Here is a 66,242-nt window from a genome sequence, read left to right on the forward strand (position 1 = left end):
CTCAGATTTTCTTGAAGATATTTATATAATTGAAAACCAAAATCTAGCAATAACTGCCTTAAGTTTTCTATCTATTTGACTTGAACAAATACTAGTGTAAGAGTTTAATAATTTAATTATTTTAAAACCATTTTAAGTGTCTCAACTAATTTCATGTTCCTAAGTATTGCAAGCACTGAAAAAATTACTTTTTAAAGTAAACTTTTGTAGTCTCTTGAAAAGTTAGGCACTGCAGATGCCCTAGTGGCTTAACCTGCGTTGACTAATGTAACAATTGGTTTTAATTCAAAAAATCTTTGATTACTAATAGATTTGCCTGTTTCCTTGGATTAATATTTTTTCAAAAATTATTTTTGAATAATGTGAACATATTCTACAAGTATGGAATAAGCAAAGTGCTACACAAGAAAAGATGTTTGTTGCCCGAATCATTAGGTGAGAGGAGGTCCTCTACGAGTGGTTTAACACCTCTACGTGTGAAAGTTTAAATTCACATGTTAAAAAATATACCTTTTCTACGGCTGTTACTTCAGTTTTGTTTCATTTTTCCATCCAAATTTGTTGGGATAACTTATCTTTTCAGCTGCAGATACTATAATTTGTGTTTTAATGCATAATTTTTTTGATAGCGCTACAGTATACATCATTCATCAAGAACAGGATACATTTTATAATTTTGCAAAGCAGCAATAAAACAATAAAATTTCATTTGGCTATTAGTCTATGAATTATCGGTAGTGAAAGCTTTTGAATGCCATCACCGATGATTTTTTCGGCAGCACCATTTCTGGAACCACTGGTCGGTTTCGGACCATTCTACTTTATACTATAAGGCGAATTATTAGTAAATTTAAAGAACATAATAAAAAATATTAAAGGAGAAAATAGCTCAATAGGCTTTATGTCTAAAATAAAAATCGAAACCTATTATAATATATAAATATATAGAGAAAACTAACTACATGCAAATTTAGTTCTTTATAAAAAGCAAAAATAATTATTCATAATTGATCCTAATTATGTTTAAAATATGCTACTTATATATTGTATATTACTAACCGATAGATCTTCTAATTGATTTTTTATTTTTAGTTGCACAAAAAAAAAAGTTCAAGACCTAGACAAGAACAAAGCGACAATTGGAGCTAATTCATAAAATAAATGTCAATGAAAGCGGTACTTAATGTTTTAAAAAGGCGCAAAAACATAGGAGTTGGATGTCAATGCGTTAAAATCTATAAATAATTTTTAAAATGCATACCACCGATTTCTCTACATTTTACTCAGCGGTAAATCATTTGAGGGTTTTCTTTTATCCCGTCACAGTAAAAATTTATCCGAACTATGAACTGATCACTAGTTTCAATTTAACACTATTGTACACTTTTTGTTTTAGATACCGCTATGAAAAGTAGTCGGCTGGATTAAAGTCTGGCGACCTAGCGGCGATGGAGGCCTCACCTTGTTGGAAGTATATGCCTCTTTTATAAATTTTATTCTAATAAGCCCGTTCCCCGAATCAAAGTCTAAATAGCCGGTAATTCGAGGAACAAATAATGTGGTCCAATGAAGTGATCATTTACTAGGCTGCACCAAACATTCAACAAAAACCTGTGGGAAAAAACCAAATGGGATTTTCTATTAGTCCATGCATGTCACTTTCTTGAATTAAAACTTCATCCCTTGTGAATTAGGCTTTGGTAAATAGCGTTCTGAAAATATTTCTTCTAGAATTTGTTATACACCTAGCACATGTCAGTCTAGGTAGATGGTCTTATTTTTGTACCTCTTGTACATGGAAAGGGTATAATTTTTTTATAGTTCTCCATACTCGTGATTGTGCAGCCGCTAACGGAGCGCAAATCCGCCTAACGCTAGTGGTGGGATCTTCTCTTACAAGGTTGAAAATAGGCTCTTTTTAAACCACGTTTTTAGCTTCCACTCTTGGTTGATTAGTTTGAGGCATTAAAATTTATTAAAATGAATTGATGTTTTCTTTAGCAACCGTAGGTATACACATAGCTTTCTTGAGGCTTTCTTTAGTACCGCTTGGATATAGCTTTATGCGCACATCGCTAAAAAGACGTGACCATCCTAAGATTTTTATTTTGTGCATAATCTTTGCTGTGCCACTTAACGATGGCATATTGTTTTTTAGAAATGTAAGCAGTTTTCAAGAAAAAAGTGAAAAAAAACTCGATTACGATATCAACTTTAGACTAGTAATTAGCTAAATATTTTTAACGACCAGAAGCATATGATAAATTAAATTAGGGAAGAAATATGTGCGCCACTGCGCTGATTGCAACGACAAAACTGCAAAGTCATAGTTAAAATCCAATAGATCCCTCCTCTTGATTTTCATACGTCTAGCTTAAACTTAGATGACTAGTTCCCCCACTTAGCTTTGATTATTTGATTCGTCAGTTTTTTTAATTTTAAGTACATCGTTTAAAGTTTTATTATTGCATATCTACTACCGTCTATCATATAAATTCTAATACTTGGCAGCGAACATCCTGGTTTTTATATTAACTAAAGTTTATGCATTTGTAATATAAAACAATAATGAAGTTTCCAGTAAAATTGGCCCTAGGTTCGCTATGCGCTTTACTTTTTATCGTGCTGGTTGGATTTGTTATGTTTCCTAAAATAATCAAGGGCAAGATCAAAACGGTGAGTTTTATTCAAGCCAATTCAATTAAATCTGTTTTTTAAATAATTTTGAAACGAAAGAAAAATATCAAGTGGCACTTTATGATATTTTATAATATAAAATAATTAGGAACTAGTGAAATTTAAATCGAAATTTTTTATACAATTATAGAACTATAGAGATATTTAGAATAAAAGTATTCATTTTTATTTAATTACTTTATTTTGCTTCTTTGTAACAAAGTATGGTCCTTAAAATTGATATTTCAGGTTTTCTCCATTTACATTATGAATTTCTTCCACACATTTTTAAACCAGATAATTCCGATAGTCTACGCTTTCCTACTTCTAAATAAAAAAGGACCCTGTTATGAGGGCAAATTAGCAAATAGACCTATAATTTTAATAACACTAATAATTTATTGTTTTTTTTTATTATTTTAAGAATTTTTTGAGTTAGCGGGTTTTAACAAGATGCTTTCACAAAGCTTCCAGATAAACAATTTTATTGATAAAAGGAAATATTATCTGTATCCTATTTTTTTTTTACCAGGAGCAAAGTCCCTTTTTTATAATTAAAAGTACTATAAAAGTAGGATAGAGGAGTAAGATAGATACTTTCTTTTTTCTATGTGGAACAAAATGATAAAATAGGTCGATTTGACCAAAATTAAATCGACATTAATTAATTAAGCTAAATCGACAAAATTGTATGGCCACAAATATATTAGGGTCGTAAAATTCCGCAAAATGATTTTTTTGCGGAAGGATTTTTTAATGTGATAAACCGGTGGCCAGTGTGGTGCAACCAGTTGAGGGGTTTTGTCGGGTAGGTCTTACAGTTTTTTCTATTATGTTAAATAATTTTGTATTACGATTAATAGATTTAGATTTTTTATATTAGGTAAAATGATAAAAGTGTAGGCTAGGTGGTAAAAAATAGTAAAAGTCTGGTTGGTAGGTTAATTATCAATTACAAAAAATTCTACGAATCTAAAGAAACGACAAAGATAATAATTATTAAAAAAGTCACAAATAAATATTCTATATTTTGCTTTATTAAAAAGTTAATTTATAAATAAAATTTGTTTTTCTAATCGATGTAAATTTTAATAATGCTAGCACTTACTATAATATTTCAGAAATTGGTTCTTAAGCAAACTATCCCATCATATTTTCTTACAATGATAAAAAAAAACAGTTTTTGATTTACATAATGATAAAATAGCGCTCCTCAAGTTAATGGATATTTAACGTTGATTAAATATATATCAAAGTAGTTGGTTAAAAGTAAGAACTAAAACTATAGATTAAAAAAATATATTATTGACTTACAACACAAATAAAAATACACAATGTAACAAAAATATATATTACACAATACGATGGTATGGGGCATAGTCTACAAAACAAACAATCGTATTATTAAAAAATTTCATCACTTTCCTTCGAATCAGACATTGTCACTATGATTCATAAATGTTCTATTACTTCTTCAATAAGATTATCAAGTTCCCACACTCCTTTTACTCTTCTTTATTAACTTAGTTTACAGCATTGCTCCAGTTTTTCTTGGCAACACTGTCCATCGCCGCTTTCAAAAGTTGCGTTCATCATCTTTAATTTTAAAGATACTATTATGTTAAGTAATAAATCACTTTTCTATGAGCCAAGTTAATTCTATAGAATTTAATTTGCAGGTAAGGTGGCAAACAAAGAAAAAATATATTATGTTCTTTGGCCATTTTATCAAAAAATACCTCTCACTATTTTTAGAAGTTCTGCTTTTACGGCCTCAGTAGCAAAAGGTATTTTTTCAGTAAGCCGAATTTCCTCTTTTTTCGAGGGCATTTTTTTTTACTAGTCTTAAATGATAGCAGGCATTGTTCATAAAAATGACGGATTTTAAAGAGCTGACTTGATCATTTCGTAAAAATAATGTTCAAAAACACCAACATTCATTTTCTCATCACAGTTGATTTCGATGTGGATTCAAATAAACCATCATCTAAAAAACTTTTTATCTCTACTATTATGTATAATTATTATTCTGCGAGTCTTACCGAAAAAGTTTCAAGCTAGTCGACATGCTTTCTAAAATTGCCTGCTAATATTTGCTTATGATGTGTTCTCGGTTAATCCAGATTTTTTACAAATAAAAAATGTTTCTCTCTTCTCTTCCGTAATTTTTTAATTTTCCTTAGATATTTTCTTATTTTATTTCTTCTTTATCTATTAAAATTGATTTTCGATTTAGCTTTTTCCAAGAAAAAGTAAGTTCGTGTAAAATTTTCCACAACTTTTTTCTTCAAAATGTTAACTATTGCTGGAATCTCGCCCTTAAAATAAAATGAATGACTGATCTTCTGATATATTTTTCGCTGTTTCGTCAATTTTTAACGACCGTTTACCAGGGGTCTTCTTTACACTATCAGGCAACTTCACACTGTTTCCACCTTTTCTTTATTTAAGAAGTGTAAATTGTGCTGCTTTTATGGTTTTGTAATTGTGCTTATTCCTGTCATATTTGCACACGTAGAAACTATACTTCTATCAGTACTTAAAGGTACTTGGTGCATAATCGCATTATGTAGGTGAAGTACTAGTCCTTGGTTTGAATTCTAAAAGACCTTTTCAAACTACGGGGCTAAATTTTGATGACATACTAACTATAAAAGCACAACAAATATGTATACAAGGTCAAACATTTCAAACTGTAACTGAAGATTGTTGTCATGGTAACCGATGAAGTGTAAGATGATATTATCTTGATTATAAAGTTAAACAGTTTGCTTTTTTTGGAACCCAAATCTGAGTTATTGCGCCTACACTGAGCTAATAGACCTTGTAAATGTTCATTTGAATATGTTTTTGGTCTAACGTGAGCAAACGCGGCAACCAGCGTGCTTGAACTGCTACTTCATTTCTAAATGATATAAAATATGACAAATAAGTTTTGTAGATATATTTATAGCTCTGCTAAAGTTTCTAATTTGCCAGTGATTGGAGTTATTCTGCTAAATAATATTTAAAAAATATTAAAATATATTTTATGAATAACCGTTTTACTTAATTGTAGAATATATCAATTAATATACTTTAAAAGATAAAATGATTATCACAGAAATATAAATTTAACTAACCAGCATTTTTTTAACGCTATTATTACATCTGTTTAAACATAAGTTGAATAATTTATGTAGTTATTTTTTCTTTAAGGAAAATCTCGTCATATTTCACTTTTTTTACCAGTTATATCTATTAATATTTACTTAAAAACTTAATTTTTATATTTTATTATTTATCATTTTGTATTAATTTCGTTTTCATAAGTATGCAATATTTTATAGATGCTTACATTATTGACATCTGTTAGATAGTTTAAACTAAAAGGCAGATATGTTATTTCTGCTATATCATTAAACATTTTTTCGCAATTCGCTAAATTTATTATACATCAGAAAATAATGCTTTAACATTCATAGTTCACTACATTCACAAAATTCATTATCTACTAATTTAAATCTTTACATACACCGGATATAACGCATGAAAGCTTTTAATCCGGTTTATTATTTTTATAAATTGAAGATTAGATTGTCGCGATTTCCTTTATTTGAACTTGAATATCCAATTTGTCATTCTATGCCCTTTTTCCTTACCTTACTCCCTAATTTGTTACGTGATAATTGAATTAGGGCTAATTTTTTCATTTATGGTGACATCATACATGAAAAATAAATAAATATCATAAGTGCATAATCTTTGTTCCTTATCAACTTATTTATCTTCTCTAATTCAGCAAAATTGTTTGCAACATGAAATTCATAGTAATTATTTAGTATATTAGCTATCAAATAGTTTTCTGGCTTTTCTTTGCAAATATTTTTTTATTTTAGTCAGTGAACTTTTACTATTAGAAAATATTGTTTAGGCTACTACTACAAATTAACAAAATATAAGCTTCGTACATTGCATGCCATTCTGCTGGATGAATACTCAATTAATCTGAAAGTTAAAATTTTTCCATTGTTTTGTAATTTTTATGGGAAAATAATGCACCCAGTTTGATCATTTAGTATTGACGCATCATTAATTATTTGAATAAAACAATTCCATATTAATCATGTTTCTAAAAAGACTAAATTTTAAGGTATTTTCCTTATTTTTCATACTGATTCTAGGAGGATCATTTAAAACCGAATAGTTTAATTAGAAATATAGAGTAATTTGTATCAGCTCCCTATTTCTGAACTGATGACTGAGTATTGAATATTGTCTTTCCAAGTAAGCCATTTATCTAAATAGAGCTCTAGATATTTAACTGTAATTTTTTGGAAAATAGTTAAGTTTTCAAATGTAATATAACAACCAATTTGACTTTGATTAAAGTTACATAAAATAGTTTTTTTTTGGTGATAATACTAGACCATTTTTCTCCAGCGCTTTAGGAAGCTCCATCTTTGTAGTTCTTTTAAACACTCTTTTTAAAATGTCATCGTAACATGAGTGGCTACGTTCGCTTGTCAGTAATGTAAACATCTACATTCGCTATATTAGACTCTTTAAAGGTGCGAGTAACATAAGCCACTATTCAAAATTTAATTTTTTCTAACAAGCGATTTAGAATTTATTTGAATAAAACTAAAAACGAAAATATGAAACCACGAGCCAAATTATTAAAATGTTATGTTTAAGTGTTGTCATCTATTTATTTAGTAGTCAGTATGTCAATAATTTTGACACCAATTAAGAGAAAATAACTACGGTTAAGTGGTACTACATGTGAAATACTTTTCGAAACGTTTTCGAAATGTTCTCTGGTAATTTTCCTGATAGGCTTTTTCCAAGTAAAACAACAGTGCAGAATATTGTTAATAACTTTGAAACTAAGGATACAGTAATTAAAAAATACAAATGCTCAGAGCAAAAGAATAATTATGTTTTAAATATTACTTCACGTTGAAGAAAATAAAAGAATTAGCAGCAGAACTTTTGGACAAGTTATAGGATAAAATCATAGTACAGTATTGCGTGTACTAAAAAAATATACCGTTAAACCATAAATACCGTTTCTATAATATCAAAAACATCAGATTTCTGTTTTGAAGTTGTGGAAACGGCGAATAACGACGCAGGCATTTTTTTACGAAATATTTGTTTTACGAACGAATGCACCTTTATTTAAAATAATAAGTCAAATATTCAAAATTTTTGTTACTGGAGTAAAGAAAACGAACACAGATATATTCTTAAAAGGACCGAGTACATATTTGAGAGGATATGCATTTTTGGAACGTTAACAAACTCAAATTAGACCAGCATTAAAAGAAATTGCACCTGAAAATAAGATTTGGTTTCAAATGGATGGCTGTTCATATAAATCCTATATAGTTCTTTTATTCTTACTTAGAAAGAAGCCAAATATTAAGCGACCGCAAAAAAATATATTAAACTCTGCCACCATCAGAGGCATGCCGTGATGTTGTTATAAAGCGGCTGGATAATATAATGAAAAAATTTTAATATTTTCAATTCATTTTTTTGTAATAGTTTTACTAACATACTTAACCTTGAATGCTTTGATCTGAAATTTTTATCAGTTCTAGATCTGTTTTCGGTTTAATAGATTTATAACTGATACTGTAAAAATGTATTGTTGTAAAGATTAGATGGCTTATGGTTTTAACGTTATACAATATTTTAAGTTAGGAATCCAAATAATCAGGTATTTTCAAGATACAGATCATTTTCCAGATTTGAAGGGTAATTTAAAATACAAGATCATTTTTTGACATATTTTATTGTTTCCCATCACTTCCGGCTTAACAGGAAATGACACTAAGTTTCTTATTTTAAATAGGACACTTGGTAGATTATTATGTATTTTGATAGAAAATAATATTCTGGACACAATGATACTGTATTTTCTACTTTTTCTTTTATACTCGTAGAAAAAAAAATATTTTTTTTAATTTTAAAATAGGGTGCCATGAATGCGTTATGAGTTTAATTTTTTATTCAAGTAATCACGGAAAATAGTTTTCATTGCATTTTATGACCTAAATCTTTTACACGCCTATGTAAAATGTCCAAATCATTAATTTTGGCATTTACATTATTTCTTTAAATAGCACATTATTTGGAACATCCATTTTTAAAATGCGCTTTCTTTCTCCCAATAATTTGATATGATTATTTTTTTAATTGGTTGATAAATAAGCCCATAAAGAGAGAAAACTAATTCACATAAGTAAACGCATTTAATTAATAAAAATACCAAATTTAAAAAAAAAATGATTTTTTCTATAAGTATAAAACAAAAAGTAGCAAGTTTTCAGAATATTATTTTCTATCGTAATACGTAATAACGTACCAACTGAGTTTGAAGGACGGTCCTTCAAACTCAGTAAAATTTTAGGGATAATGGAAAATAAAAACAGCTGATTAGAGAACTATTTTTCAAATAGTGTCATCATATGTTAATGGTAACCAGCCGAAAATTGAGAAATATTTTTAGCAGACAAAACTAACGCATTTTTAACATCCTTCTGCTGGCATCAAGTATAATGACTTGTTTGCCTCTTGAGCATGGCACATTCAAAACAAAAATCGTGGAATTATTAACCCAAGCGTATTTATCTACGTCATTCGTATCAAGCAGTTTTTCTAAACAAACTTCTTCATAAGTTAAGGATACTGCTAAAATATGTAAATAGATTCCAAAAAAAATAAATTTTTGGTAATCAGTTTAACTCATAATAGATCCATACACTTATTTACATTTTTCTTCTGGTAAACAATTATTTTTTATGCATTTTTTTGTTTATTTACAAAATTTTTGCTACTTTATTAAAATGAAACAAGCTGAAAGACCAAGGATTAGTGGCCCCAGGAAAACCACAGTCGCACAAGACAGATTTCTTATACTAAATGCACGGAGAGAGCCATTATCCACGTGTAGAAAACTTTCGCGGCGCCTTTTTAATGCTACAGGAACAAATATTTTAATTGAAACAATAAGGCGGCGATTGATTGGTGTAAATTCAAGATCGCCTATTAAGGCTGGTTCCACTAACCCAAGACCACAGTGTCATGCGACAAAGGTTACAGTGGACAAAGTAAATTGGATCAATGCATGGTCTGTGTTTTTCACATAGGAATCCAGATATGTCACACTTTCGGATAGTCGAAGAGTATAGGCCATAGTTAGAACACTTTAAAATCGACGACCTGTTCAACATGTCTGATCTCACAGAGATAGAGCTGTTATTGATGTGATAGAAACGAATAGAATTCCGTATCTTTACTCTGCATTATATGCAGACCTTAATTGCATCGAATACGCTTGGGATATGTTGCAGCGAAAGCTAGACGAACACAGACCCGTTGTCAAAAGAATGGCTGAGTTTGGACCGTTTTATATACCGCAGAAATGCTTAACAACCTGATTGACAGCATGCAGAGACGTTGCCAAGTTGTTATTAATGCACATGGAGGCTATACTACATATTAAAGCTATATGTAAAATTAAAAAAAAAAAATAACATTTCTTGTTAAAAAGTATTTCTTTATTTTGAATTATTTTGTTAAGTTATAAGAAATAAAGTTCATGTAAACAGAAAAATAGTTATTTTCTTATTTAGCAATAGAAAAAAAATTAGAATTTCTATATATTTTTTTCCAAAAAAAACATTAAGCAGTTTGTATTATATCTATTTAAGTCACGATATAACTTAATACTACGTGTAAAATAATATCTTAATAATACTAAAGCTAATTCTGGGAAAAAAGTAGGCCGTTAAAACTGACGCCGGTCTATCGGCCGTTTCGTCGGCACGCTTTCATCGTTTTTATCGTTATTCCATTGAGAACAAAACGACTATACACTTGAGAATAAACGTCTTTTCAATATTTACACTTAGTTTGTTATAGCACAACCACTTAAAGTTTCTGAGCATTTCTATATAATGATATCCATTAATAGCTCTTTCTAGGTCATCCTTATTTCTATTAAAATGTACCTATACTTTATACAGTTTAAGTAAATCTCTGTTCTATAGAGGCAACATCCCCGAAATGTAATCAATGACTACTTTTTACAAAATGGAAACATTAGATAAAGTTACACTTTAACTTAAATTATAACTTATGAGTATTAAATGTTTTACTCCAATTATATTTAAAATATCAAAATATATATAACAGGGAAAGTTGATAAATCTTGCTTGGTGGATGTGGTCTTAAAGATATGTATCAAATTATCAAAAAGTTTAATTATACCAAACAGTTTTACCAGGTATCTGAATAAATTGAATGAAAAATCAAATTCTTAACGATCAATGATTTAAAAATATAAAAAGGTTTAGATCATCAATGAAAAAGTAAATATAAAAGAACTGGCTTGAATTTTCCTAGTCTGCACTCAGCGATACGTTGAGCCTCACCCAAATAAGCTGGACGCTCTGTCTAAGCTGTGTTGGTTATGAAGTGGTCCTCATAATAGCTGATATTGAGGTTAGAATCCTGCTTACAGATTTTTTAACTATAGATTTTTTTATTAAAACCTTTCATAACAAAGATATTTAGGAAAGTCCGACATGCCAGATCAAGATGAACAGTAACGCGACTGTCAACCAATAAAATTTAAGATATTTCTAAAAATATTGTTTAAGTTAAAATTTTAAAGAGAATTCTTGTATGTTATGAGGTTAACTATAGGTTTGCTTCTTGTTGGTTTGATAAAACTTGTCCTAACAAAGATATTTAGGAAAATCCGTTTTGCCAGACCAAGATGAGGTGCAACTCAAAAGCCAACCTGCAAACTTATTATTTTTTTGAAGAAGCTTTCTGGTATGCTATGATTTTAACTAGAAGTTTGTTTTCTATAGATTTTTTGATAAAACATGTCCTGATAAAGATATTTAAGAGAATTTCACTTACCAGACCAAGATGATCAAGAGCAACTCAACTCTCCACTTGCAAATTATAGAATATTTAGGTGATGGATGTAGATGGATTAAGTCACACGTGGTACATCACAGAACTCGAAACCATTAAACCTTCAAGACCCTGAATCTTATTTCTGTACGTAGAGCATAAAATTTTACGTGTGATCCTACTAAGACACGAGGACCAAGTTAGCGTAAAGGTCGAAAATAAAAATCGATAACGATCTTGAGAAGGATTACCCTTCCACACCCAAAGAAGACAAACGTAAAGTTAGATACGAATGAAAAAGTAAAAACCAAGGATAGCAGACTCCAATAAATGGAGAATAAAACTGTGTTCCACTTATAAATTTGAGATGGGTAATAAATATGTATTTTAGTTGGATTAATTATTAAAATTATTGCTTTATTTACTTGGCAATTTAAAATCGTTATGATTTATTTGAGTAAGGAATGGAAAAACAAAATACTACAATTTAAGAATTTGTATAAGAGATATTCAAAAGTGCCCAATACCCCTGAGTAACGCCAACCCCTGAATTTTGTTCTACACTACTTTTTCCATTTATTACAGTACTATGCTATCTGCCTTTTGTATATGACTGAAATAGTTTATGGAAAGTTTCACAAAAGCCTGCTTTGTCCAGTTTTTTAGGAGTAGTTCCACGGTATCCAATGCTTACTGCAAACTTCGCCTATAATCCGTTCTAGTAAGTGAACAGTTGCTATATTGATTTTTTCCACAATAAAGTGTGTATCTATAAAATTTTAAATCATTATCTGACTTTGCCTAGTATCTTGCTGAAAGTACTCAATAAAGAGATTGGACGGTACTTGTTTAAACTATCTGCAGCTCCTTTCTTTGGAATAGGAATAATCTTATTTATAGCAATTTTTAGTTCTTGTGGATATATCCCTTCGACCAAATCTTTATTGATTAATTCTACTATTTTGGCAAAATACTCATAGTATATCTTCTTTCTTAATGCTCATATCCTGATGTTCAGTTATTATTGAATTATTTGTAATCTTTTTCATTTCTCTTAAGCTGACTCTAATAAAGTATTAGTTTTGTTTTTGTAATTTTATTTACCAGTTCCTCTCCATAGTTGAGAAATTATTATTCATAACATTAGCAGTATCGCACTTTTTGGTCCACATTTTTTTTTCGTTAGTGGTGATTCATCACATTTCATACTATTAAGTCAATGTCAGAATTTATTCCTTTTGTCATTGGGGCGATTTTGCATTTCTGTATTATATTGTAACGATATTGTAAACACCGAGAAACCACCCGATTCTTCGCAATTTTAGAACGACATCTCGAAGGTTAAGCTGGAATCTTCCGGAACTTCTGTCGACTATGTAAGGAGCTACATCGCCGATAGTTGTCAGTTCAGTGAAGTGATTTAAATAGTTGTTAAATATCTCTAGTATATATTAGTTGACTATTTTCCATTGTTTTAATTTACGCCGAAAAACGTAACATAAGTGTTAGGTGTGGGGTGTGAATTAGACGTCAGTCAACTGGATATTGATAAAAAATTAATTGTAGTGGACCTAGTTAATCAAAATCAAATGTGTCAAAATGGCTTGCCTAATTGCTGGAGCTGGAGGAAGCGATATGATCGAAACTTGCAGGCTGAATACTTAAAGAAAGTTTAATTAAGATTGAGAGGAGATGCTGCTAACATCCTAGAAAAAATGTCTCCAGAAGAAGAATAAGTGTACGACCACCTAGTGGTCGTAGGTATAGTAGGAAGTAGGTATTTAGAGATGCGTTATGAACAGTCACGCCTGGAACATATGTACTACACGCAGCTGAAAAATTGGTGCCAAGAATCATGGAAATCCTTGCAAGAATTTGAAGTTAATGTTGCACGTTTATTTGGACTGACATATCCAGATGACCAGAAAAGGATCATAGAACGTTTGTCAGTCCAAGCATTCCTGGATAGACTCCACGATGATGAAATGTGGCATCTCGTACTACTAGCAAATCCTCCTAAACTAATAAATGCATTAACACGGGCCTTTAAATTCGAGACTGCCAAAAACACGAATAAGGGTCAGTATCCAACAAGTAATTCCAGGAGAGAACAACTTTAAGGAATCGGTCAAGCGGATGATAAGGAAAACGATTAGAGGATATCGCCGCCACGACCGGAAGGTTGAGTGGTACAAATGTGCCAAGACAAGTCACATAAGAAGGCATTGTATAGAAGACGCTACTTTCACTTCCGTCAATCCAGACAGCTAAAGAATGTTGACGCGAAGAGGCAATCATTGACCTGTATTCAGTAAACCCCAGTAACAATAAATATGGCCTAGGTCGCCTCACTGCAGCGCTATAGCAACAGCGTTTTAATCGACGCATGTGTGGATAGACACAGGTGCGACAAAGACAATCATAAGACCCGACATAGTAAAATTCCCCGCTAAGGTTTGGCAATCAAAATAGCATCTATGAACAGCGATTACAGTGTTTAAGTACTACTTCCGGAGAAAGCTTTGAGATGGAGCGAAATAATTCTGGAGGGCTGCATTGATAGCAAGACTATGGATAATAAAGTAGTTATGTTTGAACTTGTAATGGAGAGGCTGTTGCTCGAAGGATAGCAGTTGGAAAGAACATTTTATGCGCTAAAAGGAGTATTATTGAGGGAGAAATGAATGTCAATCATTATCCTGATCTGTTAAAAAAATCATTATCTGTTAAAGAAGGGTGTGGAGTTAGGACAATGCTCTGCATTGTCTAAATTGCATCCTCTTGAAGCGGTACTTCGACAAGTTGTGGTTATGGTCATCAACCGGGAAGCCATGCCGTAAGATTTAAAAAAAGCTGGCATCGTCGTCGAGTACCGTAAAGCTGCAACAAAGAAGGTCCATAGATATCTAGATGTTTTTGATACTTGAAAGAAAGGATGGACCATCATAATCCAGCACAAAATTAATACAGAAAATGGCCGTTCTATCCGGCAGAAATCTTAAAGGCCAATGGCTGTTGGCCAAATAATGGAGGCTGATAAAATTATTAAGAAAATTAGCCAAGGAAACCGGCATAGAATCATCTAGCAGTTCTTGGTCTTCACCAGTGGTACAAGTAAAGAACAAAAACGGCTCGACGGAGAAAGTGGACTGTCTTGAAATACTTGTCTAGTTTACCTTGATGACATTATTGTGGTGGGAAAATTGTTTAAGGACCACATGCAAAATCTTTAATAAGTATTCCTAAAGCCACGAGGTTTTGGATTAAAATTGAGCCCAACAAAATGTCATGTGTTTCAAAAATTTGTGCAGTATCTAGGTCACGTCGTTTCTAGTAAAGGAATTGCTGTTGTTGAGGCAGAGGTCCAGACTGTCAAAGGTTGGCCAGTTCCAAAAGACAAGCATGACCTAGGCAACTTCTTGGGATTATGCACTTACGACCAACACTAGGTGCAGGGATTTTCCAACATCGTAAAACCATTGATTAGGCTGACAGAAGGTAATTCCAATGGTCCCAAGACTGTCAGGAAGCTTTCTATCATGTAACAGAGTCTGACAAGTGCACTTATCCTGAACTCATCATCATTTGCCTTAAAGAAAAGTTATAATGGATACCGACGTAGGTAATGTAGGAATACGAGCTGTGTTGTCCCAAATCCAGGATGGTCAAAAAGACAAAGTCATTGATTACCTTAGTAAGACGCTGTCCAAGCCAAGTGCAACTATCGTGTCACTCGCCAAGTATCTCTATGTGAAAAAGTTCCTGCTGCGAACTGAGCATGAAGCCTTAAAATATTTTCTTCAGTTTAAAAATCTGGAGGGTTAAATGGCAAGATAGATAGAGAGGCTATAGAAGTTCGACTTTGATACTAAATATTTAGTTCCACAGAATCCACGAAAATGCAGATGCTCGGCTAAAAGGCTCCTTCCAGAGAACTGCAAAGATGGTCGGCGAGCAGAGGAGAAAGATGTTCAGTTATTAAGAACCACCATTGTAGATAATTCTTGGCAAAATGGGGATCTTAAAAGAGAGCAAGAGAAAGATCCTGCAATTCAAATAGTCCTAACCTGAACAAAGGATGGGAAATTGCCAGGTTTTCTCCAAATGTCAAGTCATTGAGCTCAATGAAACTCTCCAACTTTGGAAGATATTGGACTCTTAGGGCGGAAACTAGTTGACAAAAAATGCGTCGTATGTGCAGCAAGTAATATATTGCAGAGAAAGTAGAATGCTTTGATGCGTGTAGTACAGTTTTAAGTACTACACGCATCAAAGCATTCTACTATCTTCTTTTTAGTACTAATTTTAATTTAGTTTATAATCTTAATTTTATTTTCTTTCTTTTGATACACTCTACATCTATTATCGGTTATTGTTCTTTTGGATTAATAGATTTTGATTTTTGAATTAATTGACATGAGACTTTTGGTGTCTGTGCCAGTGTTGTAAGAACCTTAAAATAAAAATAGCTTTCATATTGATAAATCAGATTAGGTTCATCTTATCAAAATTATATTTCGATCAAACTAGATATGAATGAATTAAATATATGCCATCAAATAAAGCAAATCTTCAAATACTGCTAAAATAAAACTGTAGCTCTACTATCAGAAACTTCATTTAAACAAGACTGTTATGTAGTCATTTGAGGATATTGTTAGGTGTGACTTGAAACAATCGAGAATACCCAAATAATTTATTTGCACACTTTACTTTGACAGTATGATCACTCACGTCTACCAGAGATATTTATTTTTACTCTACTTATTTACAATAGTTTAAATTTCCCACCTTAGCTATTTCTCCAGACATTCGTAAATCCGTATAAGCCTACTCAGCACCAAAGGTAGCCGATGTAGTTATTTCCTGCTTCGCATTCGGGAAACGGACTAGCAACGTCAACAGCAATCCTTTCAAAGGGACTTCCTACATAGTACTGACGCATCAAAGCCTTCTACTTTCTCTGCAATATATTACTTGCTGCACATACAACGCATTTTTTGTCAACTAGTTTCCGCCCCAAGAGTATTACTTCCAAAATTAGAGAGTTTCATTGAGCCCAATGACTTGACATTTGGAGAATACCTGGCAACTTTCCATCCTTTATTCAGGTTAGGACTATTTGAATTGCGGGATCTTTCTCTTGCTCTCTTATAAGATCCCCATTTTGCCAAGAATTATCGACAATGGTGGTTCTTAATAACTGAACATCTTTCTCCTCTGCTCGCTGACCATCTTTGCAGTCCTCTGGAAAGAGCCTTTTTGCCGAGCATCTACATTTTCCTGAATTCTGTGGAACTCAATATTCGGTATCAAAGTCGAACTCCTATAGCCTCTCTATCCATCTTAATTATTGTGTCGTTGTTCGGCATAGGAAAACGTATTTGTGCGTGTGATTTTCCTATTATCATTATACGATTGCCTCATATTCGCCATACCGAAAACAGAGCACAATGACGGAACCCGTAAGATATAAGAAGAAACTAGACATCCTGCTTGGCTTATTGCTTGGAAAGACTTTGGCCTTTAAATAAAATAATAAAAGAAGTTTTCCCGATTTGTAAAATTTTCCTGATTATTTGAGCCATTTGGGTTTTGATTTAAGATTTTTGTTGTAATTTAGCAAAACCTTATCAATCGCAAAATAATAGTGTTTTCATTCATCAAATTTTTTAATTAGACCTTTGAGTTTTTTTCTGTTATATTTTTATCTATATACCCTGTCATTTTATTGTTCTACCAAGTTTTGGGTGAAAGTCGTCAATTATATCATTTACCTTAATGGCCTTTAACCTCTCAGTAAAATTCGGTGAATAATAAATAAATAAAATAAATAAAAAACGTTTATTTAGCACTTGGCTAGCTTAAAGCTATTACATAATAATAATAATAATAATAATAATACATATACTTAATGTAATTATAACTAATAGTTAGTTACTTAAATACACCATCAGGGTTTTATTAAAACTCTTTAGTGAATCTGCATTTTTCACCCATTCGGGCAAGGAATTATAAGATTGAGGTTGTAAGTTGTTCACAATTTTAAAGATTAAAATATAAATTGCCTTTTCAATGCATTGCTTAACATCTAGCCAGCCTAAAGTAGTCAACATGCTTTGAATAACTGCATATTTATCACAATTTAATAAAATGCGCATAACTTTATTTTGTTGTAGTTCTAATCTATGAATATCTTCTTTTGTGCAAGAAATTAACAAAGAGCTAGCATAAGAAAAATAGGGAAAAACAATAGTGTTATAGACTAACATTTTGGACCACGGAGATAGAGATTTTGAAATACGATAGAAAAATCAATTTTTTTGTCAGTTTTTTTACACATATAATCAACATGATTACTGAATGTTAGTTGTGGGTCTAACATTACACCTAAATACTTAATACTAGACACAAAAGCAATATCCCCTCCATTTATATTAATCTTTTAAACCAACGCACAATATTTTTGATACAATGTTTTAGACCCCATTACCATACATTTTGTTTTTAAACTATTTAATTTAAATTTATTTTGACACAGCAACTCATATAAAATTTGAAGTTCATCGTTTAGAGATTTTATTTCTAAAAAATTCGTACCTGAAACTGATCCGAGTGTGATCGGCAAACAGACTTATAAAACATTTTTCAGGCAGAGATGAATGTCATTTACATAAATAATGAATAGTAGTGGCCCTAGCACACTTCCTTGTAGGACAGTCCATACACTTTCCCTTAACGATGATTTTTTATTATTAACCCTAGTATAGTGAGATCTACGCGACAAGAAATCTTTTATCCAGTTTAGAGACACACCACTTAGACCATAAAGTTTAAGCTTTCAATAAGTTCATATCTGTCTATAGTTTCAAATACTAACAAACTTAACTTAAGTCTACAAAAACACTTTATTATTTTAAGCCAAGACATCTCTCTTCTGTAATTTGCATACACATACTGTAGAGCTGATTCACATGAATGTTGGCTCCTAAATCCCGTTCATATAATAAACGGTTAGTCTCAAAATAATCCTTTAACTGTCCACAAACAACCGTCTCTAGAATTTTATCCACAACTGGTAATAAGTTGTTAAGACGGAGGTCACTCACTGTACATGGTTTTGAAACCTTGGGTATAAACTATGACACTACTTTTTAATTTATCTGGAAAATTTCCCGTTTTTATTGACGTATTCACTAGGTATAGAAGTGGGTAGCCCACGACACAAAACAGGTCCTCAACTAGTTTATAGACAGATTATTGTCACTAGTGCTTTTGTTTTTAAGATTATATACTAATTTTCTAGTGAGTTGAGACAACGTTAAGGTTTGAAAGTTTGAGAAACTACACTCCACTCTACTAATAATTTGATTTCCATTGTATGATTTCAATACTTTCGGATATTTCTTGTAAACTGTCAGCATAAAAGTTGCTTATATTCTCCTCCACACTATTAGAATATTGACCAAAATCAAGTATTGAATATTTTGCAGATTTATTCCCACTACCAGCTAGTGACTTTAAAGTGAACCACAACTTTTTTGAGTTTCCTTTGCACTCATCAATGTTTTGGTTGAAATATTTTTCCTTTTCACTTCTGAAACCACATTTCTTTCTTTTTTATAGTTAACCCAGTCATTTTCCAATCTAGTGATACAACATTTTTTATAAGCGTTAAATATTAAACTTTTAAAAACTTAATACATTATATATGTATTAAAACAATAATATTTTGCGTTTTTTTTACTATATCTGTTATTTACGGATATCTTTTAGATTTACTTTGTCTTTGTTGGAGTGGAGCATATTTATCTACGGCACGCTGTATGATGTTCGAAAAGTCGTTATAAATCACATTAACATCTGTAGAAGAGTAATTCCAATGTTGTCCCACTAAAGCCTCAATATGATGATATATTATCAATATATATCAATATCACATATTATCAATATATACATAATATCAATGATATATTCTCCACTTTCTAAGGCGACTATGGTTAGACTCATACAAATATTGCTGTTGCTGAAGACATGTATTTTGGCTATTACTACGCATTTCAACATCGATAAGGTCTTATTTCCATAATTATTAACTCACTAATAGTCCCTTATTTCTACAACTCCTATGGAACCAATATCGTCCCCCCATTAAAAACATCTGTAGGTTTATGTATTGTATTTAAACAATATTAGTCAGAAGAATAGCTTACAGAATTAAAACAGTTTAAATAATTTTGGTATGACCAAAAATAATGGGTATGTTTGTACTAACGAAAACAATCAACCGAACCGCTTCGATGATTGATCGCTACTCAGATTTAACTGAACATTATAATAAGTAGATATGTAAAACTATGTCATTATTTAAGAACTAGCAAATTTACAATCGTGTAATTTTAAATTGAGTGTCTGATAATATACCGATATTTATATGGGAAATTATTTTCCTTATGTACAAGAACAATATTTTTTGTTATTTCTGAAATAAGCTACAAATAATTATCGAAAATGTGGAAAAAGGTACATATATTATAAATATTACTGAGATTGTGTCATTTTAGATGGTAAATTTAAAACCTGGCAATGAAATCAGAGATATGTTTCTTAAGGTTCCCTTTCCACTTAGCTTTAACGTTTATATATTTACTGTATTAAATCCTGATGAAATTCACGCTGGGGCTATTCCAAGGCTAAAAGAAGTGGGTCCATTTTGCTATAAGTATATTTGTTTTTGTTAATTATTTTATATTTTTGGGTAAATCTTGATTGTTCTTAGTGAATGGAAAACAAAAATTAATGTAGAAGATAATGAACAAGATGACACGATCAGCTATGAACCTGTCGACACTTTTGTAAAAACAAATGGACATGATTGTAAAGATGGTGATACAGAGATTACAGTACCTCATCCCATGATATTGGTAAGTGTTAAATATATTTTATTTGTAACTTTATTTATAACTTTACAGAATGTCTACTACCTATTAAGTATTAATCATTAGAGTATAATATAATTTATATTAAACATATACTATATTCTCCAGTTAATAAAGGTATTTATTTTTATTAATTTTGACCAAAGAATTTTGTGAAATCAGGATGGAAAAAGCAAAATTTTTTTTTTGCGAAATATTGTATTTTTAGATAAATCTTCTTTAAATATATTATAGGACCATTTTTTATTGATGACATTCTAAGCGCTCAAAAATATCTTGAGTTTAAGTAAAATCTTTTATTTAAATTATTATCTTTTTTTATGTTCTCATATTTTTGATTTAATTGATTTTATTTACCTTAACAACGGTAGTAGATATAACTAACGAAACGCTGGTTCAAATTAAGTGTTTTTATTAAATAAGTATGTTTTCATATCGTTTCCAATTTCAATATTCATAATAAGGTTAGGTAGGATACTGAAAAGAAGAAACAAAAAAAGATATTGATGCAGAAAATATCTCCCATGGCTCTTGGAGAACAGAAACTGCAGGACTTAAAGGCTTATATCAACAAGGGAGTAATCATTCTTCGATGTCAGCAATGGCGAGAAGAGAGACTTTTAAAACCTACTTTAACAATGATGGTGCAGTGCCTTGGCAATTAAAAACCCAGAGAACAATAGATTAAACCTCAGCTTCAGATGTATAAAAAAATCGATTATACTTCAAGTAAATTATTGTATTTAAAACTTATTAAATTTAAATTAAATTAAATATAACCAAAGGTATCGTTAAAGATTTAAGTTCATATTTCTTTTAAATACGTAAATAAGTCTATTTTCTACTTCTTTTCAATATTTGAGCGTATGAGATAGTATTTTCTAATTTAAATTTTACTATAAGTGACGTAATACCCAATAAAATAAGTAGCTCAAATACCATAGGCATTATGGAAGCGATAGTATATTTTCAAAACGAGTTCAGGTCGCTAGGAAGTCCCTCGGATGCTAGAATTAATTTAGTGCTCGTGTTTGTGTTGCCTTCAAAACATGTACTTGAAGGTTGGCCATGGAAAAAGGAAAAAAAGGGCCTGAGGTATTTTAAAATGTAAAGTCCCTTAGTCTAGCCAATAAATAGCGACTATTTTTTGTATCATATGTTCGGGACACCTTCACTATTGGAGGCGTCATCTGGTCCATAAATTATCTATGATCGTCCTTGGCACTTTGTTGCGCAAATTTTACATTTTCCCCTACATGGGGCTTACTTGCAGCCATAGCCTCCCTATCAGAACCTATCTGCACAAATTTGGCCTCACCAGAATTTTTGACCAATACTATAGTCTGAGTATGTGACATCAGTAATGTTGCTTTTTGGGGTGACAAAGCTGAATGAAGATGTGTTACATTTTTTACTTTTTGGCCATCTATCAGAGTACCTTGTGGCTGCATAGTTGGTTTTTTAGCAGCTTTTAGTTTTTTTTTATTTTGCACCTCACCTTTAAATTCTGAGCCTGTACTGTCCTCATCCCTCAGCATTGAAAAACATTGAATAAAGTCAGTAGTCCCTAGATTTTATACTAGCTGCTTGTGTACAAGCTGCTTGCAGATAGAGAAATATATTTGTTTGAGGAAGTCATTCGTGTTATTTTTACATCATCTGAAAAGTCGGTTTGAATTGAGATGGACTTTTTAGTATTGATAAGCTATTACTAATTTTGGACTTATGTTTGGCAGCTAATTTCTCTACGATCTGTACTACTTGATTAACAGTTTGACGCAGATCACTCAATTTCTTTAATAGGTCTGCCCTTGACGAGTCGTGAATCTGAACCTTAACATACCAGTAATGATTGTACATACATTGCAGAAAAATCTGATATTGTAGAACGTTTGATAATAAATCACCTTTGTTGTAGCCTTATCAAGCCCAGTACAATAGAAGTTTCGGTGACATTCACCACTACAGCAAACTTTATTTATCCTTTTCGAAGAACGATTTTTGGCAGAGATCACATCTTAAGTCGACCATTCTTAAACTGAGTTTTAGGTTTTAAAGCTCAAAAAAATTTTTAATAATTTCTATAGGTTTAATGGCAGCTAAACAAAGTGATTTTAGTTAAAATGGATTTTTTTAGGAATAACAGGAAAAAGCAAGTACTGGTAAAACACGCACAGCAAAAACGAATACATCTTAAGGTCAAAGTTCATTAAATTTTAAGTTTAGTAAAACAGAAACTAATTACTTTAAGAACAGCTATTATCTGTAGATTATAGTGAAAATGCCATACAGTGAAGCAATTGATCGAAATATTTGTTGCAGTGTATTTATCCTAGATTGTGAGAGGTTTAAATAGTTTATATTCTTAGAATTTTGACGTTTACCGGCTAACCTATATCCTCATTGCATTGTAAAATTAATAATTGCAATTATTAATATTTTTTTAGAATAACTTGACAGTCTAGTGTATTATACACACTGTGGCTCAATGTAGCATGATGCAAAGATGAATAATATTAATATGACCCTTATTCCTAAATCCAGTCTCTACTATAAAACTGCATTCCCGTTTTACCATTCAATATGAAAATTTTTCATGAACTATAAAAAATAGCTATATTAAATAAAAATGACTGCAATAGTAGCAACGTAGATTCGAAGTGTCTACTTGCTAAAGTATTTTATATTTACACTTAATGAATAAATAAAAGTAGTATTTAGTATCATTACACAATAGTATTAAATACAAGTTTTCTTTGCTTCAGCATTATTTAAACTAGCATAACCTAGACTATTCATTGTTATGGTTTTTTTTTTGTTAGGTTCATTTAAAGTTGCCTTAACAAAATCAAATTAGTTGTGTAAATTTTCTTCGCACCCTACTTCAAACTATGAAAAATACTATTTAATTTAATTAAACTTGCTAATTGAAGACACAAGTGCATAAAGGATCTATGTAAATTTTTTTTAAATCGAGTTTTTACGTTAAATATTTTAGCAACAAATATACTAGGGCATAAAGGATTTATGTACCAAATAATATTCTATTACAAAAATGCATAAAGGATGTATGTGATCAATGTGGTACATTGATCACATAGATCCAAGTACAAGATCTTTTATGCCTGATGCAAAATGTTTTGTGTTGACATTTTATGTTACATAGATCCCTGAAGTTAGGTTATGTTTTTGTTTATACCATCCTTTTTCAATTCCATTTCACATATTTTTCTTCCTGCTGTGCGTATTGCTGTTGTGAATATAGTGAAATAAGTTGTGAACATGTCGGCAAGAAGTAGACGTCTAGTTAACTTAGGTCAAAAACAGTTTGAAGGTATGTTAAATCCATAAAATTTATCTTTGTTGGAAAAATATGTGTTTTATTCACAATTTGAGGTTACAATCTTACCGGTGGCCTTAAATATGCCTAAAGGAATGTATTTATTGTTTAAATTATTTTAGAACAATCCGATAAGAATACACAAGGCTTATTAAGTAGGAGCGAAACGAGGGAAACTGAAAATATTCCAAATTTTGATTTGCAAGAACAAGAAAATAAAGAACATGAGATGATTATTGCAGATGGTATGTTTTTTTTTAAATACTTTTCTTAACACAAAAATACCTAACTTGGGCAGTGGGCTTATTAGAAGTGAATCCATTGTGGTTCGGAACCCACGTAAAACTGTAGGTCCATGAGGAAAAAAAATAGTTACCCCATTAAAAATAAAAACGTTAATTTATTACGTTAAATTAAAAAAAAACAAAACTAAAACATTAGGTTATAGCATAAATTCTAACTAGCTAAAAAATTTTATATTCTTTCTTCTCTTCTTCTTCTTAGTCATCTTTTTAGACCAAATAAAATAGAAGAAGATGTGGCTGTAAAAAAACACATTCTCTCTTTTCCTGCAGAACAATCTCACTATTCACGAAACAAAAATGCCAATAAGATGTATTTGTCTCCGGTATTAAATATAACGAAAATGCATAAGCTGTATCAAGAATATGTTCAAGAAACTAATATGCATAAACGGTTTTTGGTTTCAAAAAGTTTTTATACACACGTTTTTTCAACGGAATTTAATTTTTCCTTTAGACAAACCAGGAGTGATACATGCAGTACCTGCGATGCCAATTTAGGAAATGAAATCCATACAGAAAATTTTAAATTTGCTTTTGAGCAGCAAAGATTCGATAGAAAGAGGGCCCTTGAGAATAATGAACTCTGCTATTTGACTATGGATTTACAGCAAACTATGCCTTTACCATGACTTACCACTTCCAAATCATTTTATTTAAGGCAGATGTGGTTCTATAACTTTGCAATCCACACAATAACATCTGATGGTGATAAGGCCTATTTTTTTAATTGGACCGAAGATATAGCAACAAAGGGCAGCCTTGAAGTTGGCAGTAGCTTGCACACATTTGTTCAACTTTTAACAAATAGAAACAAGGACATAAAACATCTTCTCATCTGGCCGATTCTTGTGCTGGGCAGAACAAAAATTTTAACCTATAATATAAATTAATATAAAGGGTCTCATCGCGATTATACAGGATGTCCAAAATATGGATGAGCAGTATGAGGATCTTGAAAACGGTAGTAGATACGAGGTGGTTTAATTAGACGAAAGTTGCGCAATATAATGGTTGAATAAATACAATCTAAAAATTTGAAAAATGCCAAATACTTCCTAATATTCAGAAAAAAAGGAAAATTTGGCAAAATCATTTTTTACTTTTTCTGGCATTATTTGAAAATATAAAATAAAATAAATAATACATTATTATAACCACTTTTTCTCCTTTACAAGTTAACATCCTTAATTTTTAAATACGACGTTCCGTCTTTAGATAGACATAATCAACTTTGTTTCTTCTTTTCGATGCCATGTTGACTACTTGCAGTTTTGAATAACTCTTTTAATTACTTTTTCAACGAGGTATCTTTAATTTCTAGTGAATAGTTGGAATTATCCCTATAAAATATTAACCTCTCTCTCTCTTTTAAAAACAACATGAAATTTAAAAAAATTCAAAACATACTTTATTCATAAATACATGGTACCTATTTATTGACATGGTACTTCTTAAAAAATAAAATAGATACACATATTACTAATACATCATTTTAAAATAATACACAATAGTAGGTTCAACATACTAGTATAAACAACAATAACACAAAATTTAAGTTAAAATTCAAAACAAGACGACTTAAAAGTTTTTTTAGAGTAACATCCCAAATTCTAACTGTTGTGGAAAGAATTACATTTTTAATTTAAAAGATAATTTTTAAACAGGGGGAAATTATCAAACACTTTACTGAGAATAGAAGTATTTTTCTTCAGTTTCAGAGAATTTGCCCCGACACCAAATAGAGCAAAAGTAAGCATTTGGACGTTTTGATTGGCTAGTTCCGTGACAAAGCGGAAGAAAATAATGCGATATTTAATTTGACGAGATATAGATCAATAATGTGACAGAGAGTACACGGTTCGCATTCTCCACTATTTTTTTGGCCCACCAGCGGCGTACTAGTTTACTTTTATAGTTTTTAATGCACAAACTATCGTGTTTAATTAAACATTTAGTTTTTTTTTGATTATATGAGGATACTTTTAAAGTTAACTTGTGATGTAAAAGGTACTTTTTTCGCGACTTTTTTACTCAGTAGTATGTTAATAAAAATACAAAGTTGTAGTATTTTTATTTTCATGCTAATATTCGCTACTTATTTTACTTTGACAAAATATTATTGTAGTATAGTATTTTACACTTACGCTGAGACTCGAAACTTATGCTTTGACTCAATAAGTACTAGGTATATCTTGGGTTAAATATTTGACACTTTTAGAATTTTGGTAGACTTGTTATGTATAACGTATTGACGTTTGTAAGCTCACTTTTGCATAATTTGTCTTTACTTTTTCGATATATTAGTATTCATACATTTGTCTTGTATTAACTTGTATTAATTTGTATAAAATTCTTGGAATCTTTTATCGAAATGGAAGCGCTAAGAAAGGAGAGGGGTATTGTAAAAAATACCACATTGCAGTTACCGTAAAGGAGAGGAATTAAGTTTAATTTTTATTTTACAAATGTCTAGTGATAACTTTGATATTGCCTTGAAAACTCTGAAGGATAGGTATGATAATAAATAAAATATTATTAATACTTACAACTTACATAAAAAACTTTTTGTCTTAGATATATATAAAAACGAACATAGGAGTAGATTTAAAACATACAAATGTAATACATAAAGTACACCTTAGCCACAGCAACTTTCAGCGTAATGATGCTATTGTGCCTTCTAAAACACAAGTGAACTTAAATTGTATTTTTTGCAATGTTATTGGACACAAATTATATAAATGTCAGAAATTTTGTGCTCTCTCCCGTACTGAAAAATATGATGTTGTAAAGGCTAAAAAACTTTGTTTTAACTATTTAGGCTCCAACCATACTACCCAAACTTATTCGTCACGTACTTGTGGTATTTGTAATAAACACATATATCATGCCTTGCTTCATTCAGATTGAATCGACCTAGGCCCTTGCAACAATCCCAATCAACCTTTAGTAACACGTAATAATAATTCCGAAGGACACTTAAGTAATATAAACAACCAGCAAAGAAATTCAAACAACATCACACTTCTTTGCCACAAAACTCATCGCGTCATAATCATGAAACTTCTGTTGTTCACACTAATAACTCTTCATTGGATGCTACATCTCATACTACATGCTTGACGCTCTCAAGTGGAGAGAATCTTTTGGCTACAGCGCTTGTAAACATTTTTGATTCTTACGGTAAACCTATACTAATAAAGGTTATTTTTGACTCTTGTTCTGCAACTTCTATAATTACTGAACGCATTCTTGATAGGCTAAGCATTTCTTCTCAATATAGACATATTAACCTCAGTTGTATTGGAGAAACAATGATGCACTCTAGCAAAGTTGTAAACTTGACATAACCTGCACTGTTCTACGTAATATAACAAAACCCTTGCCATAGTTCTATTTAAAACGCGATCTGATACCTATACCTCCCATAGTAACTCTCGCAGATCCAGAATTTTTTGTTCCTTCGAATATTAACTTACTTCTTGGAGCTGATATATACTATCAGCTACTTACCGGAAAGATACTTCGCCTTGAGGGCAGTTCCCTTACTCTGATTGGTACATACTTGGGCGATGTAATAGGTGAACCAATTTCTACAGGTCTAATTTCGAATAAAGCTACTTACAAGGATGCAAACCCGAAACTTGTTTCTTCACACAGTCATCTTTAGAAACCTTCATGGAGAAATTTTGGCCTCAAGAAGAATTTTCGACTAAAGGAAAGTAACTCTCTGCTGATGATGAGCTAGCAGAGAAAATATTTTGTGACTCAACTTGTATTCTTGATGATTGGTCATACGAAGTAAATCTTCCACTTCGAATTCCAAATGAATATTTGAAGCTTGATGATTCGTTTCAAAAGGCAAGAAAAAGGTTTTTTAACCTTAAAAAACATTTTATTAAGGACATATCTGTCTTTGACAATTATAAAATGTTTATTAAAGAATATGTGACGTTAGGTCATGCCTAATATATCCCCTTAGAACTTTATAATAAAGATGGAAATCACAAGTCTTTTTTACCCCACCATTGTGTGATACGAGATAAGTCCAACCACAAAATTAAGAGTGGTCTTTGATGCCTCTATGCAGACTTCCACAGGCATGTCATTAAATGATGTATTGTTAAAAGGCTAGTGCAGCCTTACTTTTTGCCAGAACTTTTTGACATTCTTATTCGGTTTAGATCATCCAGATTTGTAATTACGGCTGATATTATGAAAATGTTTTGATGTATTCGAGTTTCTTCACAAATGACCTTTTTGCAGAACATTTTGTGGCGTGATAATCCAGACGAGCCTCTAAAATGTATTGAGCTTCTAACGGTAACTTATGGTACAAACAGTGCGCCGAATCTTTCGACTAGTGTTCTAAAAGAAATAGCTCTTAGAAATAAAGATAGGTATCCTCTAGCATCATAGGCTATTTTACAGCAGACATACGTTGACAATATTCTTGGCACAAGTAACTCTCTAGAAGGATTAATAGAAACTCAAAAACAGCTTGTTGAAATGCTCCAAACTGCAAATTTTCATCTTCACAAGTGGTGTTCTAACAATGAGGATCTTATGTCAATTTTAAATCTTGACTCATTGACAAACTTAAAAATGTATGACATTAAATCTAACAATATTCATAAGACCTTGGAAAGTTCGTGGAATGCAACTACCAACCAGTTCTGGAGTTCTCGATTTCAACTAACGACCTCTTCCTAAACCTTCTAATAAAATCACCGCAATAAAACGAGAAGTTTTATCTTAAATCGCTCAACTATTCGATCCATTAGGTCTTGTTACCCCAATTTGGGAAGTGGTAGTTGCTAAAATTATAGTGCTGAAAATTTGGCTATCCAAAATTGACTGGGCTAGTACTTTAAATCCCCAACTTTTACTTGAATGGACAGACTTAATAACTCAAATTCCTCAGCTTGAAAACTTAAAAATATCGAAACATTTATCTTCTATTGATAAAATTTTGAAAATCCAGCTTCACGCGTTTTGTGAAGCCAGTTTAAGGGCATACGGCGCATGTGTCTACATTCGGACAGTCTATGTAGATGGTCAAGTTATAAGTAAGTTGGTGGCGTCAAAAAGTCGAGTTGCTTCTCTGAAGACACTTTCAATCCCTCGAGTAGAGCTCTCTAGAGCTTTACTATTGTCTAAATTGGTTTCAAAAACATTGGCAATTTTATATGATAAACTTGTCTTTGACAGCGTTAACTTATATTCAGATTACCAAATAACACTTTGCTGGATCAAGGCTCATCCCTTTAAGTGGACAATTTTTGTTTCAAACTGGGTCTCGGAGATTCAGAAATTAACTTCTTCGTTTAACTGGTGGTATATAAAGTCTATAGATAACCCAGCTGATCTTGTATCCCGGGGTACGACACCTAGCCAGTTAATGAAGTCCGCTTTATGGTTTAACGAATCTCAGTTTCTAAGATCAACAGATTATGAGTTTTAAAACTTTAAACTGCAGAAGCCTTCAATGGAAAACGTCCCTGAACAAGGGATCTCAAAAGCAGTATTTTATTCTTCAAAGAAAGATACATTTTGGGATTCCGTGTTTTCAGACTTTCATCATTTTTGAAACAACAGAGAACCTTAGCATTTAGCTTCGTTATTTATGTCGGCTTAAAAATCGCATGTCAAATAGAAATATTGGCACCCTTTAGGTTTTACCTAAGGATGAACTAATAAGTTCAATATCAATAGCTCAACCTCTTGATGTAGATGAACTCAGAGAATCAGAACTCCGCATCATTAAAATTATTCAACGTAAAGGGTTTTCGCAAGAGCTAAAAGATCTACAAAATAACAAGCGTATTTCAAATAAACTTGGTCTTTAACTTCACCCATTTATTGGCGAAAGAGGCCTCCTTAGAGTGGATCCGTTTAGCTTACGCTGACTTGCCATTCGAGCAAAAACATGCTATTTTGCTCCAATCGAGACATCCTGTTGTTTCCTTCATGCTTAAATTGGAACATATACGTTTGGGACACGCTGAGGCACAATGTGTTTTGTCCAACTTTCGATTAAGATTTTTGGCCTCTTGGCGGCTTGACAGAAATTAAGCGCATTATACGAAATGGTAATATATGTCTTCGTTTTAGCGGGCAAAGATCAGCAAATTATGTCGAATCTTCCTAAGGATCGCACGATACCCTCACGTCGATTTTCAAAGGTCGAAGTTGATTTTGGCGGCCCTTACATTGTTAAAAAACTCGTTGGCAAAACGCTCATCCTTATTAAAGGCCTACATTTGCGTCTTTGTATGCATGGCTATCAAGGCTGTACATATAGAGTTAGTGTCCACGCTATCCACAGAGTCCTTTATTCCCACTTTAAAACGATTTATATCTCGTAGGGGTAACCCGGTAATTATCTATGGTGATAACGCTACAAATTTCATTGGATCAAATAATCAGCTCAAAGAGCTTTACAACTTTTTTCATGATAAATATACAAAAGACGATTTAGAAAACTTTTTGTCAACAAAGCGTGACCTGAAAATGTATTCCTCCGAGAAGCCCGCACTTTGGTGGACTGCAGAAAGCAGCTATCAAAAGTACCAAAGACCATTTGCAGCGAATTGCAGGAACAGCCCACTTTACCTTTAAAAAACTATCGACAATTTTAGCTCAGATTGAATCCATCTTAAATTCCAGGCCGTTGATTCATCCTCAGGACACTGAAATGGATTCAAGTAATTACAGAAATGAAACAAAGTAATTTCAAGTATATACAAAACACTAATAAAATAAATGTTTTTTACGTTTTGTACAAAAATTAAAACAACAAAAAAAAACAACAAAAATCATGGCACAATTTAAATTACACTCAGGTACAATCCGTTAAAAAAAATTTAATAAAAAAAAATATAAAATGTATTTTTTATACCTTACACCTCTCACCTAAGTGTAGGTTTCTTTAGTTATAATTAAAACACATTTATAATAGGAGTGTAGAAACATCCTAAAATACAGTAACGAAACGAAAGAATTGTTAAAAAAACATAATATTTTAATAACTAGGGCTGATAAAGGCAATGTCACTGTCGCGTTAGATAAGGAAAAATACCTACAAAAATCAAACCTTATTCTCTCAAATACAGATACCTATCAAATTTTAAACAAAGACCCGACTACTTCTATTCAGGACAAACTTAATAAACTATTAGAAGACTTGTGTAAATTAAACATCTTTTCAAAAGATCAAATTAAAAAACTAAAATGCAATAACTATTGTACCTGAATGTAATTTTAATTGTGTCGTGTTTTTTGTTGTTTTAATTTTTGTACACGTAAAGAACACTTTTTTTAATAGTGTTTTGTATGTATTTGAAATGACTTTGTTTCATCTCTGTAATTACTTCAATCCATTTCAGTGTCCTGAGGATGACTTAATATAAGTCGAAACGTCGACATTTAAGTAAACAGGTTTCTGTTTTATTTCTGACCCCACCCAACAACCTTTCGTAATGTTGATTCCTATATCTAGTTACTCTTCTAATGTTTCTTATTTCACACCTGGACATTTTTTAATTGGTCAAAGTTTGACAGCCTTTCCAAAGTTGGATATAATCGATTTAAATAAAAATAGACTTTTAAGATTTCAATGTTGAGTACAGCTATTTTGGCGAAGATAAAGGGTTAAAGAATATTTAAATCTTCTGCAAAATAGGCCAAAATGGCTCAGACCTAAAGAACATTTAAAGGTAGGCGATGTTGTTCTTGTCAAGGAAGAAAATACACGATCTTTGGAATGGCCGGTGGCAAGAATTATCGAGGTAGTTCCTAGTGAAAGCGACAAAATTAGAATCGTCAAACTAAAGACTAAAAATGCTATTTTTATGAGGTCTATTACAAAGGTAGTCCCATTACCTAATAATGATAATAAGAAAATTTAAACTGTAAGTTTTATCTGTGTTTGAAAGATAAATCTTTCAACGGGGTGGCAGGATGTAGTGGAAAATTCCACAACAAAGAATTTAATTTTTAATTTAAAAGATTATTTTTAAATAGGCGGAACTTATCAAACACTTTACTGAGAATAGAAGTTTTTGCTTCAGTTCAGAGAATTTGCCCCGGCACCAAATGCAGCGAGAGTAAGTATTTGGATGTTTTGATTAGCTAGTTCGGTGACAAAGCGGCAGAAAATAACGCGATATTTAATTTGACGAGATATAGATCAATGATGAGACAGAGAGTACACGGCTCGTATTCTCCACTATTATTTTAACTTTACATCATCGTACTAGTATTTTTGAATGATTCTGAATTTGTGTTTGTTGAAATTTCACTTTGCTAAAATAAAGGCAGTCCACTCATACAATAAATTGTGTGCCTAAGTAAACAACTGGCCCATTAACCTTTATATCTTTGCTAAAAAATAATTATATCTTATAGGCCTATTCCCAACTATCTTCAAAAAATTCTAAGGCTATAAAAATATTTGCTTTTAAGAAGTTTCGCTAGCACTTTTTAACATATCTAGAATTATTTTCTGACAATTAGCTAAAGAATATTCAAATTCTTTAGAAACACTAAAGTTTCAAAATTTTAACTTCCTTTATTTAGAAAAATATGGTTTATGGTTGATCATATATCTCAAACATGCTCACTCGTTGACATATGCTTGATCTATTCGAAGACCGGAGTAGATCAAGTGTTACCAACTTTTAAAGAAAATATATCCCCTTAATATTCAAATTGCCTTTGATAAACGATACTTAAGGTAAATTTAAAACAGCTCACAATTTAAAATTTAACCGTATTTTTAAACTTTGCTTTTGTGTATCTCCCTCTATACATTGTTGTTACGGATTTATATTTAGAGCTCCTATAGCTACATATACTTGATTTCTTCCAAGATTGGAATAGATCAAGTGTTATCAAGTTTTAAAGAAAAATATATTTTCTTAAAATTCAAGTAATTCATTTCTCATTTAGATTTTATTGCAAACAAAATCAAACAAGGATACATTAACTAAACACTTACCATTTTTTGGACGATGCTGCAGAATATCCACTTGAATTTGCCAGATGCCAGGAATTGTATCATTGGAATATTTGAATCTACAAATAAAAACTTTTTCTGTTTAAAAAGGTCTTTACCTGCATTACACAATCTGGTTAATTTAAATCTTTTAAAAAATTGATCAATTGATTGAGTATTTTATTTATTATTAGTAATAAGAACTAAAATTGCTTTTAATAAACGATACTTAAAATTTAATTATAACAGCTCATATTTAAAATGAAACCGCATTTTTAAACTTTGCTTTTGTATATAACATCTGCCTCTATCTATTATTTTTACGGATTTATATTTATAGCTTCTTAATTGTATATTTGGTCACACAATTTAAGTAATTTTTTAACTATGTTAACAATATTGAAAAGACGAATAAACCACTCACACTCAAATTTTTAATAATATAAAACAACCTAAGATCAATCTCTAAAAACATTATTTCACTTGAGGTATAATACATTCTTTTTAAAATTACCTCTGAACTTGACAAAATAAAATTATAATAGATAATCATTAAAAATTTCCCATTTCCTTTTCATAAAAAAGAATATAAGAATACTTACTTTTCCAAAATAAGGGTACCGCATTTTTTTAGTAGTTTCCTTTTGCCACTTATGTAAATATCATTGTTAAAAAAATTATTTTCACATATTCGTTTATATTTTAGCAACGTCTCCTCCTTCAACAAAATATCCATATTACCACAGTTCTGAATCAACTGAAAAAGTATAATTGGCTTAGACCTTTTGAACCATAATACTCTTTTATCTAACATATCGCCTTCCAGGTAACAGTATTTAGTATTTATTTTAAGAAAAGAAAAAAAAGAGCCAGCCATAAAGTGAGTCAAAAAGGAAAAAGGTTATGATGTCTATATAATTCTTATAAATATAATTAACTACCTGTTAGATCCAGAGCCAGGTCCAATTTCTTTTAAGTATCAATAGCCTAAGAACTTTATTAATTAATTATTAGAATAGGCGGCCTGCAAAAATATTAGATAAATTAATACATACCGGATCTGAATTCCCTCCATTGCTTCTCTTTCCATAAATTTGGAAATATTATAAATAATTTCTCTTGCTTGGCTATGTAAAACCTTTCCTTTCACACCAATCCTTTTTGGAGCCATAATCACAAACAAAAATTTTTATTTGCAAATCGGGGCGATCGATACCGTTGCTTTGGCAGCGGCGTAAACAAATTTACTACGCAACCGAGCCGAACAACACGTGCTGTACCTTTCCTCAGCTAGACAAAGTCCACCGCATCTCTCATTTTACTGATTCGGATCATCTCGTGTACAGACTAAGAAAATCTTTTCAGCCGTATGATAACGAGTATAGCTTGTGGGATCAAATACGCCGAAGAACTCAAGATTCCCAAGAACACGTACTTAGCTTTATTATAGCCATAAAAAAGGTATTTCCTAAGTTATCCTAGATACCACCTCAGAGCTTAAAGTTGAATATAGTGCGACGAAACCTCCTGCCCTATATTCAGAGCAGATTGGCAATTCATAACATTAATAGTATGGTCGAATTACTTAAATTGGGTAGAGCTATTAAAGAAACGAAATTTCGGATTCAGCGCTTCAATCCACCTCCAACCAATTTACGACAGCTATTAGAACCTACACTATTCCGCTTCCGTCGAAATTAAAACTCCGGAAACTGATTACGTGCAACGGGAAAGGCCTAAAACTGTCTTTTGTTACAAGTGCGGTACTAAGCAAGCTACCAATAAGAATTGTACAAAAAACGTGACCGTGACGAGGTCTTGGGTCGCAGTCCTGGGCCTTATTCTACTATGTCGACCAATACCACTCACACTACCGTTTTGTTGGATTTTATTTTAGCTCATGCTAAAAATGACCAACGTCTTTACCGTAGAAGTATTTAGAAACTCTTTACATGGTCTGCTCGATAGTGGAGCATCGCGCACTATCATTGGTTCTCCCGGCTGGTGTAGCCTTAGGTCTATGTCTAAACTACTGCCTGTTTCTGAACTAGATTGCACTGTAATGCAATAGCAAAAACTGTTAGGTATCTGGTAGCATACGATTACCTTTCAAACTTCAAGGCCGTGTCATAACTCTGGAAGCCCTAGTGATTCCTTCAATTCCCCAAACCTTGATTCTTGGGATTGACTTTTGGTCTCGAATGGATATATTGTCCCTGACTTATACGCTGGTAAAAGTCTGTAAATATATGCCCTACTATTTCAGCTATCCAATCAGATGAGTACTTAGCATCTGAGCAACGTCAATGTCTTGACAATGTTATCAGTAGCATATTTTCTTCTATGCTTGATTCCCTTGGTTGTACTAATCTTGTTGAGTTGGAGATTAGGACAGACTCTTTCCCAATCAAGCAAATGTATTATTATTAATCGAGGGCACTTCAGCAAGAGGTAACTTTAACTAACTAAATTGGAAAAGATGTTAGGCGATGGGATTATAGAGCCATCAGAGTCTCCGTGGCCTTCTTCTATTGTTATGATATGGAAGAAAAGTGGAGGCTGCAGATTCTGCGTAGATTACCGTGCTTTAAATAAAGTTACCCTTCCCAATGGGTATCCCATCTCATTTGTTTCAGCCATCCTAAACAAACTACGTCCGTTTGTTATGCTGCTTAGTTACGATGCCCTTTCTTAAGTACGCTCGATATTAAATCTGCCTACTGGCAAATCTCCATAGCTAAGGGATCACGACCACTTACTGCATTCACCGTTCCTTTTCGTGGACTTTTCCAATTTAAGCGGATGCCCTTTGCCTTGAATAATGCGCCTGCTATGTAATCGTTTAATTGATTGGGTTATTGGAGTTGATTTGAAGAGGTACGTTTTTGTCTATCTTGATGACGTAATTATTTGCACACTGACCTTCGAAGAGCATATTTGTGTCCTTCAGAAAGTAATTCGCCGGATTTTCAAAGCTGGACTTACTTTGAACCGCAAAAAATGCACTTTTTGTGAGCCCAAGCTTAAATACTTAAGTTATGTAGTGAATTTTGCTAGCCTGTTAGTAGATCCCGAGAAGATTAAAGCAATATTAAATATCCCCACTGCCCAAAATGTCTCGGACATCAGACGTTTAATTGTTTTAGCATCGTGATATCGAAGATTCGTGGCCAATTTTTCTTCTGTTATTGCTCCCTTAACTAATCTTATCTGAAAAAGCGTAAAATTTATTTGGAATACAGCCTGTGAATCTGCTTTTATTCAAATTAAAGACCAGTTAGTAAAAGCTCCCGTTCTAACTTGCCTGGATTTTGACTTACCGTTTACGATCTAGTGTGATGCCTTGGACTTTGGTTTGTTGGTGCCGTGTTATCTCAGACTCAAAACGGCAAGGAAAAACTAATTTGTTATCTTAGTCGGGACAAAAGGTGGGAGAAAATATAGCTCAATAGTGAAGGAATGTTTGACCATATTGTTCGCAATCAAAAAAATTACGCCCCTACATAGAGGGAACACATTTTCAAGTGATAACGGAACAGTACAGCCTAAAATGGTTAAACTCGATTAAAGAGCCTGTTGGTCGTATTGCCAGATGAGCAATCAGAATGCGGACATATGATTTTGACTTTATCCACCATGCCTTATCCCGCTCAGTTCCGATTGTTGATGAAATCAAAGTCCGACCCCCGGATACATTTTCAGCAACGGCCACTAATGAACTTGATCTCCATCAGACCGGTCGTTTCTTAAAATATTAAAAGAAATTAACAAGCAACCATCAATATTCTCCAATTGGCGACTAGAAGGTAACCATATCTACAAAAGAACTAAATGTCCTCACCCTGATTTAACTGGTTTAGATGATATATGGCTTTGTGTCATTCCCCGTAGTAAGCGATCCTCTATTATTAAGACACAACATAACCCTCCTACATGTGGGTATTTAGGAGTAACTAAAACCCTATCGCGCTTATTACAGTCCTATTATTGGCCCAATATGGGTACTGATATTGCATATTATATTGCATGTTGTAATGTATGTTTAAAGACCAAGTCCTTGCAACAGGCTTCTACTGGACAATTGTTAAGTCAGCAGCCTGCCGCTTCTCGACCTTGGCAGGTTATTAGTATTAACCTAGTAGAACCCCTTCCTTGTTCTCAATGATGATATTTGTATGTTCTTTCCGTATACGATGTCTTGAGTAAGTTTCCCTTGTTTTTCCGCTTACGCTTTGTCCGTCAGTACTGAATCGGAAAAACGTAGTAAAGCTTTGGGACAGATCTTCGCTAACGTGCAGAAGCAACTACGCAAGGCTTGTGAAAATAGCCGTCATATATATAATCTTAGGCATTGTGGCGAACGCTTTAAATTAGGTCAGAAAGTCTGGCATAAGAATTATGTGCTATCGAATGCCGCGAACCAATTTACCGCGAAGTTTGCCCTTAAATATGCAGGTCTGTACTCCATTTCTAAAATACTGTCCCCATGATCGTACGAAATCAGTGACAATACCGTTAAAAGGCGAGGTGTTTGGCATGCCAAAGACCTAAAGTCTCAACCGCCCGATAATGACATCCATGATTCATCCTTAAGTTAGCACGTAAGAAAACTAAAATTTACCCTATGGTTTATCCAAGAAGATTATTACTAGTTGAAAACAATATTGCATAAAAATTAATCTGGTTAGATAGGTAGTAATTAGGGTGGTTAGTTATGGTATTGGAGGGGAAGTGTTACGGTTTATTTTATTTTGTCAGGTTCATTTCAAGTTGCCTTAATGAAAACAAATTAGTTGTGTAAATTTCCTTTGCACGCTAAACTTTTAAACTATAAAAAATACTATTTAATTTATTTAAACTTGCTAATTATATAAATTTGTTTAAGCTAATGAAGTACTTTTAAATTGATATTTAGGACTTTAAATTAATTTTATTTCAAAAATAAGCCAAAAATTATAATGTTAAATTTCTCGAAGAATCTGGGGCCAATTTTAATAAAATAAAAAGGTATCTTATTAATTTTTATTTGACTTTAACAAACAATTAATAATAATCCCTAATTTTAAATCAAAACTAATTAATTCCTTTATAATAATTATTATAAAATTAATTTTTATTATAAGTTTTTTTTTGCTGATTTGAACTCCAAAAATTTAATAAAAACTCACCTTAGTCTTAGTAGCTTAATCCTCTGTTTTTATTAAGTACCATCTTGCCTTAGTGCAGATTTAAAAAGGTGTTGTTTATTCCGCATTTAAGTTTTGTGTCAGTGTCTGGAAAAAGGCCAATTTACATTGGTAAGTTCCAAGATTTTCATGCTATTCATTTATTGTTCTTTAAATAAAAAATATGTTTATTTAATAATAAAAGTTAGACATAAAAGCTTCATACCTTTGGCTATTTCTGAGGAGTCCCTACTCACTAAAGTTTAATATTGTGCTGGATAGAAAAGCAAATACCAGAGAAGTCGTGCCCACACTCCATGTCTTTGTATACTCTCAACTTTTGCAAGATTCTTTCTGTCTCGAAAGTTTTGTCTTGAGCTAGATTGGACTAGCCAAGCAAGCACACAAGAGAGAAGTTTCTTTTAGGATTTATAGCTTTAACTTTTTGAATCTCTGCTTAGTTTCTTCCCATGCCTGAGACCTGCTTGAGGTTCTACAATAGCAGCAGCGTCACCTATATAAAGTCAGGTTTGCTACATGTTGTGATGTTAGTAGTGAGCTTTAAAACCCTCTTGATGGGACCACTTTACAAATTTTATGGCACATACGACACTTATTTAAAGTTCTCAAGTATAAAAGACAATCACCTCTTGATTAAAGCAACATAAGCGTTAGCATGTTGCATAAATATCCTTTAAAGTCATTATCATTTAGGCCTTGATCTAAAACAAAAAGCACTGAAAATTGTGATTCACCAATATAAAATTAATAATTAGTCTCACTTGACTACCTGTAAATAGGGTAAAATAGGCCTATTTATAAGGTAATCTTGCACTAAATGTTGATTATGATTATAAAAAGTGAAACGGCTTCATAATAGGAAACTTGCATAAAAATTAAATATGGATAAAAATACTATAAACCGTTAGATAATATTTTAAAAATACATCTAAAATCGAAAAACTGCCAATTCTACCTGCGGAGTAATAAATACAGGCCTATAAAGTCGGCGTAATTCAAATTCGACTCAAAACGCTCTCCCATTGGTTGTGACGTCACACCGTGCGTCGAACTTGGCGCCAGGATGTACGATACCCAAGCCATCCGTAAATTAACGAATGTCATTTTCAAAGGGTAACTAAAATTGTTTCGGTTATCCTCCACTAAATTTATTTGAAAACTCATCTATCCTACATGTTTCGGACATATAAGATGTCCATCATCAGGGATCTATAAAGAACCGAGGAAACTTATGGCTAGCTAAGGATTAAAAGTGTTAAAATAAAAAGATATTAAAAATAACTTACATACAATGAGGGTTTTCGTCACAAAATATAAAAAGCTATAGTGCTTCTGGCAACGTCAAAGGTTAAAATTACCAACAATAAATAAAAAGGGCATCTACAAAAATGATAAAAAGGCTTAATTAATTAACAAATAAACAATTGGACGTTAAAGACAAAAAAACTTACATTAAGATGCATGAGAAAGGGACTAAACTGGGTCTACACAAACATTAAAATCACATAATTACAACACTAGTATTCTTGTTATGTCAACACGACTTTGTTAAGTTGGCTACAGATGGCTAGAAATGATAAATAAAATGTTTTGACTCTAATATGAGAGAAAGAAAAGGCGTTATAAATTAGCATTAAAATTTAATGAATTAAAAAAATGTGTGGATGAATGATTTATTTGATCATTGACACATGTAGTATTAATATTTTGTATAGCTCTATTTATTTCTAAAATTTCAAGTCAATCCAGTTTATTACCTTTATGGCAGAAATGTAAATATTTGGTGTCTAAAACAGGATCGAAGTTAAGGTTATTAAGATGTATGTGTCTAGCAAAATTGTATTTAATATTTGAAGGGCAAAGATTGCGTTTTCTAGCCTTTTCGATCTCTTTACAATGTTCAGTAACACGAGTGGAGAATTTTCTACCGGTTGGCCGATATAAAAAACGCCACAGTACAGCCATCTGTAGCCAACTTAACAAACTCTAATTTTACAAATTACAGTTACCATATTTTAAATAGGGCGCGCCCTATCTTTTGAAAATTTATATGTTTCTTTTGTTCTTAGTTCTTATTGACATAATAATTATCCTAGTGTTGTAATTATGTGATTTTAATGTTTGTGTAGACCCTGTTTAGTCCCTTTCTCATGCATCTTAATATAAGTTTTTTTTGTCTTTAACGTCCAATTGTTTATTTGTTAATTAATTAAGCCTTTTTATGATTATTGTAGATGCCCTTTTTATTTATTGTTGGTAATTTTAACCTTTGACCTTGCCAGAAGCACTATAGCTTTTTATATGTTGTGACGAAATCCCTCATTGTATGTAAGTTATTTTTAATATCTTTTTATTTCAACACTTTTAATCCTTAGCTTATAAGTTTCCTCGGTTCTTTACATATCCCTGATGATGGACATCTTATATGTCCGAAACATGTAGGATAGATGATTTTTCAAATAAATTTAGTGGAAGACGGCCGAAACAATTTTAGTTATCCTTTGACATATTAACTCCACTGCAAGTATAGAGTACTTCTTCAACTTTAAGACTATCATTTTGTTTATTTGAGTTTTTCTTCATTGCGTACTTATGCAGTATTCCTGAGTGTTTTATATTCTTGTTTTTTTTAATTAATTATAAATTTGGTTAATTTTAAATGTTTTAATTGAAAATGACTGATGAATGTTTTTCGAAAGGACAATCGGACAATTTACCCACCGTGGATATGTTTATGGTTGCAACTTTCATACAAAATGCAGAAGGCTTTTCTCTTGGAGAGGTTCGCGGTTTCAAAGCTAGCAAGTACGTATATATTATTCATTAACTATATAACTATTAGTATTACTATGAACTGTCTCACATGAACTGTCAAAATTTTTTAGGATATTGTAGGGGTCGTTTGCGTCCGTCTAATAGTCACGGTTAACGAAATATGATTTTTTAATTTCTTTTCCTTAAATTACCCAAAATACCGCCTCCTTTAAATACTTATAAATTTTGTAATAATGTTTGTAATAGCGCCATTTTGTTATATTTTGTAAATTTTAAGTTTCTGAAGACTGCGAGCTTCATTTTATTTTAAGAATTTCTCTAGATTATGGCCTTTTTAATGTATGCTACACTTTATTTTAAAAAATGAGAGGGTATAAAGGCGAGATTTTGGTAATTTGAGAAAAAGAAATTAAAAATCATATCTCGTTAATTGTGACTTTTAGGACTCTTAGGGTCTAAAAGTGAAAAGGTAGCAAATAACGCCCACAATATCTCAAAAAATCTGATGGTTCATGTGCCGAACACCTTGTATTTCACATTATTCTAACTAAGTTAATGACAAAAATTTTGTAACAAAATAAGAAAATAACTCGGAAAATAATGCAAATGTATAACTTAATGTGAATATGAACGTTATAAGGAGCAATAGGTATTTTGTATATAAATTATTATCATCAACTTTTTTTTAATGTTACCTAATAAATTTTAGTTTTTATGAATTTTTGTTAAAATTAAAATGATTGTAGATCTGGAAGAAAATCTTAAGGAGACTCCGCTATAGGATGGATCCAAGTCAAAAGGTGTGATAAAATATGCACAGTTAAAGCTAAAATAACACCTGAGTGTAGTGTGAGAAAAAAGCAATATGCTGTTACCTGTACTGTGGATGAAGAATTGGAAAATATTTTAACTGTTGAATGATTGTGCTGCTTCTTCGGGTAGGTATTAGATATTTATTTGTATCATTTTATTTGGGCATTTTGAATTAGTAATAATAAATATAAAAACAATATATTGATAATGTAAATGTACTTTTTTAATTCCAGATGGATGTAAGCATGCCATTGCTTTTTTAATGTGGCTTCGTAGAAGGAGCGAAGAACCTTCTCCCACTGACGTGGCTTGTTACTGGTCAAGAAGCCAGCTTTCATGAGGTAGGATTGTCAGTTAAATATTTTACTCTAAAAGACTTTGGCCAAACACAAGAGTTCTGATGAAGAAAGTGCAAATTTTTTAAAAGAATTAACAGCTACAGGATTGGAAAATAACAGCCCAAGCCAGATTTTAAAATATTTTACGTCTGACAAAATAACAGATCATCTTGGGTTGCATCAGCTTATTTTGAGGTTTTCAAAGGGAAAATCTAGTGAACAACCAGATGTTACAAGCTTTCTAGAATTTTGCAAACAAGAAATGACCACAGATTTATGTTCCCAGGCTGCAGTAATGACGGAAACACAGTCCAACTCTGCTTTGTGATTTGATCTGCGATATGCAAGGATTACCACTTACAAAATATACGATGCAGCCCATTGTAAGAAGTGTGATCGTTCTTTTGTAAATCAAGTTCTTGGCGTAACAAAAATTGATGCTACAGAAGCAATGTCTAGAGGAAAAAAACTAGAAGAAAGTGTAGTAAAACTCTTAGAAAAAAATTTAAAAATTAAATTTAATCACATCGGGCTACAATTGGATCCTAAACACCCTATATTTGGAGCATCACCTGATGCCATATGTGAAGAATATGTGGTTGAAATCAAGTGTCCTTACTCTGAAAAAACTGTGCACAATTATTTAACTAAGAATAATGAAATAACTTCAAAATATAAAGCCCAAGTGCAACTGCAGTTGGAGGCAGCAGATTGTTTTTGGCGCCATATTATATTCCCATAGGTATATAAATCTGCATTCAGTACTGTATAAATAAAACTGCCTATTTAATACAGCATTAGTGTTTCATTTATTATGTTATAACCACTCGTATCTTATACATAAAAAAAAGTATATTCAGGTGAATGTTAAGAGACATTAACAAATTTATTGATTAAAATTAGTGATGTGAGAACAAGTATATTCTCGTTTTCATATCACTAATTGAAACTGACTTTGATTAAAAACTGAAATGGCTGTACAACACTTTTATAAACATACATATCTGTGCCTTAATTTAATAGGTACAAAATTTAAACCAAATTCTATAAATATAATGGATTTTACCAGTTACACAAACCATTTCTATTTACATATCATCTTCAATTAACCCTAAACAAAAAAGAAATTATAATTTAATTCCCTGAAATTTTTCCAGATTGCAAATTAATGAGGCCTTATACTATTTTGATGACATTATCTGTATGAAGTAATAACTTATTGTCGATACAAGCATGTGGAGCTAAAAATGCAAATTCTCTTATCCGACGAATAACCCTCTCGACATGAATCCTTAAACTAGCTATTTTTTTTGTTTCGAAAACTTCATCTTTTGTCAATTTTGTATCTGCCGACACGCTAGGTGGCCTAACTAATACACATCCTTTATTTACCAGCAAATGTTCAATATGCTTGAATCCTCTATCAGCCATAATTAATACATTAACAATAACAGCATCAGATGTTCGACCGCCAAAGGCATTTGAAATAAAATTTATAATACCGTCAGGAGTACAAGATATCTAAATATTTAAGAGTATTACATTTTTTATACTCCGACCATGTAAGAGATTGTTTAATTGCATCTGATGGTTTTTCTATTTCTATTTCTAAGCAGTCTATAATACAGTAAATATTTCTTTAACAAGCCCTGAAAGCTAATGGTAAATTCGATTTAACTAAATTAGTGTCTGGTATTATTATACATTTTCTAAAAAATGTAGTTACCTGCAACACGGGAACAAGTCGTCGAAAGTTGGATGCGACCGGATAACGACCCGACCTCTCGCCTGAGCTGTCAATATCAGCCAATCAGAGAAAACATTAAGTAAGACGAATCAGAAAAGTGGCGGACCCTCAACAGAAAGCATGGATAATTAAACTGGGATTCTAACATCACGACTCGACACGATTACTCGATATGACTGATTCTAAATAAAATTTTCAGTCGTGAGTGTCTTGCGGATTGCCTAGTTTTTAACGATTTGTCGACGACACGCTTGGATATATCATATATACCAGACGATATAGCTTCTTCCTTTTTTAATACGTGCATAATGTGACAGCATCCTTTTTTAAACGTATTTGTTTCATTTATTGTTTACCAATAGTCATACTGTTTTCATTAGTATATCAAGAAGCTTTCTTAAACACAACAACTAATAGATTTAATTCGACCCTACTTTCCACAACCTTCTGTTAATAATAGAGGCAGAGGAAGTAGAGTTACCATTGAATGGGCAGTTTTACTATGTTAAGATTTTATACCACAGATTGTTACCAAAGAAGCATTCGACAAGATTTTTAATTTGGAATTAGCGAAACTACTACAAGTCGTTGGATTCATAAAATTACTGAAATTATTGACAATCACCTTGCTGACCAATTCATTAATTTTTCAAATATAAGAGATGAGAGACAAATTAATAAATTAACATTTATAGAGAGATCCAATTTCTCTTGTGTTTTAGGTCCTATTGATTGCACCCATATTGCCATATTAAAACCAGAAGTGGATGAACACAACAAGTTTTTATGATTTTCCATGAATTCAATTATTATTTTTCTACGAGTAGCGGTGGTTTTAAACGACTTTTTTTATTTTAAAGAAATAATATGGGCATATATTTAAATAAAAACACACGGAGGCGAAAAAAATTAACAAAATAAATATAAATTCTTAGTGTTTACCAATAGAAAAGACAATTGACGTTTCCATCTGTCAAATATTAGGGAAAATAACAAATATATACCAAGAAACCTAAATCAAATCGAATAAAACGAGTTTAGCCGACGATTGAAATTTAGAATCAGCTTTCTCGTCACGACTGAGTCGCGGTGGAATTCGAAGTCGTGATCGTATCGAGATCGAGTCGTGATTTTAGAATCCCAGCCCAGGAGAGTGATGCGTTACAGTAGTAATGTGTCATTGACTGTGTGAATTTAAAGAAATATGAATAAAAGAAGTTGACTGAAATTATTAATGTAATTATTGAAATTAATGAAATATCAATGGAGCGTTAGTGAACATGAGGAGTAGAAAAATAAAACGCTACAACACATGTAAATTTAGAGTAGCTTTTATATTCTAAATACGCAAATTCTCTTTATAGGCCTAGAATGCCTTTGAATAGGTTTAATTTTTTGACTTCATGTTTTTCGGTTTGACGACAAGACTACTCGGACTGACAGAAGAATAAATGATAAGTTTGCCCTAATCAGTGAAATTTAGGAAATATTTGTGACTTATTGCAGAGAATTATACATTCCACATGAACACTGCACCATTGATGAGCAATTAAGGGAATATCGTGAAAGATGTTCATTCAAGATATTTGTGGTTTCAAAACTAGAAGTACTAAATCAACTTTGTAATAATAAAAGAAGCAAGAATATGGTAAATGGTAATTTAAATCCCCTACGTTGGATATGTACCAGTCGAAAATAATGAGCCTACTATCTTACATACTATCTTATAACGTAAAAAAATTAATCGGAAAAAATGTTAACAGAAAAAACTTACAATGATTGGAACCCTACGTAAAAATACAAGAGAGATTCTATTTAAATTATTAAACGGACCTAAGGTTCACGAGTCCAAGTTTAGATTTGATCTCATTAAAACTTTGGCATCGTATCCTCCGAGGAAAAGTAAGGTAGTTCTGTTACTATCTATAAATGTCAGATATTGTTGATAAAGAGTCAAAAAAACCCATAATAATTTTAGATTATAATTCTACCAAAGGTGGTACAGATATAAATCCAAAACTTAAAAGAAGCAAGTTGCATTTACACATTTGCCTATTATTTGATTGAATCTCATTTAGTTTCATGGTTCAGGTTGCTACATAACAAAAGGACTTAAAGATCTAATCAGATGTATTCTGCGTGTTGAAAAATAAGCTAGAGAGCTACCAATCATGCCAAAAAGTTTCCGATGTGGCTTTTGTCCAAGTGTCATATACCGTTTGGTGTGTCATATGCATTGAGCATGTTTCCTTCTGTATGCACGGTACATAATGGTATTTAGTATAGTTTTAAGAACTTAACTTGTTTTTCAAAGAATGAACTTATGGGAAGTTAGTTTAGTCTTTAGTTAAAGTTTTTTTTATCTGGGATATATATATACAGTGTGGTTCTTAATTACCCCCCCCCTTTCTTAAACGCTTTTGAATGCGTTTATATAAAAATTTGAAACTTGGCACACATTATTAGCAACCTAAATATTACATTTTGGTCCCCAGCTCATCTTGCAAAACTTAAAAATGGCGTCCCGCCGCCGGCGCCGGTTATTTATTTAATTTAATTTTATTAAAAATTAAATTAAATGGAAAAGGGGAATCGTGCGATACATCGTTTGAAAGTTCCCACTAAGTTTTATGGTCCTAGAATATTAGGCCATTACTTCTACCCACAGTAGCAAAATAGCAAAATGGCAGCCTTTCAATATCCTATTTTTTACATTATATTTTATTTGATTTAATTTTATTTTCTTTACTACACCTGTTCAGGTGTAATTTGTTTATAGGCTGTTGTGTTTTTGTTTTGCTATTGTGTTTTTGTTTATAGAGTGTTTTTTTAACTGACAAAAATGTGTTAAGGTCAATAGCGTCGACTTCTGCATTAGCTTATAAACGCTTTTCTTAAGGTTGAGTAGTTTTATGTTTTCGATCAGGCTCTGTAGTATTCCCGTTGTTGACACAATAATTGGGATTATTAGCACTTATTTTATTTCCCATTGTCATCATATCCGGGGTTCTAGATCCCTGCACTAAATAATCTTTTCATTATGTTTTGCTCTTAGGTTGTTATTAGTAGGAATAGCTACATCATTAAGGGTTGTCTTCCTACACATTTTATGGATTAGTATTAGGTCAGACCTATTGTTACTTATTCGTTGGTTTGTAAGTCCAGTGCGATCCCAACACAATTTGTGTTGCTTGTTTTCAAGAACTAGTTCCGGATTATAGTTATAAATGGTTCCTTAGCTGCTGATAAGAGGTTTAGTTTTTCTGCCAGTTCTTGGTGCAGTATCTTTGCAACTAGATCATGCCGTTCTGTATATTCCGCTGGAATTGGAATATATGCTTGGCTTATTGCTCGTTCTTCAGTCATCCATTCAGTGTCGAGGTTGCATTTACTAAGTATTGTTAACTGAGTGCCCCAAAACTCCTCGGTGCTTTCTTTAGCGGGGTAAATGCTAATAGCGGTGTTTATTGAAGAAGTGTCGTTAAGCTTTCGATGGAATTGCTTCTCTGACCGTTCAAAAAGTAAATTATCTTGTTTCCTTTTATTACTGGATATATACCTCTTAAGCGACCTGAAAAAATAGATAGCTTTTGTTTAAAGGTGTCTAGGCTTTGTTCCGGAGTGCAGTTTTCTGGGTCCTGGTTCCTGTGTATGTTGTTGGGTCTGACGCATTATTTCCTCTACTCTTTTTTGTACTTTTATAGTTCTTGTACCTCCGGTATATTCCTTTAACCGGCTAATGTCTTTCATAATATCTTCAATTTTTTTTGTATTCTCCTTTCCCATGGCGGTGTCGGTCTTTCGTTACGTGTAACACTTTGCTGGTTATTTATTATTTTTAATCCCAAAGTTTTAATAACAGCGGTAGGCGCACAGTAGATTCAATACACAATAGATCAGATGAAGCTGTTCAAGTGTCGTAACTGTAAGAGTATAATTAGGTATAATTATGTTGGAAGCATCAAGAATAATGACAATTTGCGAGAAGAGTTAACTCTAAGAAGAGCTGGTCTTGTTGAGGGGTTTGTACCTTCATACTCTGCCAGTGCCATTCTAAACTCTGTTTTAAGCTTAGAATGCATTCCATCATTATGTTCATTATTCTGGTCTTCATTTTGGGTTTCTCCATTTATTATCATTTCTGGTAATGGTGCTTGGTCTAGTGGGTGTAGGTTTTCTTCCGCTTATTTTATTATTATTATTATTATTATTATTATTATTATTATTATTATTATTATTATTATTATTATTATTACATGCGTAGTATGACAGAGCAGAAGAAAATATAAGTATATAACTATAAAAGGAAGCAGTTTAAGCTAACGAAATTATTCGAAAATATTCTACTAAAAAAAGGCTTTTAAGCATTTTCCTTCTAACGGTAAAATCACGAATTTTAAGTAAATAATTTCTTTGATTAATATATAAAATGTTTGTTCATGTAAATATTACAAATTCGATGTAACACATCATTAACTTTATTAACGATAAGCGATGATTTTATTTATTTTTCTATACTATTTTCTTTTCTAGGGATTGGTAAATACAGTGTTTCGTCAAAAACCGGGAGCTTTAACTTTGGCAAATAAAGCAATAAAATCTATATGGTCGAGTCCTTCGTCCATATTTATTACTGTAAAGGCTAGAGAGCTTCTTTTTGATGGTATCGTTATTCATTGTGGAGTCACGGATTTTGCAGGAAAAGCTATATGTGCAAATTTAAAGGCTGAACCTTCGTTAATTCATTTAAATGACAACGATTTAGGATTTTCATTATTAGGCCCTGTATGTTAAATTAATAACTAATTAATTATATTTATTTGAAATCATTTATTTAGAAAAATGGTACAGCAGGAAAACGTATTATTGCATTCAGAGGTACGAAAGATTATCATCTTGTTGGCAAAATAGTAACTTATGATGGTAAACCCAAGCAGGAAGTTTGGAATAGTTCCACTTGTGATGCAATTATGGGTACTGATGGAACCATATTTCCGCCTATGCTAAAGAAACAGGACGGGTTAATGTCTTTTGCTCCTGATCTTTGTAGGTAAAAAGCTCTTCAAATGTCAAAATTAAATGTAATGTAATTAATTTATGTACATTTTTATTACATTTTTATTATAGGTCTCTCCGTGCAACATTTCAAAAACACGACAGATACGATGACATTCCTGTTGGAGTTTACTCTGCTTCTTTGGGTGATCAGTCTAAGAATCTTGAAGAAAAGTGCTTTTGCACAACACCTGACACTTGTTTAAAAAAAGGTAAATAAAAACAATGATATACTTAATGGAAGAAAATACTAAATAAATATTGTTACTCCCTCTTTCAATCGTATAATTCATAGAACTACAAAAATTCTACTAGGCTATCAAAACATGTATTAAACAAAAAAATTTAGTAAAAACAACATGAGCATTGAGGTTTTCTATGATTGTAAAGATGTATTAGATATAAAGTAATAATTATTTTATACATTTTATGCTATAATTATTTTTTAGGCCTTATGGATTTATACAAATGTGTAAAAATACCTCTTTATGCATCATTACCACACTTCTATGACAGTCATGAAAGTTATCTTAAAGGAGTAAAGGGTTTACAACCCGATGAAAAAAAGCATGGTATAAAAATAATGTTTGAAGCTGTAAGTTTTTAGGTTTAGCTTTTTAATAATGCAAATTTTTGCAACACAGAAGATTTGGTAATTTTGTATTATTTCTAGGTGGATTATGTTTACTTAGGTCTCAGAAGATATAATTTTTATAACAATTTCTTTGTATAGTTTGTTATTTTACCACTTTAATATTATATATACGGCAACTCGGGTCACGTAGTCTGCCTTGTTCCATTTAAAAGTGGTTAATATTTGGGTAATATCTTGTACATAGATCCTCTCTTTAATTCATTTCAAGTGAAAAATATTTTTATTGCTATTATAGGCAACTAAAGGAAAAAATAGAGAAACTTATTTATTGAATCCATAAAAAACTATAAAATACATTACAATTAGAGCGATAAACTTAAAAGGATATAGGTAAAATGAAAATCCTGCAGTCTTTTTCTTATCTTCTGGATGTATTTTTACTAATTCACAGAATATTCAAGTTCCCTGTTTGAGATGTTGATCATAATCTTTTAATAGCGAAGAAATAGTCTGTACTTAGACTATTTCTTCTTAGATAAAGGTAAAATTAAAATCCTGCAGTCTCCTTCAACTTATTTATTAAACATTCAGTTAATTTATAATTCCCGACATGTGGTGTCCGTCTCGGACATGTCGGGAATTTTAAATTAACTGAACGTTTAATAAATAAGTGGAAGGAGACTGCAGGATTTTTTATTTTACCTTTATCTCCGACTCCACTGCAAGTACAGACTATTTCTTCGCTATTAAAAGGATATGATCAACATCTCAAACATATAGGGAACTTGCATATTCTGTGAACTAGTAAAAATACATGCAGAAGATAAGAAAAAGACTGCAGTCCCGACTTAAGCAAGTCTTATGGAAACTGTGTTACGTGGAATGACTTCAGAAGTATGATTAATTTAACGTCACTTTAATGGAAGAAGCATTTAAAAAGCATTTAAAGAAAGTTTAGAAAATATTTGTTAAGCTCCGAGAGGTTAACCTCAAACTAGGTCCTATAAATTAACCATGTTTCTTTGACATGGCCATTTCAGTTCTTAAATACAAGTAACAAGTGGCTATAATGCTATGCATGTAGCTGCAATGCTCTTATAGCATCATTTTATAATAGAGCATAAAAAATCCGAACATCACCGAAATGCCGATGCCTTATCCAGAAGACCTATGGTCTTAAAGAGAAACTAAGAAACTAAAATAACAATCAGAAATATTTTTTTGCAACCGTTTTGTCATAATTAGGTTTAAAGGTTGGGACGCTGTTATTATAATCCAGGATTGGTATGATGGTCCAGTGGTATGATGACCGCAGATAGTCAAAGCCCGAATAGAATGGCATGTCTGACATATCTTCAGAACTAAAATATTACTGGACTTAATGGAATTCGTTGGTTAGATAGGATGGATTGTTAAAAAGAGTCTGGGAAAGCAGCGATGGAAAATAAAATATATATATTTGATAGTCATTCATCAAAAACCGATTCCAGAAGTTCTTCAAGCTGACTATGGCGGTGTTGGCGGAGGACATTTTGGAGTTAGTAAGTGGTGTAGTAGAAGTATCGACGTAGCAGGAGCTTTTTCTACAAACAGTTTCGAAAATCGATATGAAGTTGCTAAGAATTACTTTAGTAAGTGGTTTGAAGTTTTTCGCATTCCAAACTATGAAGAAACGACAGTAACTAAAGTGCGATTACAGAACTTAACATGCCGATCTAGTTGCTGTGTAATGGCAATAATTTTATTTTCCAGCTTAAGCTTAAACCTTCAGTCCTCCAGGCTTAAATTAGTTCTAAAATACTACCCGAGCAACAAAAAATTGATCGGGGTATTACAAATATATACTAGTATTTAGATTTTATTTTATTATTAATCATCATTTCTATCAAGAGATTTGCATTTAATTATTATTAGTAATCATCTAAGGTTAAAATTAATAATTTAATATGTGCAATTTGCATAATGTGAATCTTTATCTAAGAACAACATTTAAAAATAAAAAATAAGAAAAAGATTAACACCAACCCCAATTTATAATATAACCATTTCATTCGAAATGCATATATCCCTATATGCAATATAATGTTATGTGTTTTAGTTGTGACACGGATTTGTGAACTGATTTGATAGCGACCTTTTTAAGATCTTGGTGGTAACCATTTTTAAAACAATAAAATTCTTTTAATGATTAAAAAGAAAACTGAAAATTATTATTTTGTTTTTAATGTATTTTTAATTAACACTGCCAGATTGGTGTCATTTTAGTTTATTTTCTAAATATTAATTTGAATGGTCATATATTTGTTGATTCCATATAAATAGCATATGGTAAACTCACTTTTTTTAATTAATTAAAATAAAGTAAACAAGGCAAATTTAAAAATCACTTATTTTTAAGAGTGGAAAGAAGGCACGGTCATTAGTGACTTGTTTTTAAAATTAACAATATATTACTTTAAATGTCTGCTTAAAAAATTGGCTATGAAAATTGTTTAAAGTTAATTAATACCGGGTTTTCTTTTACAAGTAATGCAATTCTTATTTTTAGACTTCAGGCAGCCCAGTATGGGCCAGAAAAAGACTTATGTTTAGTATGCCGATGGAACCCAATCCCAAAGTGGATCTATTTCACAACTTCACACCTACGGTGTTTCCAATTTTTTGGGTGGAGGAGGTAAATTTTGTAACATATGTACTATAAAAATTATGTTAATAACAAAAATATTTAGGGTGTGGATCTAAATAATACATATACCAAGCCACTAAAGGATTTATTTTTGATTAAAAAAATTGTAGCTGTAATGAAATATTTAGTTCTTCTTGGATCCTTAGGAGGTAATGCATGTTTGATAAACAAAAAGCATTATTTTGAATTCGTAGTATTTTGATATTTAAGGATTGAATTTCTTATATAGAGGATTTCAAAGTATGAGATATATTACAGCAGTTAATTTATAAAGTCAAAATAATGTGATTTGTTCTAAAATATATATTTATCTACTGAGATATAGAATATTTAACCCTTATCTTGTTTTTTTTGATTATTTCAAAACGAGAATTATAAGGTTTTATTATTATCTTTTTTTCATTTTTTTTACTTTTAATATCCTTTTGTATCTGTATTTTTAAAAAGGAATAAAATAAGCTTTGTTTTTAAGAAGATGTATATACAAATCTTGTTAAAGTCGTCAGATAAAACCATTTTTGAGCAAGTCGGCATTTTCAAAGCAATAATGAAAATAAGATTAAATTAATTTATTGCTTTAAGCACCTGGTATTTAGAATTAGTTCCAAAAGAATGAAAGCAGCTATACAAAAAACCAAATCATGAGTTGCTGGAATAATCCATAATGAAGGCCGTATCCATTTACCCGTTCAGTGTTTACTACCACCCAATTTTCTAGACTGTTTGCAGTTTTGTCAAATACTTTAAAATCTGTAGAACGCAGATTAGCAGTAATAGGTAGCGGTCAACTAGCACGGCACCTATTAAAATTAAGTCTATTAGAATTATTGTTTTTAAAAATGTGCCAAAACGCTAATTATTTTTATAGTGGTTTTACTGTTTTAGCTCAATTTAATAGTTTAGATCACTAGTCTATTTAAAATTTTACTTAGATTTAATTGAATAGTTTTGACACAGGTATACTACTTAAAGCTAAGTAGCTTATCTTATCTATTAATAAATCTTATCTATTCGGAATATATGTGCTTGCCTTCAGCATTCTCTTGGAATGATTAATCTTGAAACAATGTGATATTTTTCAAGTATTCCTAAATTGTTCCATGGGTCTTTAATTAGGGACTAACTTAAATATCTTGCTTTATTAAGGAATCCGTTTTTAAGTTTTGTGAGTTTTTCGATTTTCATTTAAAAATTTATTTTTGTTATTTATCTTGGAAATAATTTAAAGGTAGATAGCTGAAACGAATCAGATAAAAGAAGGTATTTCTGACTGTTTAGAAACTCAACTTACAGAATACTTTTAACCAGATGTCAATCAGATTAGAAATTAGCAGGAAGAAATTAGCAGACTTTTAGAGTTTGTTTAAAATAGAATATTTTACGTGAGAATATTGGAATGCGCTCTTGTTACTACCTTTCAATTTAAACAATGGTTTATATTTAATTTTTCACAAAATGAAGTTGGAAGGTTTATGATAATCCAATAAATAACCAAAATGAACGAGGGTTACAAAATTGTAAATTCTGTTAAAACGAGATACGAGGATAAATTAGGAAAAAAGTTAAGAATTTTTGAGCTTATTAATATGCCGTTTAAAAAATTATTAGTTAAATCAGAATGGAATTCAAAACTGTCACTTTATGCAATACTAAGAAAACGTACAAAAATTTAAAATATATGATTTGTATGATAGTTTAAAATATTGTCTTGTCAGTTCATTACTGCCTACTGCGGTAAATTTGGTTTTTTTCCAAAAAATCGGGGTTTAAAAAAATTTATTACTTGTAACCCTTACTTGTAACATCGTTAAAAAGTTAACTTTGCAGAGATTTTATAAATGTAAAAATCTAATATAGCGCTTATAAGAAAAAATAGAGTTAATAATAGTTGGCAAAAGACGAAATATCATATTAAAAATCTTAAAACACTATCATGTAGCATGATAAAGTGGCAATGCAAAAGTGCGTTTTTTTTTTTAATCGACTAAGAAATAAGCTCAAAAAAAAATAAAGTCGATTACCCAAATTTTTTTATTTTTTCGAATATCGGAACCATTCGGAATTTTAATTTTTTTAAACGGTATATTGGTCAGCTCAGAAATTTTCAACTTTGCCCCAATTCAACCACCTTTGTATCTCCATGTTGACGGTCGAATTTGAAACACCCTATATATCAAAATATAGAGGTTGCGCCTAGCACTTTTTAAGAAGGCATACGTTTTTATGTTAACTAAATAAAGAAATTAATAGGTTACTTCTTAAATAGATTTACAAACGTTATGCCAACTAAAGTAAAAAAATAATATGATTAATATTTTCTGATAGTAACATGAAGACCATAAATAAAATTATATTACGTGTTAATAAGCTTTTTATACCATTTTTCAAAATGTTTTAAATTTTATAATAATGATCATTTAGTTAAAGAAATACTTTAACTAAATGATAAAAATTAAAAACAAGATATCATATAACTATTTTTCTGTCCCATTACTTTTACAATATTCTGTATAAGACGTACACCTATATATTTTATTTTTTCTTTTTTTTTTCTTAAAGGTTTAGCAGTTTCTGGATATCTTTTTTACAAAACACAAGAAAAATTTAGTGTTTCAACTGTAAAGCCAGTTGCTTCGGACTATAGCAACAATGATTCAATAGGTTCAGTGTCAAATGGGAACAACTATAATGGCATAGAAAATGAAACCTACGAAAAGTATTAAAGTTGATTTGAATTAAATTAGAATGATATAGTTGATTATAAACCAAACGATTTTTTTTATTGGTAAATTAATTTTTTAGTTAAATCTCTAGATTATTCTCTCTATTATTCGTAGTTAAATTTTTAAATAATATCATAGTTTTTACAATAATTATATTAATTTTTTTATATATCAAAGTTCAAAGTATTAGTAATACACCTTTAACAATAATTCAATTTATTAAAAACATGTCACAAAAACACCAGTTCGTAATAATCTTAACAAACACTAAAAATAGAATACTGAAAAATGTAGAACATTTTTAAAACATCCTTTTATATAAGTTAAAAAAATTATTGTTTATTATAGAAAGGTTACTATATTCCTATAAGTAATACTGTGGTTAAGGTACAAAAGGCCAATTTTAAGGTTTTTATTTATAATACGAAAATAATATTGTTATTTTAGAATATTAGTATTCAGGAAGTTAATTAATATATGTCGTCTGCAAATATGAATTAGGTATTTACTTAATTGTTTACTATTTTAATAAAATATATGTAAATAAAGTTATTTATAAAGATTAATATCTATAAAAGGTATTTGAGTGTTTTTTTTTGGAATATTTTATTTCATAATATTAAGCGATAAACCTTCTGATCAAATTTCACAATCAATATTAAATAAAGAAAAAAAATACTAAAAAGGAAGTTAAAGTATTAAAAAGTGGATATTTACAGATCTCGCAGGACACGTATACAAACTACTTTATCTTGTGTTTTTAATTTATGTTGCTTTGCTAAAATAAACTATAAAAACGGGATAAAATAAGATACAGGTAAAAACTTGATAGATTCTATGTAAGGAAATAATGTTATGTATTCTTATTGTATTTAAGTCAAAAAAGAAGACTTAGTCAATATGATATTTTGTTTCTTGGGGGAGTTAAATATATAGTTTTGCAGTATAATGTTAATTTTCTTTAAAAAGGTAATATAGTTAAGGTATATTAAAAAGCTTTTTGTAATACCCTTATAAATTGTAGAAAATTTATTTCGTCAAATACAAAAAGATAAATTTATTTAAAGGAAGGAATATCCAATTTAAATCTTTGCAATCTATAGATAATCAATCTAATCAATAGATATAAAAACCTTATAATATCTTTAGAGGAAAGTCATTTTGATTAGTCCTCTAAATATTATTGAAATCTTTTTATCAATAGACTTTTCAATGCATGTTAAAAAATTGAACTATTATTTTTCTGATTTATAATATTATAAGCAAAAAATATGTTAAGGATCCTCATAATAATTGTGATTTATTGGCAAATAAAAGCAACAAAATAAATAACGAAAGTAGTACAATTTATGAAGCAGTATTGTATAATTTAAAATATACAATAGTAATATGAGTTGTATGTTAATTTTTTTTTACTCCGATATGTATTACCTTCTGATATTCACTAGTCAAATGTTTTAAGAGGTTGAGACTAATTTACTTTGTCTTTTGGCAGTAGTAAATCTAAGTATCGCATTGGTTTAAAGGAGCGCCAGACATTTCTGCTAGTTACAAAACGTTTAATAAATATGATGATATTAAAATTAAAATGACATAATGAACCTTTTATTTTAAGGAGACAGAAATATCAATTACAAGGATGGAACTCATAAAAATAATGTAAATTGTAATAGTATATAATTAATATAAAATAATATAATATAATAGGTAATAGTTTTATAATTGTAATAAATTGTGTATGCAATAGTTGCTACTAAGAGCAACTACGATTATGACTAAACTGAAAGGACATTAACACAAAAACCTTAATATCATCTTAACTGTATGACATTGTAAACATAGACAGATATTTTAGCCTTTTTGAGACAGTTAAGAAGTAATTCTAAGTAAGTTTTTTGTAAAGTCAAAGTAGTAATCATTTTTATAATATAGATTTGTAACCAATTTCGCTGATCTTGCTAAACGTCTACATAATCTCAATGAGGACAAAATGGTATTTAGTTGACCAGCAAACTGCGAAGAAGCTTTTAAAGTGCTAAAATGAGCACTCTATACATCTTCGATTTTACCGAACCCGTCACCTGTTTTTTGCAAAATTATGAAGACGGCGAGCAAGGCTTATTTCGGAAAAATGCTATCAATAAGGCACTACTATGTGACCAGACGAGAGCTATTGGCAACAGTAAAATCTATTTAATATTTTCCATACATATTTGCACAGATTATTTTTCATACTGACTATGCTTATATGAAATGGTTGTTTCAATTCAAAAATCTTGAAAAACACTGGTGACTTTAACGGTCAACAAAAGTATTATTTTATAACAGAACACAAAAAAGGTGAACATCATCAAATTGCCAGACGACCATGTGTTGAAACATGTCATCATTGTCACTTATTACTGTACTGGCATCAACAGTCCTGAAGAGTGGGGCGCAGGTAGTATAATCCCGGATTACAGTGATAAAACAATATCTTGCCTTATTTATAAACTATTCGGAAGAAATTCGCAAGCTAGAATGGAAAGATATTTTTGCTTCTCCAAAAATAAAAGATTACTGGTCTCAATGGAATCTATTGGTTACACCAGATGGATTGTTAAAAAAAAAGAGTCTGAGAGAGCGTAGATAGAAGAGAAAAGACAAATCTGACAGTCGTTAGTAGTAGTAGTAGTAGTAAGGGTGGGGAACCTAGAGCTCGGCAAGTAGGCATGACCAGTCCCTTTTCGCCAACCCCAAAATCACCCACCCCTACGCCTCCACTCCCAATGCGCGGTCTCCATTGAGTCGGCCCGTCCTTTTAATAAAGGCTTGCACGTTGTCCCAGTCCAAATCTTTAAGATCTTTCCGCGGGAGTGCTGTTGCTCCGAAAATGTTCCTTCTCAGGTGACTCCACCTATCACAGATACCTAGTATGTGATATGAAGTTTCCTCCCCTCTACTGCAATTCGGACAGAGTGGGCTTTCTCTTATACCAAAAAGGTGTCGATGCCTGTTTAGACTGTTGTGCCCGGTCAGGATTCCCACCAAGTCTTAGATACTTTGTCGGGTCTTTGTTAGCAGTCGCCTTGCTTTAGAGCCGTCATGGTCTGGTATCATTTCCTTGGCCTGTCTACATCCTTCTGTCGTTCTCCATATTCTTCCTTGTTTTTCCCAGGCTTAATTATTAAGTGCCTGGGAGATTTGTTTTTTGCTAAGCCCGAGACAAGGTTCGGGGCCTACAAAGAGGTTAACGGAACCTCGTCTTGCCAGTTCGTCGAACCGCTCATTGCCCTCAGCACCTTGGTGTCCTGGGACCCACCTCAGTCTCACTTCCTTATGTGCTGCAAGCCTTTCCAATGCGTCTCTGCATCCCTGGACTAGCGCTGAGCTGGCCCTGGGTTTCTGAATCGCCTTGAGGGCAGCTTGACTATCGGAGTAGATGCAAATCCCCCCGTTTCTTTCAATGCCTCTCGTTTGTTCGCTACTTCGAGTATAGCAAACACCTCCGCTTGAAAAACTGTGGTGTGTTTCCCTAGCGGGAAGGATTCCCCTGTGTTCGTTTTCATCCTGTACACTTCAGCTCCGGCTGAATTGGTGCTTTTCATCCATGATCCATCTGTGTACTAGGCCTGGAAACCACTTGGCTCTTTAATTTGGTTCGCCGACCATTCTTCCCTTGTCGGGATTTCAACTTAAAACCCCTTCTTTAACCTTAGTTTACCACTTTCTGTAGTGCATCTGGATGTCAGAATTGGTATGTTCTTACACATCCTGAGAGCAATCGTCATATGGCCTTGTCCTAAGTGAACATTGCGTAACCGTCCGCTATCTCTCATCCACTTATACGCCGCCATGGCCTTCCTCTCAATCCAGACTGGGAGGTCCGGTAGCCCAAGAAGAATATTTAGTGACTGACAGTCGTTAAGTACTAGAGCTGGTTTTTGGAGTTAATAAGACTTTGAGAAAACTGAGAGAAAGGTTTTACTGGCCAAACAGTCATGAAGATGTTGATCGCTGGTTATCGAGCAATGGCCAAAAAACCAAGACCAGAAGGAAAATGACGCAGTATTTTGTTGATTCACACTTTGAACAAATTGCTATAGACATAGCAAGACCTTTTCCTACTAGAGCCACTGGAAATCGATATGCTGTTGACTATGGATTAATTTAGTATGTGACTCGAGGTTTATTACATTTCACACCAAAAAAGCAACAACAGTAGCTGAAGTGTGTAACGAAGTTACTAAATTTTCTGTAATTCCCTTATTTATCTATAGAATTAGTCGGTTCTTTTTCCAACTTAAATTAATAATTTTCAAGATTCATATTGACAACTAAGCTTTGCCCAGTAAAGTTAGGAAAGTTACTATTTTGTTAATAAACGCGCGACCGCGTTAATTATTAATTTATCACCGCGTTAATACCTCAGCACCGTTCGTGTCCGTCCCACTACTACTGTTACCGCGTTTATTAAGTACCGCGCATGTCCTTGCTCTATATAACGCGACGCACTGACCGGCAAAGGGCAGTCCGACCGAGAAGACCGACCGAGGTAAGCCCCACAGTACCGTACATCGCTCCGCCGCCGCCAGCTCCTTCACTCCGCCGCTGTTGTCAGCATGTAAGTATAATAGGTAAGAAGGTGGACAAATCCTTTTTTCCTATTCCTAGTGTCCACGGGGTTCCGTGCCGGACCGTTACGGGGTAACGCTGTGTATTCCTTAAAAAGTGCTAGGGGGCTACGTGTCGGACCGTTATGAGGTAGCACCCTGCATAAGACATTATCCCATTATTCCTAGTGTCTACAGGATACACGGGGTTGCGTGCCGGACCGTTACGGGGTAACACTGTGTATTCCTTAAAAAGTGCTAGGGGGCTACGTGTCGGACCGTTACGAGGTAGCACCCTGCATTGGACATTACCTCCTTATTCCTAATATCCACAGGATACACGGGGTTGCGTGCCAGACCTTTACGGGGTAACACTGTGTATTCCTTAAAAAGTGCTAGGTGGCTACGTGTCGGACCGTTACGAGGTATCACCCTGCATTGGATATTATTCCCAACCTGACAACCTTGCCATATTCTACCTACATAATTAAGACCGCGTCTACCGACATTTTAAACAGAGCTGGCCAAGGTTACGAGCGACCGCATTTATATTAGGCCGCTTAATTATCCTGTGGGTGACTTACCGCTTACCATTCCGAATAATACCGACCGTTTCATACTTTATTTTCTCTGGGCTGTATCTGATCCGTTCATTCACTGCCATAAATTACCGTACCGCTTTTACATTTTGCTTACCGACATGGGTTCTCTTCATTGCACCCCTCCTCTTTCCGCACCGTACCGTATTGAATTTGGCTGTATGTAAGGCTTATTGTGAAGTGTTAGCAAAGAGATGACATGTTAGGTTTTGGCGATGAATAAATGTGATTTTGTTATAATGTTGCCTATTGTTTTACTCACACAGAAGACCTGGATTACTTTCTCCACTGTCTAAAGGCTACCCGATAGGCCGTGGTCCCTCATCCACATTAAACTTGAGGGTGGCGCCCGAGATAATGGTTGGATAATCAACTAAAAACTTTATAAATAACCCAGAAGATCGGTAAACACCATTACAAGTGTGGTTCCAGAAATAGAATGTCGATTTGTTGTCCTCAGAGAGATACATTTAAAGCAAGCAAGAAACTTTGAATAACAAGTATTGCAACACGTTGTGGCGTTAACTTTACAATGTTACTATTTTGCCAAGAGTTTGCAGACGGTAGCTCAGAATTATTGGAGGCTTGGGATTGTTCGAAGGTTCACTTATAACTGGCTATTAAAGAATATAATCTTGATTATAACTATTAAATAAGAGGGCGCCACTTAGTTTTTTTTTTATAAATGAAAGAAAACTAAGAAAAACACTTGGTATATAGGTTTCAATTAACAATTAAATGACCCTGGATAAAGTAGATTTAAAGAGGCAAAAAAAAATATCTCAACAATACAACCAAATTATATTTACATCAAAGATATGTATACACCTCATTTTCTAATCTACTAATAATGTTAATAATTTATTATGAATTAAAATATGAATAATGTTGATATGATTAAATAAAATAAGTTTGTCAAAAGTAACATTTAAATTATGATTAAGCTACTAGGTAGATTTCAGCACTTGAAAAATAAATTGCAATTATTAAAGTTTTTAGTAAATTTTTGTAGTATGCAGGGGAAAGTTCATCAACCTTTTTACCTAAGGCATATTAGCCTTAACCGAGTTATATCTACTTAACTACCAAAAAAGGTACTGAAAAATACTGAACAAAAAATAACTAAAATTATAGATAGGAAATTGACATATTAAATTATGATATTGATTAAATATTTGTAGCAATAAATTGAAATTAAAAGTATATTAATAAAAATTTAAATAAGTGAGACAAATCTATGGTTAATAATATTTAAATAAATGGAATAAACTGGCCTGTATATTCCTCCAAGAAATGAACGGCTAGCCTTCAAAATCGAGGCTGTGAATGTATGCCATTTGTAGCTTAGCTATCTGGACTGGGAATCTCTAATACTAGCTCTAACTCTGGCTCCAGCTCCACAGCTTACAGCAATTTTCCGGGGAAACCAAAATCCTGCAGCCATCAACAATTGAAGAAGAATAAAGGGGAAAACGGAAAAGTAAAACCCTAAAACAACGATGGCCATTGTATTCACTGTCGATAAAAATGAAGGGCGCTCAAAATGTGACACACTCACCTTGCTAAGTTTCAATATCTATCCATCAAAATCTCGGGCATCCTGCACCAGAATTATAAAATAAACAGTTCCCTAAAGGAACAAGATTAAGGACTATAAATTATAAACCATATTGGCCACTTCCTGCTTCACAAATCTCGGAAATAAAAAACTGGCCTTTTACGTGCGCTTCTACCTGCGACACGGGAACAAGTCCTCGAAAAATGGATGCAGTACCGACTAAATAAGTTACGACCCTACCTCTCGCCTGAGCTGTCAATGTCAATCCAATCAGAGAAAACATTAATTAAGACCAACCAGAAGAGTGACGGACCGTCAACAGAAAGCATGAATAATAAAACCAGGAGAGTGATGCGTTACAGTAGTAATGTGTCATTGACAGTGTGAATTTAAAGAAATATCGATAAAAGAAGTTGACTGAAATTATTAATATAATTATTGAAATTAATGAAATATCAATGGAGCGTTAGTGAACATAAGAAATAGAAAAATAAAACGCTACATTTACCTTGAAGAAAAAAATTAGAAGAAAAAAATTAGCTATGAAATAGTTGATTTTTTTTTCTTTAACATCTAAAGTCTTTTAACAAAAAAGTTTAACCTATACTAGTTACCAATATCCAATAATACCAAAGAAAAATTCCCGGATAATTATTATCCCTTACTAAATAACAAACAATTCTGTTAATTACCTGTTGCACAATTTAAATATACAAATTATTTCTAAAAATGGCATCTTCTCATAGTAACTCAATTCAGGATAACTACGTGTATCACCCGTCCCTAAAGGAAGACACAATCGGTATGGACATAAATTAGGAAATTCTTAATATCGAGGAAGGATACAAGTTGGTAAGACATTAGAGATCTTGAGAACACAGAAGCACTATAAAACTAACTTAAATTAAACTTAAATCAAAACTTAAGCTAAAATTATGTACACTCACGACATTTAATTCTACCATAGAAATCAGTTACTATAGAATTCCAACCTAGGGGAACACTCATGGAAGTTGCAATCAACTTCTCACCAAGAGATCGATATATCACTAGAATATATCTTACAGCCATAATCTAAAGCTTAGATAGAATTTGTTTTTCAATTGACTCACCCACATAAATATCCAAATTAATTTGAGGTGAGGTGAAATTAATTGATGTGAGGTGATACCTTCGTATAGTCCTCTAATAATCCGACCATGGTCGAGACCACACCAACTAAAAAACAAATCTACTATTGGTTTTTCATCACAGCATTCTGTGATAAAAAAATTTTGGACAAAATCCGATAATGAACAGACTGAACAGTAATGTTCATCCTCTGTCAGGTTCACCGACCCCGAAAAAAAAATTAGGCCAAAAATATAACCTCAAACAGTCAAAAGTTGATACTGGGTTTATAACCACCACTAGGTTATAACAACCCACAAAATACGGCCAAGAAAAAATAGTCAAAACTGACATAAAGTGTATACTCATTTATGGAGTATGACAACCATCAATTGTTGCCCTTCTAAATAACGTATGGTGTATATACAGTTTATAACAACCCTCAAAACATAGCCCTCGGCTATAAAAATTAAAATGTCAAGTTTATGACATACTGTACATAACCACTAACAGGTTATACCAAAAAAATAAAATATGGCCCAAATGACCAGATTATAACATCAAAAAAATAAATGGTAGAAATTCCAGAATGATGTCAATACTAGAAGCAGGAATCTAAGTGAAAATAACAATATATATACAATTTCCAAATACAACTATTCCAAAGAATCGGAATCATCAGGACCATTATTAAAAGGCTTTAAGTCTTTAATATGCCATTTACCGGCATTAGAACCATCTTCTTTAGACAAAATATAAACCAGATTTGACAACTTTTTGCGGACAATACTGTGTACATACTTGGGAACTAGTTTAGAAGTAAACTTATCAACAGCGCTAGATAAAACTTTATTCTTACGCCAAACATGATCACCTACATTAAATGAGACATCTCTCTTACGCAGGTTGCAAGCTTTAGAGTTTCTCTCATATGCAGTATGAAGTTTATTTTTTACCTCTGTAAATATCTCTTTCAAACCTTTCAGGTTTTCAGCATAAGTATTTCTATCTCCTGGGCAAACTTCCTGATCAATCTGAATACCCAAATTAACGTGCTTATAATAATTTCTTGATAAAGGAATATGCCTCCCATAAACTAAAAATGAAGGGGTAAAGCCAGTTACTTCATGCTTTGAAGTATTTATTGCTTGTTGAATTCTTGGTATATGTTTGTCCCAATTATCATGTGAATCTATATAACTACGTATAGCAGTTCCAATTGTACGATTAGTTCTTTCAACAAAGTTGCATTGTGGTGAATAAAAAGGATTAAATCTGATATTGAAATTATACATTCTACTAAGATTTGCAAAAGTTTTAGATGTAAACTGACTGCCATTATCGCAAATTAGTAAAGATGGAGGACCATGTACTGAAAATACTCTATCTTCCAATATCTGTTCAATATATTGTGATTTAGAACTTCGTAAAGGAAAAAATAATAGTATATTTTGAAAACCAACAGGAAACCACAAAAATCCACTTATCCCCTTTCTTAGATCTGGGAAAAGGTCCCATAAGATCTACAGCAATAACTTGAAATGGATATGAAACATTTTTCTCCTTACCCATCAAACCCATGGTAGCAGTATTACTAGTCTTTTGAGCACCACAAACCAAACAATTTTTAACGAATTTCAAAACATCCTGGCGCATTTTTGGCCAATAATAATATTCCTGGATTCGATTTAGGGTTTTTAGAAAACCAAAGTGTCCACATTCAGGGGGACTATGACAAGAATTTATTAACTCAGTCCTTTGTGGTTTTGGTACAAACATTTTCCATTCAGGAAGATTTACCTTCATAGGGAATCGATTTGGAATAAACTTAAAAACATAGTCTTTTTCAACCTTCCATTGGGGATAATTTTCTGGCTGAGCTACAATCTTTTGACGCAAGTTATCAAAATATCTATTCTGTCTATATCAACCTCTCCAGTCACCATTTCATTACTTAAAGAACTACGATCATCCTCCATTTCTTAAGAGTTACGTAATCGAGACAATGCATCTGGGATAACATTCTGAGAACCTTTTCTATGAACCAAATCAAATGTGTGTTGTCTCATACGAATAGACCAACGAGCTAATTTACCACTGGGATTCTTTAATGAACTTAACCACAACAAGCTATAGTGATCAGTGATAACTGTAAACTCGGCTCCTTCAATATACGGACGAAACTTTTCAATATTAAAAAGGACAGCCAAGCACTCTCGCTCAACAACAGAATAATTTCTATCAGTTTTAGTGAGAGACCTGCTTGCATAAGCAATAACCTTTTCTTCCCCATCTATCATCTGAGTCAATACTCCTCCTAAGCCTGTATCACTGGCATCACTCTGAATAACAAATCTTTTTGAAAAATCTGGTTGTGAAAGGATTGGTGACGAAACTAACAACTGCTTTATTTTGATAAATGAAGCCTCTGCGGCATCAGTCCATATAATTGACTGACCCTTTTTCCGTCCTTTAAGTAGATCATTAATAGGAGACATCAAAGTAGAAAAATCTTTGATAAAACGGCGATACCAGGAGCAAAGTCCTACAAAACGCTTAATTTCGGAAGTCGTCTTTGGACAAGGATAATTGACCATAGCGGAGACTTATCTGTATCAGTCCTAAGAGAATTCGAACCCACGATATAACCTAGGAATTTTAAAGAGGTTTTAAAGAAATCATATTTTTCTAAATTGACCATAAGTCCAGCCTCTTGTAATTTTTGCTTAATTTCACATAAGAGATTAATATGAGACTCAAAAATCACGTCTAATATGCCACAAGCTATCATGAAAGTCTACTAAAATTCCAAACTGTTGGGCAAAATCACAACCAAAAATAAATGCTTGGGACAGAGAAGGTACAACTAAAGCATTCACAATCTCGCAATGTAATGGGCACATCAAACAACTTTACACGTATATATGGTCTATTATCTAAAGGTTTATTGATGAATAGTGGTGAAATTTGTTCTTGAGGGTAAACTTTATTTTTTATAATAGTAGTTTTCATGAAATCAGAAACCTTAGCAAGCCAATGTTCCCAGCTCAATTTATTAAAATAGTTAGGTTTAAAATTTAAGTTTTTAAAAGATGTATTTAATTTACATTGATTATTAGAAAATGTGAAAGAAGCTATAGAGGTTTGAGGGGTAGTAGTGGTGACATTGCCTCTATGAAACACCCCCTTTAGTCGTTTATTGTCTGACATTTTTTACAATCTTGTACTTTGACATTCGGTTCTCCACATTTAAACACAAAAAACAGTCCTTGGACCCTTACAGTCATA

The 66,242-nt window shown here is 32.0% G+C and overlaps 1 protein-coding gene and 1 long non-coding RNA gene across 4 annotated transcripts; both read left to right on the forward strand.

Annotated features, from left to right (window-relative positions):
- Positions 1-2,393: 2,393 nt before the first annotated feature.
- Positions 2,394-55,481, forward strand: LOC126738983 (sensory neuron membrane protein 1-like). 3 transcript variants are annotated; one of them, XM_050444502.1, is made up of 10 exons: positions 2,394-2,676; positions 20,160-20,317; positions 20,375-20,519; positions 48,570-48,821; positions 48,875-49,086; positions 49,164-49,303; positions 49,541-49,686; positions 52,235-52,360; positions 52,416-52,521; positions 54,932-55,473. In XM_050444502.1, exons 1-10 carry the CDS (start codon positions 2,569-2,571, stop codon positions 55,093-55,095), a joined length of 1,557 nt encoding a protein of 518 aa, XP_050300459.1. In that variant the 5' UTR covers positions 2,394-2,568; the 3' UTR covers positions 55,096-55,473. The 3 variants fall into 3 exon arrangements, with proteins under 3 accessions (XP_050300459.1, XP_050300460.1, XP_050300461.1); XM_050444503.1 differs by lacking the exon at positions 52,416-52,521 and having other exon boundaries at positions 54,932-55,074; XM_050444504.1 differs by lacking the exons at positions 20,160-20,317; positions 20,375-20,519 and having other exon boundaries at positions 54,932-55,481.
- On the forward strand, positions 41,051-43,077 carry LOC126738987 (uncharacterized). Its single transcript, XR_007661513.1, has 3 exons — positions 41,051-41,168; positions 41,885-42,076; positions 42,185-43,077. It is a non-coding gene; the product is annotated as an uncharacterized LOC126738987 (long non-coding RNA).
- Positions 55,482-66,242: the final 10,761 nt, after the last annotated feature.

The sequence above is a fragment of the Anthonomus grandis genome, chromosome 7, assembly GCF_022605725.1.
Source record: "Anthonomus grandis grandis chromosome 7, icAntGran1.3, whole genome shotgun sequence".
Classification (NCBI taxonomy): Eukaryota; Metazoa; Arthropoda; class Insecta; order Coleoptera; family Curculionidae; genus Anthonomus; species Anthonomus grandis.

What these genes read in the sequence shown, in the direction of transcription:
- LOC126738983 (XM_050444502.1), top strand. Translation starts at nt 2,569, where the DNA reads ATGAAGTTTCCAGTAAAATTGGCCCTAGGTTCGCTATGCGCTTTACTT. An exon ending in TACCTCATCCCATGATATTG is followed by an intron (nt 20,520 to 48,569) that starts GTAAGTGTTAAA and finishes TTTCTTTTCTAG; the next exon opens with GGATTGGTAAATACAGTGTT. An exon ending in TAAAAATAATGTTTGAAGCT is followed by an intron (nt 49,687 to 52,234) that starts GTAAGTTTTTAG and finishes TCTTATTTTTAG; the next exon opens with ACTTCAGGCAGCCCAGTATG.